Raw genomic sequence first — 72089 nt, 5'->3', positions numbered from 1 at the left:
ACACTTTGCATAATATAACCTAACCATGCTTAGGTAATCCGAACGACGCGTTAAAGAGACTTGTGACGCGACTTACTACTAATCTAGCGTCACTTTAACGCACACTTTGCGTTATATAACCTAACCATGCCTAGGTTATCGGAACGACTCGTTAAATAGACTTGTGACGCGACATTGTAATCTAGAGTTGCTTTACACGCACACTTTGCATAATATAGCCTAACCATGCATAGGAAATCGGAACAGCGCGTTAAAGAGACTTGTTACGCGACATACTAATTTAGCGTCACTTTTATGGAACACTTAGCGTAATATAACCGAACCATGCCTAGGTAATCGAATGACGCGATAAAGAGACTTGTGACGCGACATACTAATCTAGCGTCACTCTTCACGCACACGTTGCATAATATAACCCATGCTTAGGTAATCGAAACGTCGCTTTAAAGAGATTTGAGACGAAACATATTAATCTAGCGTCACTTTTTACGCAGACTTTGCGTAATATAACCTAACCATGCTTCGGTAATCTGAATGACGCATTAAAGACACTTGAGACTGGACATACTAATCGAGGGTCACTTTTCACGCACATTATGCGCAATATAACCTAACCATGCTTTGGTCATCGGAACGGCGCGTTAAAGAGACTTTAGACTCAACATACTAATCTATTGATCCTTTTCACGCACACTTTGCGTACAATAACCTAACCATGCTTAGGTAATCGGAACGACGTATTAATGAGCCTTAAGACGCGACATACTAATCTATTTTTACTTTTCACACACACTTCTTGTAATATAACCTAACCATGCTTAAGTAATCGGAAAGACGCGTTAAAGAGACTTGAGATGCGATACATTAATCTATTTATCCTTTTCATGCACACTATGCGTACTATAATATAACCATGCTTAGGTAAAATGCGTTAGAGAGACTATTGACGCGACAGAAGCATGGTATTCGAAAGGACGCGTTACAAAGACTTGAGACGCGACATACTAATCTAGCGTCACTTTTTCACGCAAACTTTGCGTAATATAACCTAACCATGCTTAGGTAATCGAAACGACGCATTAAAGAGCCTTGAGACGCGACATACTAATCTAGCGTCACTTTTCACGCACACCTTGCGTAATATAACCTAACCATGCTTAGGTAATAGGAACGACACATAAAATAAACGTGAGACGCAACATACTAATTCTATTGTCATTTTTCATGCACACTTTACGTAATATAACCTAACCATGCTTAGGTAATCGGAACGGCTCGATTGAAAGACTTGTGACTCGACATAAGGATCGTAACGACACGTTAAAGAGACTCGAGCCGAGCCATAATAATATAGCGTCACTTTTTACACACACTTTGTGTAATATAACCTAACCACGCTTAGGTAATCGGAACGACGCGTTAAAGAGACATTAGACGCAACATACTAATCTATAGTCACTTTTTAATCACACTTTGCGTATTACAACCTAACCATGCTTAGGTAATCGAAACGACGCGTTAAAAGGACTTGAGACGCGACATACTAATCGAGCGTCACTTTTCACTCACGCTTTGTGTAATATAGCATAACCATGGTTAGGTAATCGAAACAACGCGATAAACAGAATTGAGATGCGACATACTAATCTTTTGTTACTTTTCACGCACACTTTGCGTAATATAACCGAACCATGCTTAAGTAATCAGAACGACGCGTTAAAGAGACTTGAGATGTGACATACTAATCTATTGTTACTTTTCACGCACACCTTGCGTACTATAACCTAACCATGCTTAGGTAGTCGGAACGACGCGTTAGAGAGGCTTGTGATGCGACACATGCATGGTAATCGAAACGATTCGTTTAAGAGACTTGAGACGCGACATACTAATCTACCGTAACTTTTCACGCCAACTTTGCATAATATCACCTAACCATGCTTAGGTAATCGGAACGACACATTAAAGAGCCATGAAACGGGACATACTAATCTAGCTTTACTTTTCTCGCACACTTTACGTAAAACTAACAATTCTTGGATAATCGAAACGACGCGTTAAAGAGACTTGAGACGCGACATACTAATCTAGTATCATTTTTTACGCACCCTTTGCGTAATATAACTAACCATGCTTAGGTAATCGGAACGACGCGTTTAAAGAGTCTTGAGACGCGATATACTAATCTAGCGTCACTTTTCACGGACACTTTTCTTAGTTTAACCCAGCGATGCTTAGGAAATTGGAACGACACGTTAGATAGACTTATGACGCGACATACTAATCTATTGTCATTTTTCAAACATACTTTGTGTAATAAAATAACCTAACCATACTTAAGTAATTGGAACAATGCGTTTAATAGACTTGAGACGCGACATACTAATCTGTCATTTTTCACGCACAGTTTGCGTAATATAACCTAACCCGGATTAGGTACTCAAAACGACATGTTAGAGAGACTTGTCACGTGACATAAGCTTGGTAATCGAAACGACGCGTTAAAGAGACTTGAAACTCGCCATATTAATCTAGCGTAACGTTTTACGCACACTTTACGTAATATATCCTACCCATGCTTAGAAAATCGGAATAACACGTTAGAGAGACTTGAGACGCGACATACTAATCTAGCTTCACTTTTCACGCACACTTTGCGTAATATAACCTAACCATGCTTAGGAAATAATAACGAAGAGTAACAGAGACTTGAGATGCGACATACTAATATAACGTCACTTTTCACGCACACTTTGCGTAATATAACGTAACCATGATTAGGTAATTGGAACAATGCATTTAAGAAACTTGTGACGCAAGATAAGCATGGTAATCGAAATGACGCGTTAAAGAGACTTGAGAGAAAATATACTAATCTAGCTATACTTTATACGCACACTTTGTGTAATATAACCTAACCATTCTTAGGTAATCGGAACGACGCGTTAAATAGACATTAGACGCAACATACTAATTAATAGTCACTTTTCTAGCAGACGTTGCGTATTATAACCTAACCATGCTTAGGTAATCGGAACGACGCGTTAAAGAGACTTGAGATGTGACATACTAATCTATTGATCCTTTTCACGCACAGTTTGCGTATTATAACTTAATCATGCTTAGGTAATCGCAACGACGCGTTAGAGAGACTTGTTACGGGACATGCTAATCTAGTGTTAATTTTAACGCAGACTTTGAGTAATGTAATCTAACCATGCTAATCTAGTGTTAATTTTAACGCACACTTTGAGTAATGTAATCTAACCATGCTTAGATAATCGGAAGGACATGTTAAAGAGACTTGTGACGCGACATTCTACTAATTTAGCATTACTTTTAACGCACACTTTGCGTTATATAATCTAACCATAATTAGGTAATCGGAACGATGCGTTAAAGAGACTTGTGACGTGAGATACTTATCTAGCGTCACTTTTCACACACACTTTGCATAATATAACCTAATATTGCATAGGTAATCGGAACGACGTGTTAAAGAGACTTGTGATGTGACATAATAATCTAGCGTCATTTTTGACGTACACTTTGAGTAATATAACCAAACCATGCTTATGTAATCGGAACGATGCAATAAAGAGACTTGGGACGCGACATACTACTAATCTAGCCTCACTTTTAACGCACACATTGCGTTATATAATCGTTACCTTGCCTATGTAATCGGAACGACGCGTTACAGAGACTTGAGATGCGACATACTAATCTAGCGTCACTTTTCACGCAAACTTTGCGTAATATATCCTAACCATGCTTAGGTAATCAAAACGACGCATTAAAGAGCCTTGTGACGCGATATACTAATCTAACGTCACTTTTCACGCACACCTTGCGTAATATAACCTAACCATGCTCTTAGGTAATAGGAACAAGGCGTGAAATAAACGTGAGACGCGACATACTAATTCTATTGTCATTTTCACGCACACTTTGCGTTATATAACCTAACCATGCTTAGGTAATCGGAACGGCTCAATTGAAAGACTTGTGACTTGACATAAGTATGGTAATCGAAACGCGTTAAAGAGACTCGAGCCGAGCCATACTAATCTAGCGTCAGTTTTTACGCACACATTGTGTAATATAACCTAACCACGCTTAGGTAATTGGAACAACGTGACGCAACATACTAATCTATACTCACTTTTCATGCACACTTTGCGTATTATAACCTAACCTTGTTTAGGTAATCGGAACGACGCGTTAAAGAGACTTGAGGCGCGACGTACTAATCGAGGATCACTTTTCACGCACGCTTTGCGTAATATAGCATAACCATGGTTATGTAATCGGAACAACGCGATAAAGAGAATTGAGACGCGACATACTAATCTATTATCACTTTTCACGCACACTTTGCATAATATAACCTAACCAAGCTTAAGTAATCGGAACGCCGCGTTAAAGAGACTTGAGACGTGACATACTATTCTATTGTTACTTTTCACGCACACTTTGTGTACTATAACCTAACTATGCTTAGGTAGTCGGAACAACGCGTTAAAGAGGCTTGTGATGCGACATATGCATGGTATCGAAACGACTCATTAAAGAGACTTGGGACGCGGCATAATAATCTACGGTCACTTTTCATGCCAACTTTGCATAGTATAACCTAACCATGCTTAGGTAATCGAAACGACGCATTAAAGAGTCATGAGACGGGACATACTAATCTAGCGTTACTTTTCTAGCACAATTTACGTAAACCTAACAATTCTTGGGTAATCTGAACGACGCGTTAAAAAGACTTGAGACGCGACATACTAATCTAGTGTCATTTTTTACGCACCCTTTGCGTAATATAACTAACCATACTTAGGTAATCGGAACATCGCGTTTAAAGAGTCTTGAGACGAGATATACTAATCTAGCGTCACTTTTTACGGACACTTTGTGTAATATAACCTAACCATCCTTAGGAAATCGGAACGACGCGTTAGATAGACATATGACGCCACATACTAATCTATTATCATTTTTCACACACACTTTGCGTAATATATCATACCCATGCTTAGGAATAACGACGCGTTAAAGAGACTTGAGACTGGACATACTAATCTAGCGTCACTTTTCACGCACACTTTGCGTAGTATACCTAACCATGCTTAGGTAATCAGAACGATGCCTTAAAGAGACTTGACATGCGACATACTAATCCATTGATCCTTTTCACGCACAGTTTGCGTGCTATGACTTAACCATGCTTAGGTAATCGGAATGACGCGTTAGAGAGACATGTTACGCGACATGCTAATCTAGTGTCAATTTTAACGCACACTTTGAGTAATGTAATCTAACCATGCTTAGATAATCGGAACGACGCGTTAAAGAGACTTGTGACGCGACATACTACTAATCTAGTGTTACTTTTAACGCACACTTTGTGTTATATAATCTAACCATGCTTAGGTAATTGGAACGATGCGTTAAAGAGACTTGTGATGTGAGATACTTATCTAGCGTCACTTTTCACGAACACTTTGCATTAAGACGAGACATACTATTCAAACGTCACTTTTCACGAACACTTTGCATAATAATAACCCAATCATTCTTAGGTAATCGAAACGACGTGTTCAAGATACTTGAGATGCGACATACTAATCTAGCGTCACTTTTCACGCACTCTTTGCGTAATATAACCTGACCATACTTAGGTAATCGGAACGACTCGTTAAAGAGACTTAAGACGCGACATACTAATATCTGTTGTCATTTTTCACGCACACTTTGCGTAATATAACCAAACCATGCTTAGGTAATCGGAACAACGCGTTAGAGAGACTTGTGACGCGACATAGGCATAGTGATAGAAACGACACGTTACAGAGACTTGAGATGCATAATACTAATCTAGCGTAACTTATTTTGCACACTTTTAGTAATATAACCTTACCATGCTTAGAAATCGGAACGACGCATTAAAGAGACTTAAGATGCGAGGTACTAAGCTAGCGTCACTTTTCACGCACACTTTTTGTAATATAACCAAACTATTCTTAGGAAATAGTGTTAGTGATATGCACTAGGTCAATCATGTTTGACCATGTTTTGACTTTATCATTTTGTTATTTATTGATTGGCAGTTTTTATCATTTTATATTAATGATTAAAATACTTGAATGGTTAATTCTTTCTAAGGTCATCAAGTATGTGACTTGATAGTAGAACCCATAGGTTTAATAAACGAATTATATACCATCTATCCCTAGTCTTAATAGAACATTGAGACTAGTATGATGTTGACTGATGATTATGTTTTATTAATCATGTATATGAGATATTAAGTCAAATCATAGGTGCTATTTGAGAAATAAGGCACTGGATGACCCACTGTGAGAATACTACATAGATCACTGTCATAAGTAATTCTCATTACAGTCCTATTAGTATAATCCTTTGACCTTGAAATCATCATGGATTTCTACATAGCTATTTCATGTTTTGATACAGTCTTACATTATCTTTAACAAGATAATGGAATAGATTGTCATTGGATATGAAAGTAACTATGTGAGAAATGTGATTGACTGAGAAGGAATTTGTCCCTCATTTATTTGAATAAGCTATCTATGGGCCCCTTGAAGAAGATAGACTGAAGGAAATGCATGGCCATGCTAATTGATAAGGAGTTATCATTTTCAGTCTACTTAGAGTCAAGAAACTAATGATTGAATATTATAAGGATGACAGGACTATGCCTTATATTCAATCTGGATATCGAGAGACAAAGGGATTAAAATATTATTGTAAATGGTTTAATCGGTATAACTTGGGTAGTCATAATGTCTTGCTAGAGGCCACTTATGACTTGTGGGCTGAAATAGGGATTTCGAGCCTACTGCCAACGTTATATAAACCTACAGGGTCGCACACTAAGAACAGGCCCAAAACAGTTATGGGTTGTACAAGCCCAATGTGATTAAGTGATTAATTATATATATATATATTTCGTAATATATATATATTAATAAATATATATATTAATTCGAAATTTAAGGATAAGTATTTTCCTTAATTTATTATTTTTGGAAGATAATAAATATAGTAATTAATATATATGGATAATTATCAAAAAAGGAGTTTTTGATAAACATAAACTTGTAGAATTGCAATGAGATTGAAATTCGAATTTGTCTCAAACCCTGGTGTTGTTTATCACTATAAATACACATTACGCAATTCGTTTGAGAATCATGAAATTCATTATTCACTAAATCACTAAAATTCAAAATTGCTTGTGAAGCAATAGTGCTAGCACACAAGCACTAGTTTTGGCTAAGGTCTATTCGTGTGGATACTCGTAGAGGACGCGTTCTTTTGGAGGCGTTTCTGATCCGAGGCCAGGTACCACCAAAGTAAAACACCTCCTTCCTTCCTACATTGCTGTTGAATTCGACATACAAGTAAGTAATTATTCTGTTAATTCGAATTACATGGATCTTGGTTTGGGTTTTAAGATAAATTTTTGAAATTCCGCTGCGTTATGAACCTATAAAACCCTACAGTGGTATCAAAGCTGCTTGTAATTTGATTAATAAGATTCTGAGTATGTATGTGATATATTCTTATTGTATGTTCTATTTTGAAAAAGGGGTTGTTTTTCGAAACGGTTTTTGAAGGAATAATAATTCGTTGTAATTTTACATAAAACGTTTATGTGATTAATTGTATGAAAAACAGTATGAAGAATTAATTTGATTAATCGTTTAATGTGATTAAAACTTCGAATATACTATTCTAAATTAATATTACGTTTTAATTTGATTAAAGGTTTCGTAGTATTAATGTTCATACGAATTGATAAGAAAAGGGGAAACAGAATAATAAAACCGTTCTGAATAAGGATTAGTAAACTGTTTATGAAACTGTTTTAATTCTATTAGAAAAACTGTTTTTGAATAGGATTAGTAAACTGTTTTGATTTTATTAGTAATTCTGTTTTAAATAGGATTAGTAAACTGTTTGTGAAACTGTTTTAATTCTATTGATAAAACTGTGTTTAATTATGTTATGAACATAATTTATAAAACTGTATTTAATTCTGCTATGAGCCGAATTAATGAAACTGTTGTTATTTAAGTGTTAAATAAAGTGTTTCTGAACAGTTTTTAAGATGCAGAAATTAGGGTTTTGGGGTTATTCTAATCTGTTTTGAACATATTAAAATAAACTGTAATCAGTTAACATAATTGATTTCGGATAAAGAAATTTTAATTCTGTTAAGAGTAACATGTGAGAAAAATTTTTGGACCACCGCCTGGGGCTCTGCGCCCGGGCCCCGCCAGGGGCGCTGCCCCTTCGACCCCGCTCGGGGCGCTGCCCCCAGACCCCGCCAAGGGGCCGCGCCCCTTGGACCCCGCTGATACACCCCATTAAGGACCGTTATCCTTTTAAGCCGGCGTGTTTTTGTCATGTATTTTATTTTAATACTTTAATGATAAATTTTAAATATGATTTAAATTATCATGAATAACATATTTATATGATTGTTGTTAAATATAATTTAAAATAGTGAAATAATATGTTTTTAATGTTTATCTTATTGGTTATATGCTTTGCATGATTATTTTATATGTGATAAGATAGGATAACTAAATAGGATAAATAACAAACCCTTATTTAATATTAAGTCTTCAATATACCTCACATTGTAATAACACTTATCAAGACTTAGATTGCTATGTATAGGCTATGCCAAAGCATGATGTATAAAGTCATCTAAGTAAGATAAGTTGGATAAAAGTGATATCCATATGTTTGATTTGGTTAGACTTAACTAGGTTATCAAAATAGTTTTGAACCTAGGGTATAAGATAGAATATCAAGATTACATGTGATGTTAATATTCTATGATCAAGAATTGCATGAGATCTAATTGGTAAAGTGTTACCTACCTAAATAAACCACACTTAAAGTGATAAGCCAAAGCTTACTTGAAATTATCATTAAGGGTTTTTATATGAATTATGGATATATGTTGTGGGAATTTTATTGTGCCTTTTATTAAATGCTACTTGTATATTTATTGTTGTAGAGATGGCTACAAACACTACACATACTTTATCAGTGCGATCAATCCTTGAGAAGGATAAGCTCAATGGCACTAACTTTCTGGACTGGTACAGAAATCTAAGAATTGTTCTTAGGCAAGAAAGAAAGGAATATATCCTTGATCAACCCCTCCCTGAAGAACCAGCTCCTGCTGCTACTAGAGCTCAAAGGGATGCTTATACGAAGCATCTCAATGACTCTACTGATTTCACTTGCATTATGCTTGGATGCATGGAGAATGAACTCCAAAAGCAAATGATGGAATTGGATGCGAACACCATGATTACTGATCTCATGGAAATGTTCCAAGAGAGAGCAAGAATTGAAAGGTTCAATACCATCAAGGATTTGCTTTCTTGCAAGTTGACTACTAGCGGCTCAGTTAGTCCTCATGTTTTGAAGATGAAGGGTCATCTTGAACATTTGGACAGGCTCGGTCTCCCAATTGCCCAAGAGTTGGCTACAGACATTATTCTCCAATCTTTGCCTGAGGTTTATGATGGTTTCATCATGAACTTCAATATGCATAATATGGAGAAGACCACCACAGAGTTGCATGGGATGCTTCAAACTGCTGAAAAGAACATCAAGAATGAGATTAAGGATGTTCTTATGGTCAACAAGGGAAAGGGTATGAAAAAGTCTGGTAAGGGCAAGGGAAAGGCTTTCAAGAAGTCTAAACCCAAGTCCAAGCCCAAGACCAAGGATGAACCCAAAGCAAAACAGCGAAAGGAAGGAACTTGCTTTTTCTGCAAGGAACCTGTACATTGGAAAAGGAATTGCAAGAAATATCTGGATGATCTGAAGAAGAACAAGGGTAGTGAGACTACCACTTAAGGTATTCATGTTATAGAAATTAATCTTTCTACTTCTGATTCATGGGTATTAGATACTGGATCTGGATCTCACATTTGTACTAATGTGCAGGGTCTCAAAAGGAGTAGAAGTTTGACAAAAGGCGAAGTGGACCTACGAGTTGGCAATGGAGCAAAAGTTGCTGCTTTAGCTGTAGGGACTTATGAGGTATCTTTGCCTAGTGGACTTATTTTATCTTTGAACAATTGTTATTATGTACCTACCATGTGTAGGAATATTATTTCTGTTTCTTGTTTGGACAAGGATGGTTTTGAATTTATTATTAGGAATAAGAAATGCAGTATTTTGCATAATAACATTCTTTATGGATATGCTCCACGCAGTAGTGGTCTTTATATTTTAAATGTTGAAGACACTAATGAAAAATCAATCTATAACATCAATGCTAAGAAGTTTAAGTCAAATGATTTAAACTCTACTTATCTCTGGCATTGTCGTTTAGGCCATATAAATGAGAAACGCATATCAAAACTTCAAAGAGATGGACTTTTGAATTCATTTGATTATGAATCATTTGAAACATGTGAATCTTGTCTAATGGGCAAAATAACAAAAACACCTTTTATTGGACAAGGTGAAAGAGCTAAAAACTTATTGGGCCTTATACATACAGATGTATGTGGTCCATTAAGTACAAATGCTAGAGGTGGATTTCAGTACTTCATTACTTTTACTGATGATCTCAGTAGATATGGTTATGTTTATCTGATGAAACATAAATCTGAATCTTTTGAAAAGTTCAAAATATTTAAGAATGAAGTAAAAAATCAACTTGGTAAAAATATTAAAACACTAAGATCAGATCAAGGTGGTGAATATTTAAGCCAAGAATTTGTAGATCATCTAAAAGATTGTGGGATCGTTTCTCAATTGACTCCACCTGGAACACCACAATGGAATGGTGTGTTTGAACGGAGAAATCGAATTCTATTGGATATGGTTCGATCAATGATGAGTCAAACTGACCTTCCAATCTCATTTTGGGGTTATGCTTTAGAAATCGCTGCATTCATTTTGAATAGAGTTCCATCAAAGGCAGTTGAAAAGACACCATATGAGATATGGACTGTAAAAACTCCTAGTTTGTCTTTTCTTAAGATTTGGGGATGTCAAGCTTATGTGAAGCGACTAATTTCAGATAAATTAGCACCCAAATCTGACAAATGCCTTTTTGTAGGATATCCTAAAGAAACTAAAGGATATTACTTCTACAATGCTTATGAGAACAAAGTGTTTGTTGCTCGAAATGGTATCTTTTTGGAAAGAGAATTTCTTTCCAAAGGAACCAGTGGGAGTACAGTACAATTTGAAGAAATTCAAGAACCACAAAGTAGCATTGTACCTAGAATGGAACCTCAAAAGAATCAGCAAGCAATTGCTGAACCAGTACAAGTACCACAAGGCCAAAGGAGGTCTAATAGAACACGTCATAATCCTATGAGATATGGATTTCTCATTACTGAGAACAATGATGTGATGATTGTGGATCAAGAAGAACCCACATCCTATCAAGAGGCCATAAATAGTCCTGACTCTGAAAAATGGCTCGAAGCCATGAGATCTGAAATGCAATCCATGTATGATAATCAAGTTTGGACCTTGATTGACCCAACGGATGGTGTAAAAACCATTGGGTGCAAATGGGTCTTTAAAATGAAGACTGACATGGATGGCAATGTGCATACCTATAAAGCAAGACTAGTTGCAAAAGGTTTCAGACAAATACATGGTATAGACTATGATGAAACTTTTTCACCAATTGCTATGCTCAAATCCATTCGAATTCTCCTTGCCATAGCTGCATATTATGACTATGAGATATGGCAAATGGATGTCAAAACAACGTTTCTTAATGGAAACTTACTTGAGGATGTGTACATGACACAACCTGAGGGTTTTGCCAGTCCAGAGAATTCTGGAAAGGTTTGCAAGCTTCAAAAATCCATTTATGGATTAAAGCAAGCTTCTCGGAGTTGGAATCTTCGTTTTGATGAAGCAATCAAAGAGTTTGGATTCATCAAGAATGAGGATGAACCTTGTGTGTACAAGAAGGTTAGTGGGAGCGCGATTGTTTTCTTAGTGCTTTATGTTGATGACATACTACTCATTGGAAACGACATTCCCATACTGCAAAATGTTAAATCATGGTTAGGGAAGTGTTTTTCAATGAAAGACTTGGGCGATGCTGCTTATATATTAGGCATCAAGATCTATAGAGATAGATCTAGAAGACTCATTGGCCTAAGTCAAAGCACTTATGTTAATAAGGTATTAAACAGGTTTAGTATGCAAGACTCCAAGAGAGGATTCTTGCCAATGTCACATGGCATCAGTCTCAGCAAGACTCGGTGTCCTAAGACACAGGATGAGCGAGACCGCATGAGTAAGATTCCATATGTTTCTGCTATTGGATCCATCATGTATGCAATGTTGTGCACTCGACCTGATGTCTCGTATGCTTTGAGTACAACGAGCAGATACCAGTCAAATCCAGGAGAAAGTCATTGGGCAGCAGTTAAGAACATCCTTAAGTACTTGAGAAGAACCAAGGATGCATTCTTGCTATATGGTGGTCAGGAAGATGAGCTGATTGTAAAGGGTTACACAGACGCTAGCTTCCAAACTGACATTGATGATTATAAATCACAGTCAGGATATGTGTTTTGTTTGAATGGAGGTGCTTTCAGCTGGAAGAGCTCGAAGCAGGACACCGTTGCTGATTCTACAACATAAGCTGAGTATATAGCTGCTTCAGACGCAGCTAAGGAGGCTGTTTGGATCAAAAAGTTCATAACTGGATTAGGAGTTGTTCCTAGTTTATCCGATCCAGTGAACTTGTTATGTGATAACAATGGGGCCATAGCACAAGCAAAGGAGCCCAGATCACATCAGCGATCCAAACACATACTTAGACGTTATCATCTCATCCGAGAAATCATTGAGAGAGGAGACGTGAAGATATGCAGAGTTTCGACAAATGATAATGTTGCTGATCCGCTAACTAAGGCTCTTCCACAGCCTAAGCATGAGAGTCATACTAGGTCCATGGGAATTAGATTTAATGTAGATTGGGCCTAGTGCAAGTGGGAGATTGTTAGTGATATGCACTAGGTCAATCATGTTTGACCATGTTTTGACTTTATCATTTTGTTATTTATTGATTGGCAGTTTTTATCATTTTATATTAATGATTAAAATACTTGAATGGTTAATTCTTTCTAAGGTCATCAAGTAAGTGACTTGATAGTAGAAACCTTAAGTTTAATAAAAGAATTATATACCATCTATCCCTAGTCTTAATAGAACATTGAAACTAGTATGATGTTGACTGATGATTATGTTTTACTAATCATGTATATGAGATATTAAGTCAAATCATAGGTGCTATTTGAGAAATAAGGCATTGGATGACCCACTATGAGAATACTACATAGATCACTGTCATAAGTAATTCTCATTACAGTTTTATTAGTATAATCCTTTGACCTTGAAATCATCATGGATTTCTACATAGCTATTTCAGTTTTGATACAGTCTTACATTATCTTTAACAAGATAATGGAATAGATTGTCATTGGATATGAAAGTAACTATGTGAGAAATGTGATTGACTGAGAAGGAATTTGTCCCTCATTTATTTGAGTTAGATATCAATGGGCCCCTTGAAGAAGATAGACTGAAGGAAATGCATGGCCATGCTAATTGATAAGGAGTTATCATTTTCAGTCTACTTAGAGTCAAGAAACTAATGATTGAATATTATAAGGATGACAGGACTATGCCTAATGTTCAATCTGGATATCGAGAGACAAAGGGATTAAAATATTATTGTAAATGGTTAAATAGGATTATCGATATTCGTATAACTTGGGTAGTCATAATGTCTTGCTAGAGGCCACTTATGACTTGTGGGCTGAAATAGGGATTTCGAGCCTACTGCTAACATTATATGAACCTACAGGGTCGCACACTAAGAACAGGCCCAAAATAGTTATGGGTTGTACAAGCCCAATGTGATTAAGTGATTAATTATATATATATATATATATATATAATTCGTAATATATATATATTAATAAATATATATATTAATTCGAAATTTAAGGATAAGTGTTTTTCTTAATTTATTATTTTTGGAAGTTAATAAATATAGTAATTAATATATATGCATAATTATCAAAAAAGGAGTTTTTGATAAACATAAACTTGTAGAATTGCAATGAGATTGAAATTCGAATTTGTCTCAAACCCTAGTGTTGTTTATCACTATAAATACACATTACGCATTTGGTTTGAGAATAACAAAATTCATTATTCACTAAATCACTAAAATTCGAAATTGCTTGTGAAGCAATAGTGCTAGCACACAAGCACTAGTTTTGGCTGTCTGTTCGTGTGGATACTCGTAGAGGACGCGTTCTTTTGGAGACGTTTCTGATCCGAGGGCAGGTATCACCAAAGTGAACCACCTCCTTCCTTCCTACATTGCTGTTGAATTCAACATACAAGTAAGTAATTATTCTGTTAATTCGAATTACATGGATCTTGGTTTGGGTTTTTAGATAAATTTTTGAAATTCCGCTGCGTTATGAACCTTTAAAACCCTACAAATAGGAGCGACGGGTTAGAGAGACTTGAGACGCGACATACTAATCTTGCGTCAGTTTTCATGAAACTTTGTGTAATATAACCTAACCATACTTAGGTAATCAGAACGACGCGTTAAAGTGACTTGTGACACGAGATAAGCATGGTAATCGAAACGACGCGTTAAAGAGACTTGAGACGCGACATACTAATCTAGTGTCACTTTTCATGCACACTTTTCGTAATATAACCTAACCATAATTAGTTAATTGGAACAATGCGTTAAGGATAACTGATACGCGACATACTAAGCTAGCGTCACTTTTCACGCTCACTTTGCGTAATATAACCTAACCAAGGTTAGGTAATTTCAACGACGCGTTAAATATACTTGAGACACGACTTACTAATTTATTGTTACTTTTCGCGCACAGTTTGTGTAATATAACCTAACCATGCTTAGGTAATCGGAACGACGTTTTAGAGAGACTTGTGACGCGACATAAGCAGTGTAATCGAAACGACGCATTAAAGATACTTGAGACAATTTACTAATCTAGCGTCACTTTTCAAGCACACGTTGCGTAATATAACAAAACCATGCTTAAGTACTCAGAACGACGCGTTCAAGAGCCTTGAGACGCGACATACACTAGCGTCACTTTCACGCACAACTTACGTAATATAACCTTACCATGCTTAGGTAATCAGAACAACGCGTTAAAGAGACTTAAGACGCGACATACTAATCTAGCTTCACTTTTCACGCACACTTTGCGTAATATAACCTAATCATGCTTAGGTAATCGGAACGACGCGTTAACGAGCCTTGAGACGCGACATGCTAATCTAGCGTCGCTTTCAGGCACACCTTGCGTAATATAAGCTAATCATACTTAGGTAATCCGAACGACGCGCTAAAGAGACTTGAGACGCAACATGCTAATTTATCGTCACTTTTCACACACATTTTTTGTAATATAACCTAACCATTCTTAGGTAATCAAAACGATGTGTTAAAGAGACTTGAGATGCGACATACTAGTTGTTACGGATGGGCTAGGACTTTAAAAGTTTGAAGATGCTAATTTTGATGGGCTTGATGAAGAGGGCAGAATGCATATCCAAGATCCGTTGAGTTTATCCCAAGGAACAATTACAAGGTCACGGGCCAAGAAGCTTCAAGAGACCATCTCATCAAACTTATTCAAATGAAGATTCTGAAGAATGGGCTTTGTATAACATACTTAAAGCCCATATTCAAGACTAGGGTTTATTATTTCGAATTTTACTTATTTACATGTATGCCATTGCTTGCTGAGACATTATAGATTTTTTTTAGGGTTTTACAATCAGATTATGATATTAATATTTGTTTCATAGAAACCCTTGTTTTATTCTTATATTTATATTGAATGCTTTTCACTTATCAAAGATCTGATCAATCTTTGTGGCGTGCTAGTAATTAGGACTTAAAAGACTTAATCTTTTAGGTTCTATTTACACTTGATCTTTGTAATCTGATCTAGAGTGATCCTAGGGTTTTGAATCAGATACGTATTGGGTTTTTAGGTTAGTGATTATACGGGTTCTTGGACATTGCATTAAGGGTTTGTATAGCCTATCGCTGAAGGTTCGTATCATTTGGTATCAGAGCTTTGGCTCTTGAAAATCAGGTTGGTTATCCATTTATTTCATGTGTTTGAATTAGTGTTCTTGTTCTTAAATTTGCTGTTTAAAAAAACAAAAAAAAAGAGAGAAAAGGAATCTGAAATTCTGTTCTTGAAATTTCAGATAAAAAAAAGAAAAAAAAGTACAAAAAAAAGAGAGAAAAGGAATCTGAAATTCTATTCTTGAAATTTCAGATAAAAAAAAAGAAAAAAAAGTACAAAAAAAGAGTGAAAAGGAATCTGAAATTCTGTTCTTGAAATTTCAGATAAAAAAAAAGTACAAAAAAAGAGAGAAAAGGAATCTGAAATCTTGAAGAAGTTATAAGGTCTTTTTGTTGGTTTTGATATTTGTGAGTTTGATTGCAAAATTAATGTGTGTAAGTGAAGTGGTGGAAATCAAGAGCATTAAAGGGGTTATTAATTGGCAAATCAGTTCTGAATTTTTTTTCTAATCTAAAGGGAATTTGTATTGAGTTTAAGGCTGTTTTAAGTGATTTATTTGAGAAATTCGAATTTGAAAGGATTGACACCATATAAGATATTTTCAAATCAGATTAAAGTTTTCTAGGCTTTTTTTGATTACTTTCCAAATTGCTTTTCTTTACCTTTTTTTTTCCTTGTTTCCTAGACATATTCTTGCATCTAGATATTTCTTTTATTTGTCTTTTCATTCCATTTGAGTTTTCTTTTCTTTCAATTATGTTTTCTTTGATCTGGATACACATTTGCTGTTTTCTTGATATATATTGCGTTTTTTTGCTTCTTAAGTATTTAAAACTTGATTATTAGTATTTCATAAGGTTTGGTTGGAAATTTGTAGTTTAACTGATTCACATAAGAATACTTGATATAAAGCTTCGTGGTGTGAGTTAAGTCTTGTGAGATCATTATTTTTGTGTGTTAAACACGAGTGAACAACCCCATCTTTTGAGTGCAAACAGGTAAGGGAGTGTGTGAGGAATCTGTTTGCTCTTAACTTTTTTTTTGCTATTCTGTCATCTTTCTTTTTCAGGGTCACTATGTCAAGTGTATCAACGGGTGAACGGGTTGGTGATGATACAACTAGGTTATCTCATGAAGGTATTCCTTTAGCACAATTTCAAGAAAATGAAAGAGTACAAAGGAGTATGGCTAATTTGGTTGAAAGATTAGAAAGAATGGAGCTTAATAATCAGACTTTGCAAGAGCAACTTGCTGCAATTGCTGGGGTAGTAGGTGCAACTCGACAAGGAAAGTGAGGGAAAATGCTCCAAATTTGGGTGTAAATGCAATAAATGGGAGAGCTAATATACCTAATGTGGGAGTGAATATGGGAGTTCATAATAATGGGCATCATCAACATGTTGATTATGACGATTATGATGAGTTTGATCGGCATGAACCTAACTTAGGTAGAGGATTTGTTGCTGGTCCCGGTGCGAGGAGAAACCCTAATATTGGTAGAGGCAATCCAGGTGGTTATTATGGTGGAAATTGGCATAATAATCACGATGATGTGGACAGAAACCTAGGTAGCATCAAATTTCATATTCCTAATTTTGTCGGTAAGACTAACCCTGAAGCCTATTTGGAGTGGGAGAAAAGGGTAGATCTCATTTTTGATTGCCATAATTTTTCTGATGAGAAGCAAATGAAGTTAATGGTTAATCATTTTATTGAATATGCCATTATATGGTATGAACAAATGGTAATAGCTCGGCGCAGAAGTGGAGAAAATGCTATTAATAGTTGGGTAGCTCTTAAGGATGTGATGAAAAGAAGATTTGTACCTTTATATTATCAAAGAGAGCTGTACCAAAAACTTCAGTACTTAAGACAAGGTACAAAGAATATTGAGGATTACTTTAAAGAAATGGAGATGTTAATGGTTAGGCTAGATTTACATGAAGAAATGGAAGCAACCATGTCTCGTTTTCTTAGAGTAATGAATAAGGAGATTGCTGACCGGGTTGAATTAAACCATTATAAAGAGATTGAACAGATGGTGCATCTCGCCATCAAGATTGAGAAGCAATTAAAACCAAACTGGACAGCCAAGTCTAATTGGACATCAAATGCAAATTCCAATTCAAATTGGGGTGCTACTTCAAATTCAAAACCTAATTGGGGTAGATCTTCAAAGGGCGGAAAATTTGATTCTAACAAATCTGTTTTGCAGGATTCTAAGCAAAAAGGAGTGGCAGATCCAAAAAGTTCATTCAAATCTGAAACACTTATGGTGAGAAACCGAGATATAAAATGTTTCAAGTGCCTAGGTAATGGTCATATTGCTTCACAATGTCCAAATCGAAGAGCAATGGTGCTCAAAGATCATGGTGATACTGAGACTGAAAGTGATGAAAGTGATAATGAAGAGATTCCATCACTAGAAAATTGTAGTGATGATGGTATTGAAGAACCAATGCGAGGCGATTTGCTGGTTGCTAGACGTACACTTAGTGTACAAATGAAGGATGGAAATGACTTTAAGCAGCAAAGGGACAACATTTTTCACACAAGATGCCATGTACAAGGTAAGATTTGCAACCTTATTATTGATAGTGGTAGCTGTACTAATGTTGCTAGTATTGCTATGGTTCGAAAGTTAAATTTAAATGTCATACCTCATCCTAGACCATATAGATTTCTTTGGCTTAATAATTGTGGTGAGATTAAAGTGACTAAACAGGTTATTGTACCATTCACAATTGGTAGATATTCTGATGAGGTGCTATGTGATGTAGTACCAATGCATGCTGGATATATATTATTAGGTGGACCATGGCAATTTGATAGAAAATCTACACATGATGGTTTCCTTAATAGATATAGTTTTGCAAAGGATGGAAGAAAAGTTACATTAACACCTCTTTCTCCTAAGGATGTGTATTGACGAATTGAGAGAGAAAGAGCTGAAAATAGCAAATGTATTGACGAATCACTAAAGAGTGATAAAAACAATGGTTCAATCAAGTAAGAAATCAAAACACAACAAAGGTAGCTTTTTAGCTAGAGAAGGCAAAATTAGGCATGCATTGCATTCTAATAGGGTAGTGTTTGTGGTTACTTACAAGGATATATATTTGAACACTTCTGATCTTGATCTTGCCCTTCCAAGAGAATTTTGTGATTTGTTGCAGGAAATTGATGGCGTTTTTCCCGATAACATGCCAAGTGGTTTACCACCTGAAAGAGGCATTAAGCATCAAATTGATTTTGTACTCGGGGCTGCCAAACCAAATAGACCAGCCAATAGAAGTAACCCTGAAGAGACAAAGGAACTTCAAAGCCCACTTTGCGTAATATAACCTAACCATGCTTATGTAATCAGAACGCCGCGTTAAATAGACTTGAGACGTGACATATTAATCTATTGTCACTTTTCACGACCACATTGCGTAATATAACCTAACCATTCTTAGGTGATCGGAACGACGCGTCAAAGAGACTTGAGATGCGACATACTAATCTAGCGTCACATTTCACGCACGCTTTGCGTAATATAACCGAACCATGCTTAGGTAATTGGAACGACGCGTCAAAGAGACTTGAGAGGCGACATACTAATCTAGCGTCACATTTCACGCACGCTTTGCGTACTATAACATAACCATGCTTAGGTAATCGGAACGACGCGTTAAATAGAATGGATACGTGACATACTAATCTATTGTCACTTTTCACGCACACTTTGCGTAATATAACCTGACCATGCTTAGGTAATCAGAACGACGCGTTGACTTGCGACACGACATAAGCATGGTAATCGAAACGACGCTTTAAAGAGACTTAAGATGCGATTACTAATCTATCGTAACTTTTTGCGCAAACTTTGCATAATATACCCTTGATTAGGTAACCGGAACGACACATTAAAGAGACTTACTAATCTAGCGTTATTTTTCTTGCACACTTGGGTAATCGGAACGACGCGTTAAAGAGACTTGAGATGCGACATACTAATCTAGCGTCACTTTTCACGCACTCTTTGCGCAATATAACATAACCATTCTTAGGCCATCGGAACGACGCGTTAAAGAGACTTGAGACGCGACATACTAATTTATTATTACTTTTCACGCACACTTTGTGTGCTATAACCTAACCATGCTTATGGTAACCAAAACGACGCATTAGAGAGACGTATGACGCGATATAAGTATGGTAATCGGAACGACGCGTTAAAGAGACCTGAGATGCGACATACTAATCTACTGTCAGTTTTTACGCAAACTTTGCATAATATAACCATGCTTAGGTAATCGGAACGATGCGTTAAAGAGACTAGAGACGCGACATACTAATCTAGCGTCACTTTTCACGCAAAGTTTGCATAATATAACCTAACCATTCTTAGGTAATTGGAACGATGCATTCAAGAGTCTTGAGACGCGACATACTAATCTGGAGTCACTTTTCATGCACACCTTACGCAATATAACCTAACCATGCTTAGGTTATCGAAGGACACGTTAGATAGACTTAAAACGCGACATACTAATCCAGCGTCACTTTTTACGCACACTTTGCATAATATAACCTAACCATGCTTAGGTAATCGAAACGACGTGTTAAAAAGACTTGTGACGTGAAATACTTATATAGCGTCACTTTTGATCCACACTCTGCGTAATATAACCTCACCATGTTTATGTAATCGGAAAAACGTGTTTAAGAAAAATGAGACGCGACATACTAATCTAGCGTCACTTTTCACGCACACTTTGCGTAATATAACTTAACCATGGTTAGGTAATCGGAACGACGCGTTAAATAGACTTGATACGCGACATACTAATCCATTGTCACATTTCACGCACACTTTGCATAATATAACTTAAACATGCTTAGGTAATCAGAACGACGCGTTAAAGAGACTTGAGTCGCGACATACTAATTTGTTACTTACGCACACTTTGCGTACTATAACCTAACCATGCTTAGGTAATTAGAAAAACGAGTTAGAGAGACTTGTGAAGCGACATAAGTATGGTAATCAAAGCGATACATTAAAGAGACTTGAGAGGCAACATACTAATCTAGCGTCATTTTTCACGCAAACTTTGCATAAAATAACTTAACCACACTTAGGTAATCGAAACGACGCATTAAAGAACCTTGAGACGCGGCATATAATCTAGCGTCACTTTTTATGCATACCTTGTGTAATATAACCTAACCATACTTAGGTAATTGGAACGTAAAGAGACTTGAGACACGACATACTAATCTAGTGTTACTTTTCTCGCACACTTGCAATATAGCCTAACCATTCTTGGGTAATCGGAACGACGCGTTAAAGAGACTTGAGACGCGACATACTAATCTTGCGTCACTTTTCACGCACTATTTGCGGTATATATTGAGACGCTAAATACTACTAATCTAGCATCAGTTTTCACGCACGCTTTGCGTAATATAACCTAACAACGCCTAGGTAATCGGAACGACGCGTTAAAGGGACTTGTGACGCGACATACTATTAATCTAGCTTCACTATTAATGCACACTTTGTGTTAAATAGCCTAATCATGCCTAGGTAATCGGAACGACTCGTTAAAGAGACTTGTGACGCGACATAGTAATCTAGAGTCACTTTTCACGCACACTTTGTGTAATATAACCTAACAATGCATTGGTAATCGGAACAGAGCGTCAAAGGGACTTATGACGCGACATAATAATCTAGCGTCACTTTTAACACACACTTTGCGTAATATAACCCAACCATGCTTAGGTAATCAAAACGACGCGTTAAAGAGACTTGTGACGCGACATATTACTAATATAGCGTCATGTTAACGCACACTTTGCGTTATATAACCTAACCATACGTAGGTAATCGGAACGACTTGATAAATAGACTTGTGATGCGACATAGTAATCTAGAGTCGCTTTTACGCACACTTTGCATAAGATAGCCTAACCATGAATAGGAAATCGGAACAGCACGTTAAAGAGACTTGTGACGCGACATACTAATCTAGCGTCACTTTTAAGGAACACTTAGCGTAACATAACCGAACCATGCCTAGGTAATCGAATGACGCGATAAAGAGACTTGTAATGCGACATACTAATCTAGCGTCACTCTTCATGCGCACTTTGTATAATATAACCTAACCATGCTTAGGTAATCGAAACGACGCTTTAAAGAGATTTGAGACGAAACATATTAATATAGCGTCACTTTTTACGCACACTCTGCGTAATATAACCTAACCATGCTTAGGTAATCAGAATGACGCATTAAAGACACTTGAGACCGGACATACTAATCGAGCGTCACTTTTCACGCACATTATGTGCAATATAACCTAGTCATGCTTAGGTCATCGGAACGACGCGTTAAAGAGACTTTAGACACGACATACTAATCAATTAATCCTTTTCATGCACACTTTGCGTACAATAACCTAACCATGCTAAGGTAATCGGAACGACGCATTAAAGAGCCTTAAGACGCAACATACTAAACTATTTTTACTTTTCACGCACACTTCGCGTAATATAACCTAACCATGCTTAAGTAATCGGAACGACGCATTAAAGAGACTTGAGATGCGACATACTAATCTATTGATCCTTTTCACGCACACTTTGCGTACTATAATATAACCATGCTTATGTAAAATGAGTTAGAGAGACTTTTGACGCGACATAAGCATGGTAATCGAAACGACGCGTTACAGAGACTTGAGACGCGACATACTAATCTAGCGTCACTTTTCACGCAAACTTTGCGTAATATAACCTAACCATGATTAGGTAATCGAAACGACGCATTAAAGAGCCTTGAGACACGACATACTAATCTAGCGTCACTTTTCACGCGCACCTTGCGTAATATAACCTAACCATGCTTAGGTAATAGGAACGACGGGTGAAATAAACGTGAAACGCGACACACTAATTCTATTGTCATTTTTCATTCACACTTTGCGTAATATAATCTAACCATGCTTAGGTAATCGGAACAGCTCGATAGAAAGACTTGTGACTCGACATAGACTCGACATAAGTATCGAAACGACGCGTTAAAGAGACTCGAGCCGAGCCGTACTAATCTAGCGTCACTTTTACGCACATTTTGTGTAATATAACCTAACCACACTTAGGTAATCGGAACGACGCGTTAAAGAGACATTAGACGCCACATACTAATCTATAGTAACTTTTCAAGCACACTTTGCCTATTATAACCTAACCATGCTTAGGTAATCGGAACGACGCGTTTAAGAGACTTGAGACGCGACATACTAATCGAGCGTCACTTTTTACGCACGCTTTGTGTAATATAGCATAACCAGGGTTAGGTAATCGGAACAACACGATAAAGAGAATTGAGACGCGACATACTAATCTATCGTCACTTTTCACCCACACTTTGCGTAATATAACTTAACCATGCTTAAGTAATCGGAACGACGCGTTAAAGAGACTTGAGACGTGACATACCAATCTATTGTTACTTTTCACGCACACTTTGCGTACTATAACCTAACCATGCATACGTAGTCGGAACGACGCGTTAGAGAGGCTTGTGATGCGACATATGCATGGTAATCGAAACGACTCGTTAAAGAGACTTGAGACGCGACATACTAATCTACCGTCACTTTTCACGCCAACTTTGCATAATATAACCTAACCATGCTTAGATAATCGGAACGACACATTAAAGAGCCATGAGACGGGACATACTAATCTAGCTTTACTTTTCTCGCACACTTTACGTACAACTAACAATTCTTGGATAATCGGAACGACGCGTTAAAGATACTTGAGACGCGACATACTAATCTAGTATCATTTTTTACGCACCCTTTGCGTAATATAACTAACCATGCTTAGGTAATCGAAACGACGCGTTTAAAGAGTCTTGAGACGCGATATACTAATCTAGCATCACTTTTCACGGACACTTTGCTTAATATAACCTAACCATGCTTAGGAAATTGGAACGATGCGTTAGATAGACTTATGACGCGAAATAATAATCTATTGTCATTTTTCACACATACTTTGCGTAATAAAATAACCTAACCATACTGAAGTAATTGGAACAATGCGTTTAATAGACTTGAGACGCGACATACTAATCTATTGTCATTTTTCACGCACACTTTGCGTAAAATAACCTAACCATGCTTAGGTAATTGGAACAACGCGTTAAAGAGACTTGAGATGCGACATAATACTATTGTCACTTTTCACGCGCACATTGTGTAATTTAACCTAACCATGCTTTGGTAATCGGAACAATGTATTAGAGAGACTTGTTATGTGACATATCCATGGTAATCAAAATAATGCGTTAAAGAGACTTAAGACGTGCCATACTAATCTAACGACACTTTTTACGCACACTTTGCGTAATATAACTTAACCATGCTTAGGTAATCGTAACAACGCGCTAAAAAGACTAGTGATGCGACATACTAATCTAGCGGCACTTTTAATGCGCACTTGGCATAATATAACATAGCCATGCTTTGGTAATCGAAACGACATGTTAAAGATACTTGAGACGCGATATACTAATCTAGGGTCATTTTCACGCACACTTTGCGTAATATAACCTAACCATGCTTAAGTAATCAGAACACACTATCAAGGGACTTGAGACGCGATATACTAATCTAGCGTCATTTTTGCCGCACACTTTGCATAAAATAACCTAACCATGCTTAGGTAATTGGAACGATACATTAAAGCAACTTGAGACGCGACATACTAATCTATTGTCACTTTTCACGCACACTTTGCATAATATAACCTAACCATCATGCTTAGGTAATCAGAACGACGCGTTTGAGACACTTGTGACGCGACATAAACATGGTAATCGAAATGACGCGTTAAAGATACTTGAAACGCGCCATACTAATCTAGCGTCACTCTTTACGCACGATTTGCGTAATATAACCTAACCATACTTAGATAATCGGAACAACGCATAAAAGAGACTTGAGACACGACAAACTAATCTAGCGTCACTTTTCACACAAATTTTGCGTAATATAACCTAACCATGCTTAGGTAATCGGAACGACGCGTAAAAGAGACTTGAGACGCGACATACTAATCTATTGTCACTTTTCACGAACACTTTGCGTAATATAACCTAATAATTCTTAGGTAATCGGAACGACGAGTCAAAGAGACTTGAGATGCGACATACTAATCTAGCGTCACATTTCACGCATGCTTTGCGTAATATAACCTAACCATGCTTAGGTAATCGGAACGACGTGTTAAATAGAATTGATACGTGACATACTAATCTATTGTCACTTTCCACGCACACTTTGCGTAATATAACCTGACCATGCTTAGGTAATAAGAACGACGCGTTGACTTGCGACGCGACATAAGCATGGTAATCGAAACGACGCTTTAAAGAGACTTAAGATGCGATTACTAATCTACCGTCACTTTTTGCGCAAACTTTGCATAATATACCCTTACTTAGGTAATCGGAACGACACATTAAAGAGACTTAGTAATCTAGCGTTACCTTTCTTGCACACTTGTGTAATCGGAACGATGCGTTAAAGAGACTTGAGATGCGACATACTAATCTAGCGTCACTTTTCACGCACTCTTTGCGCAATATAACATAACCATTCTTAGGCCATCAGAACGACGCGATAAAGAGAATTGAGACGCGACATACTAATCTAGCGTCACCTGTCAAGCACACTTTGCGTAATATAACCAAACCATGCTTAGGTAATCGGAACGCCGCATTAAATGGACTTGAGACGCGACATATGAATCTAGCTTCACTTTTCACGCACGCTTTGCGTAATATAACCTAACCATGCTTAGGTAATCGGAACGCCGCGTTAAATAGACTTGAGACGCGACATAATAATCTATTGTCACTTTTCAAGAACACTTTGCGCAATATAACCTTACCATTCTTAGGTAATCAGAACGACGCGTCAAAGAGACTTGAGATGCGACATACTAATCTAGCGTCACTTTTCACGCACGCTTTTTGTAATATAACCTAACCATGGTAATCGGAACGACGCGTTAAAGAGACTTGAGACGCGACATACTAACCTAGCGTCACTTTTCATGAACGTTTTGCGTTATATAACCTAACCATGCTTAGGTAACCGGAACAACGCGATTTAGAGAATTGAGACGCGACATACTAATCTAGCGTCACTTTTCAAGCAGACTTTGCGTAATATAACCTAACCATGCTTAGGTAAACGGAACGCCGCGCTAAATAGACTTGAGACGCGACATATTAATCTATTTTTCACTTTTCAAGAACACTTTGCATAATATAACCTAACCATTCTTAGATAATCGGAACGACGCGTCAAAGCGACTTGAGATGCGACATACTAATCTAGCGTCACGTTTCACGCACGCTTTGCGTAATACAGCCTAACCATGCTTAGGTAATCGGAACGATGCGTTAAAGAGACTTTAGACGCGACATATTAATCTAGCGTCACTTTTCACGTACTCTTTGCGTAATATAACCTAACCATCCATACGTAATCGGAACAACGTGATAAAGAGATTTGAGACGCGACATACTAATCTAGCGTTACTTTTCAAGCACACTTTGCGTAATATAACCAAACTATTCTTAGGTTATCTGAACGCCCTGTTAAATGGACTTGAGACGCGACATATTAATCTATTGTCACTTTTCACGAACACTTTGCGTAAAATAACCTAACCATTCTTAGGTAATCGGAACGACGCGTCAAAGAGACTTGAGATGCGACATGCTAATCTAGCGTCACATTTCACCCATGCTTTGCGTAATATAACCGAACCATGCTTAGGTAATCATAACGACGCGTTAAATAGAATTGATACGTGACATACTAATCTATTTTCACTTTTCATGCACACTTTGCGTAATATAACCTGACCATGCTTAGGTAATCAGAACGATGCGTTGACTTGCGACGCGACATAAGCATGGTAATCGAAACGACGCTTTAAAGAGACTTAAGATGCGATTACTAATCTACCGTCACTTTTTGTTACGCAAAGTGACGCTAGATTATGTTACGCAAAGTGTGCATGAAAAATGACGGTAGATTAATATATCGTGTCTCAAGTCTCTTTAATGCTTCATTCCGATTACCTATGCATGGTCAGGTAGTATTGCACAAAGTGTGCATGAAAAGTGACGTTAGATTAGTATGGCGTGTCTCAAGTATTTTCAATGCGTCGTTCCGATTACCTAAGCATGGTTAGGTTATACTACACATAGTGTGTGTGAAAAGTGACAATTGATTAGTATGTCGCATCTCAGGTCTCTTATACGCGTGTTCCGACTACCCAAGCATGGTTAGGTTACATTACGCAAAGTGTGCGTGAAAAGTGACGGTATATTAGTATGTCGCATCTCAAGTCTCTTTAACGCCTCGTTCCGATTACCTAAGCATGGTTAGGTTATACTATGCAAAGTGTGCGTGAAAAGTGACAATATATTAGTATGTCACGTCTTAAATCTCTTTAACGCGTCGTTCTTATTACCTAAGTATGGTTAGGTTATATTACGCAAAGTCTGCGTGAAAGTGACAATAGATTAGTATGTCGCGTCTCAAGTCTCTTTAAGGCTTTGTTTCGATTATCATGCTTATGTCGCATCACAAATCTCTCTAACGCATCGTTCCGATTATCAAAGAATTGTTAGGTTATACTACGCAAAGTGTGCGTGATAAGTGACGCTAGATTAGTATGTTGCGTCTCAAGTGTCTCTAACACGTCGTTCCAATTACCTAAGCATGGTTAGGTTATATTACGAAAAGAGTGCGTGAAAAGTGACGCTAGATTAGTATATCACATCTCTAGTCTCTTTAACGTGTCGTTCCAATTTCCTAAGCATGGTTAGGTTATTTTACGCAAAGTGTGCGTGATAAGTTTTGCGAGATTAGTATATCACGTCGTTCCGATTGCCTAAGAATGGTATGTTATACTACGCCAAGTGCGCATTAAAGTGATGCTACATTAGTATGTCGCATCTCAAGTCTCTTTAATGCGTTGTTCCGATTACCAATGCATGGCTAGGTTGTATTAGGCAAAGTGTGCTCGAAAAGTGACGTTAGATTAGTATGGCGCGTCCTAAGTCTCTTTAATGCATCGTTCCGATTACCTAAGCATGGTTAGGTTGTATTACACAAAGTGTGTGTGAAAAGTGACGCTAGATTAGTATGTCATGTCTCGAGTATCTTTAAAGCGTTGTTTCGATGTGATACCAATTATAGATATGACGATAAACCTTAACAAATTACATGTATGACTAGCCATGATCACAGCGTCACTGTGGGCATTTTATCAACCGGCATGTCCTCTTAGTATCTGTTGAAATTTATCGCATCACCATGTTTATGACACAAGGTTTTGATTCACAGGATCCTCAGGAGAGGCAAGTGAAGAGCATACCCTTATGCCTTTTTATGGCTGGATATGAAGAGAAACAAACATATATAACTATACCTTACTTGTAGAAAATTGGAGCAGAGAGATGTTTAGAAACAAGGCATTTTTATTGAAGCGTAAAATATTACAAAGGTTGTGTTTCCCTCTTTCTTCCTACCAAGACTCTATTTATAGAGGTGTAAAGAAGCTTGCCTAGTTAAGCATGCTAAGCATGCATTGTACAAACACGACATGTGGATAAAGACATGTACCTATACTAAGCATGCACTGCATGCAATACAACACATGGATTAAAAGATAAGGACAACTAAACATGACTAATACAAAATATTGACATGTAGCACTCCATATTGACATTGTTGAGGACATGTGGAAAGTTGCCATTTTTGTCTTTATGTAGATTTCGTCCTTATTTGTTGATTGACTCATGTGATGGTGATAGATTTGAATCATCCATGAATGATGGGGACCACCGGTTGGCATAATACTCATCTTTATTCGTATTCTTGTCCTTTTCTGAATCCATATCCGTATCCGAGGCTTGTGAAAAACCTGCTATGGGATTAAATTCAGTATCCAATAGATGATCTTTTGGAATTGAATCTTGAACTGTTGCTATCTGTTTGTTGATGTTCCGCATAGGAGAGTATAGTGTGGAACTTGATGAAGAAGGATGATCTGGATGATTTTTTCTCCAAAAATTCTTATCATCTTCCATGTTTAAGCAGTAAGCGGAGGATATGTGTCCCATGGTGCAGCTTCTTGATAAGGAGGCCATAACTCATTAGGGATTACATTATTCCGTTGGAAAATATAATACTGGAACTCTCTCCATTCATACTCATGCTCATCCATATGTGTGAGTATAGAATAAGAAAAATATTGGTAGACATGGAATGTTGGACATGTAGTAAAACTATCGGATAGCTTAAGATGAGGACGATAAAGAATAAGGATCGAATAAGGATCTTTTCCAATATGTTTTCCTTTTTTTGGAAAGGCCTTATCTAGATATAGACACTATTGAGGATGGTTTGGAACCATTTAAGAAAGGTCAAAAGATGAGAGTTTTGTTTTTTTTCCCTTGGAGGACCAGGTGAATATAACGAAAAAGGTGAGGGGGTCGGAAAACGAAAGCTATCGAATAAAGATGGAGGAAAAACCAAAGGAAACAAAGTAACTCCGGAGGCCATTCAAATTCTTCATCTCTTGTCCTTAGATCTAACAAGGTGAATGGTTTGCAGAATGGATATGTAGGATGTCTCCCTAGCTCACAAAGGAACCTAGGACCATAGTTCCAGACAAGCTCAGTTTGATAGTAGAACAACTGTGCTTTGGCAAATATTTGTAGCTGTCCCGAAGATATATTATCAAGAACTCCTGGAGGTGGCTACATTAAAAGAAAATCTTCTGCCGACATGATTATTGGAATGAGTTGTGACACTTGCTGAGGAGGTCGGCTGAGAAAATCTGAAATAATATTTTGATTTCCTTTAATATGTTCTACCATAAAATCATACTTGCTGAACCATTCACTCCATCGAAGTACTTGATTGTTAGGAACAATTTTCCCTTTAAAATTGAGCATTTTTGGAAATGAAGAACAGTCCATAAGCACTTTGAACTTGTCTTGATCCCATATTTGACCGCTAACACTTCTTTAAATGTTGAATGATTATGAGTCTCTGCTACTGAGAATTTTCCACTAGCATAAGCGCATATCCTTTCTTTGTTGTCTTGTTCTTCTAACAGAATAGCACCCCAAAATTTATCACTGGCGTCTGTCTGCAATATTCTGGTTCTCGACTGAGGAATCTGAAAAGGTGGAATTCCTTGTGTCTCGTCTTTGAGAAGTTTGATTGCTTGTGTTTGTTTGTCGGACCAGAGAGGAGGATTCTTCCTTAATCATTTATATAACGGGGCCGCCTTTTGAGTGAAATTTGGAATGAAGTATCTCAAATAATTAACAATTCCAAGAAATTGCTGAACCTGTTTTTGAGAGAGACCTTGATCTGGAAACTTGAGCAATTCAGCAGCAAAATGTTGTCCAGGCTGATATGCACCATCTTTGAAATTCATGCTGAGATACTCCATTTCTGGTTTGCCAATATACAGATTTAGTAGGAGACAACATAACTCCAAATTGCTTAGTGATATCAAAGAAATGTTGGAGTAGTATCTCATTACTGGATGTATCAGAAGAAAACAATAGAATATCATCCATATAAATGAGCGCTGATGGAAGAAGAGGCTCATAAATTTTGACCATGGCTTTTTGGAAAATGGAAGGAGCAACCTTAAGACCAAATGGCATGACTGTCCATTGATAATGATGGTTTGGTATACAGAAGGCTGTTTTATATCCTTCCTCTGGTTTGATGCCTAATTGCCAAAAGCCTGCTTTAAGATCAAACTTAGAGAAAATTCTTGCTCCTGAAAGATAGATGAAAAGAGAGGAAATCTTTGGTAGAGGAAACTTATCATCTCTAAAGAAGTGGTTTAGAGGTTGATACTCTATGACAAGTCTTTTTTTCCCTCTTACTTGTTCTGACCTTTTACTGACATAAAAAGCTTGGCATGTCCACTTAGACTTAGTGGATTCTATAAGATCTTGTGAAAGAATTTGGGCACATTCATCAATGGCTAATGTAAGATCAGAAGGTGACATTCCCGGATTGGTGGCTTTAGTAGGATTAACATCTTCATTTTGTTAGAAGGGTAATGAAATGAAGAAATCAGGATTTTTCCAAAGAGGGTTGGGACATTTAGAGAGAAACTCAGTGTGGGAATTGGCGGAACATAGACATTTTAGAGTTTCTTGAATATCAGAAAAGAATGGAACAATAGAGGGTTGAATTGTGAAAAAAGATGATACCTCTGTATAAGGTTGAAAATACTTCTTGTATTTGATTCCATTCGATAAAAGTTGTAGTCCACTGATACCCCAAAAAATGTCAAATCCAAGGACTATGTCTTTGTTTGGAAGAGAAGAACCAAGAACTTGAGTCCATATGTGACAACCAGGGAAGAATTGGATTTTGATTGGATTCTTCGTTTTCCAGTCTGTATAGAAAATCTTTCCATCCGCTGCCCTGAAGTATTCTTTATGGGATACCCAATATTGCGGTGGGAGCACATCAGGATTGATAATCGTCTTGCGAGCACCAGTATCCATGAAAGCTATAGCCTTGATAGGTCGAGCAAACTTTTCTGGATATATCTGTAAGACAACATGTGGAACAGGTTGGGAAGAAGTAGCATAAACATTGTCAGTTGGATGCTGGATGGAGAATTGAAGATCATCATCTGAAGGATCGTCGTCGCATCTGCTGATAGCGAATAAACTATGTGGACCAGCATCATCGAGATCAAAGGAAGCACTTATTTGATTTTGTCCTTCCTCGGAACTTCTTCTTCTTAAAATAGCGCCATCTTTTGGAAGATCGTTTTATGGAACCTTTTTTGTCCTTTCATCTTGAAGGAATGGCTCTTCTTCTTTGACGGACAAGTGCATGATGTAGAGGAAGAATCACATTTGACCATAACTTCATCAGTGGATTCTTCTGTCTTGAAAAATACATATTCAAGACCTTTTTCTGTTCACAGAGTTGAGATAAAGCTCTGAGCATAATTTGATAGAGTTCTCCAAGACTAAGATCATTTATCTTCTTATCTGTCTGCTGGATCAGAGTGAACATCTTTGTAGACAGCAATTCTGGTAAAGAGGCTAAAAAGGCTTGCTTTAAATCAGGATTGTTGTTGCCAAAAAGACAATAAAATCTCTTAGAGATTCTCTGAAAGTGAATATCAATATCTCTTTTCTTTAAACAGCAACACTTCATTTGATAGAACTGTTTCCGTACAATCTCCTCATCATCATTGATGTTTCCCAAGAATTCATTATAAATACATCCAAAGAACGCTGTAGCCGTGGGTGCATTTATAAGAATAAGTCTGGATTCTTGAGGTAATCCATTAAACAAATCTTGTAACTTTCCAGTGAATCTAGAGCAGAAAAACTAGAGGATATCATGAAGAACAACATCTTGTTTAAGCAATTGACTTTCCAGCCAAGCACTGAACTCTTGAATTCTATCCCTATATTGGGAAGGAGGGATATCATCCAAGGTAAAGAATAATCCAGTAGCTTTAGTATATTCACCTAAAGCAGGTGCATATGTGGTTTGTGGACTGGAGAATTCAAAGCTATTTGCATCATTATCATCTTCTGAAGGTTCTTCATAATAAGATTGCTGAGAAGTACTCGGTGGTGTTGCCATGAATTGTATCTGATCCTCACTATCTGAGTCAAAACTACCCAAACTTTCTGAATGGCTAGATGAAGAGGATTCTGTATCAATCTGACCAATATCAAAAGTAGGTATCTTGTTGGTGGCACAAGTCTGAAGGAAATTCTGGATCGGATTGACCATCATTGTATCATAGGTGGGGAAAGGGGTTTTTGGCTTAGTGTCTTGATCGGCCGAGTCAGCCGAAGATGCAGGAATTGTTTTGGTGGAGGGAAATTTTCCTTTTCGAAGCATTTTATTAAACTATTCTCTTTTAAGACCAAGACTTCTAAGCTCATCTTCAGAAGGCATTTTAAGCTCATAGACACGGTTATTTGTGGTAGTTGGTAAGGAAAAATTCTGTGTATAGAAGGAGGAAAAAGGGTTTAAGGAATTTGATGTATCCATAGAAGAAGATCTTTGTTTCAGATGTTTTTCAAGGGCTTGAATGTTTGCCTTCAATTTGCCTATTTCAATCTCCGTAGCACCAGGAGCATTCAAAGATAATTTTTGAATTAACACCTTCATCTCATCTTGGCCTGCTTGAACTTTGCTTTGAAGACTAGCGATTCTATTTTTGATATCTTTCTGAAACTTGTCATCAATATCACTAAGTTTAAGAGAGACTTGATCGATCTTTCCTTCAAGCTTAGTGAGCTTTTGATTCTGAGCAATAGCATTTTGTGTTTGCCAGTTCAAGACTGCTTCTGCTTGAGAAACCTGCTTGAGTGTACCATCTGGCTCGACAGTGGAGGGATTTTGTATAAATGGGGTTGATTTGATGGGTTGGGTGAAGGTTAAGGTTTCTGGTAAAGGAGGGTATTCCTTTTCATATGAAGGGGATTGAAACATACAGATTTGAGGAATTTCTGTCACAATAGGGTTTCTATGTATTGGTTCTTCCTTCCTTGTCCATTCCAGGGCTTTTTTGTAGCAAGGAAGTGCTGTTGAAGTTTTTGGTGGCTTAGGTGGATTATAAAAGGGTGAGTTTGATGATTTTTGTGGGGAAGGCGTTGTCAAATCTGCTGGAGGAGAGTATGAAACTAAATAGTCATATTTTCCAGATGGTTGGCCCAAGCATCCCAATAAAAGGATCATTGTCATCATATCTCCTGTGAAAATCAGCTTCAGAACAACAGCTTGAGTTTTGGAGATCATCTTCGATTTCTTCATCCTCCAAATCCGTTAAGCAATCATCACAATCACAAGTATCGAAGAAACAATGACCATCCCGTTGAAAGGCATATATAGGACGCCCTTCAAAATCAAAAGAGACAACGGGAACTCCTTTTTCTTGTGGAAATGGTTCAAACATGAACTGTGTAGAAAATACCTGAGGAGTGACATCAGTATGTTTTGCAAAGGATGTTTCAACAGTGCCATCAGGTTTTTTTGTGAATATTGGAGTACAGGATTGAACTGGTTGAGTAGATTCATGCATTTTTTTCATAGTTGGTAATCCACTTTTCGGGGAAAAGGTGTAGGAGTTCATTTCTGGTGATTTGTTTGGGTATGCGGACACAAGAAGGGGTGTTTTGGAAATCTGTTTTTATAAAAAGGGCATCATTATGGTTTGCGGTAAAGTTAGGTTTAAAGCATGCATTTGCAAACGATACACCATTTGATAGTGAAGAGTAGCTGCAATTGAATCAACAACTTATTGAGCTCCAGTAATTTGTATTTGCACCTTTAAAGCCGTAAGAGCCATCGGATCAGAGAGGGCAAGATTGTAATTTGGGAAAAAGGAGAAAAACATTGAGCCTGCGTTTAAGGAAGTTTCAATTGTACCAATTATTGCATGTTGATACTGTAGATACCGAGAATCTACAAGAGCAATTCTTGTAAAAACTGGTAGACCGGCACGACCATGGTAACTAAGACCAAGTCGGATAGCTCCAAAAGTGAATATGAGTATAACCCTGAGCTAATTAAACTTTTAGAAATTCATGTGGAATCTCAAGAGTAATAAATTGTTCAGCTTGAGAAGCATGAATTGCGCATTGATCAAAGCTGGATGACTAAACATATTCTTTGATATGTTTGTAAGGCTTTTTTTTATCAAGGACTTGATATTATGGATAAAAGGGGTAGTGGTTTTAGAAAACGCATCATAAGGATTGAGAAGTGGGGCTTTTGTATCATATATTTTTTGATTTTCTGGAAGATAAGTAAACTCATAAAGATAATCGTTTTTATTTACAGTAGTAAGAGCAATACTAGAAGGCGTAGAACAACAACTTTTAGTGAGCATGGTTGTAAAGTACTGACCCAATTTTCACAAAGTAAGAACTAGTATATGTATTTCTTTCTCTTCTCTATTAGGCTCCGATACCAATTATAAATATGACGATAAACCTTAACATATTACATGTATGACTAGCTAGGATCACAGCCTCACCGTGGGCATTTTATCAACCGGCCTATCCTCTTAGTATCTGTTGAAATTTATCGCATTACCATGTTTATGACATAAGCTTTTGATTCACAGGATCCTCAGGAGAGGCAAGTGAAGAGCATATACCCTTATGCCTTTTATGGCTGGATGTTATTTTACGCAAAGTGTGCGTGAAAAATTACGGTAGATTATTATATCGCGTCTCAAGTCTCGTTAACGCGTCGTTCCGATTACCTGAGAATGGTTATGTTATATTACGTCAAGTGCGCGTTAAAAGTGTCGCTAGATTAGTATCTCGTGTCACAAGTCTCTTTAACGCGTTGTTACGATTACCTAAGCATGGTTAGGGTATATTACGCCAAGTGTGTGTAAAAAGTGACACTAGACTATGGCGCCTCTAAAGTCACTTTAATGCGTCGTTTCGATTACCATGATTATTTCGCGTTACAAGTCTCTCTTACACGTCGTTCCAATTACCAAAGTATGGTTATGTTAAACTACGCAAAGTTTGCGTGAAAACTGTTGCTAGATTAGTATGTCGCGTCTCAAGTCTCTTTAACGCGTCGTTCCGATGACCTAGGCAAGGTTAGGTTATTTTACGCAAAGTGTGCGTGAAAAGTGACGCTAGATTAGAATGTCGCGTCCTAAGTCTCTTTAACGCGTCGCTCCGATCACCTAAGCATGGTTAGGTTATACTACACAATGTGTGTGTGAAGAATGTTGCTAGATTAGTATGTCGCGTATCAAGTCCCTTTAATGCGTCGTTCCGATTACCTAAGCATTGTTAGGTTGTATTACGCAAAGTGTGCGTGAAACGTTACGCTAGATTAGTATGTCACGTCTCAAGTATCTTTAACGCGTCATTTCGATTACCTAATCATGGTTAGGTTATTTTACGCAAAGTGTGCGTGAAAAAATACGGTAGATTAGTATATCACGTCTCAAGTCTCGTTAAACGCGTCGTTCCGATTACCTAAGAATGGTTATGCTGCCAAGTGCCCGTTAAAAGTGTCTCTAGATTAGTATGTCGTGTCACAAGTTTTTTTAACGCGTTGTTATGATTACCTAAGCATGGTTAGGTTATATTACGCCAAGTGTGCGTACAAAGAGACGCTAGATTAGTATGGCGCCTCATTAGTCTTTTAACGCGTCGTTTAGATTACCATGCATATGTCGTGTTACAAGTCTCTCTAACATGTCGTTCCGATTACCAAAGTATTGTTATGTTAAATTACGCAAAGTGTGCGTGAAAAGTGTTGCTAGATTAGTATGTCGCGTCTTAAGTCTCTTTAGCGCGTCGTTCCAATTACCTAGGCATGGTTAGGTTATTTTACGCAAAGTGTGCGTGAAAAGTGAAGGTAGATTAGAATGTCGCGTCTCAAGTCTCTTTAACACGTCGTTCTGATTACCTAAGCATGGTTAGGTTATATTACGCAATGTGTGCGTGAAAACTGTTGCTAGGTTAGTATGTCGCGTATCAAGCCTCTTTAAAGCATCGTTCCGATTACCTAATCATTGTTAGGTTGTAAGCAAAAGTGTGAGTAAATATGACGCTAGATTAGTATGGCGCGTTTCAAGTCTCTTTAACGCGTCGTTTTGATTTCTGTGCTTATGTCACGTCACAAGTGTCTCTAACGCGTCGTTCTGATTGCCTAAGCATGGTTAGGTTATATTACGCAAGTGTGCGTGAAAAGTGACAATAGATTAGTATGTCGCCTCTCAAGTCTATTTAGCGCGTCGTTCCGTTTACCTAAGCATGGTTAGGTTATTTTACGCAAAGTGTGCGAGATAAGTTACGCTAGATTAGTATGTCGCGCCTCAAGTCTCTTTAATGCATATACTGATTACCTATGCATGGTTAGGTTATATTACGTAAAGTGTGCATGAAAAGTGACGCTAGATTAGTATGTCGCGTCTCAAGTCTCTTTAACGCGTCGTTCCGATTACCTAAGCATGGGTAGGTTATATTACGCAATGTGTACGTGAAAACTGTTGCTAGGTTAGTATGTCGTGTCTAAAGTCTCTTTAGCGCGTCGTTTCGATTACCAATGCTTATGTCACGTCACAAGTGTCTCTTACGTGTCGTTCCAAATACCCAAGCACGGTTAGGTTATATTATGCAAAGTGTGCGTGACAATTGAAAATAGATTAGTATGTTGCATCTCAAGTCTCTTTAACAAGTCGTTCCGATTACCTGCGCATGGTTAGATTATATATTACACAAAGAGTGCGTGAATAGTGACGCTAGATCCGTATGTTGCGTGTCATGTCTCTTTTACGCCTCGTTCCGAGTACCTAAGCATGGTGAGTAAAAAGCGACGCTAAATTAGTATGGCGCATCTCAAGTCACTTTAACGCGTCGTTCTAATAACCTAAGCATGGTTTGGTTATATTACGCAATGTGTGTGTAAAAAGTGACGCTTATTAGTATGCCGTGTTTCAAGTCTCTTTAACGCGTCTTTTCAAGTGTCTCTAACGCGTCGTTCTGATTAACTAAGCATGGTTAGGTTATATTACGCAAAGTGTGCGTTAAAAGGGACACAATAGATTAGTATGTCGCGTCTCATGTCTATTTAACGCGTCGTTCCGATTACCTAATCATAGTTATGTAAGTGTGCGCTAAAAGTGTCGCTAGATTAGTATGTTGCGTCTCAAGTCTCTTTAACGCGTTGTTACGATTACCTAAGCATGGCTAGGTTATTTGACGCAAATTCTGCGTGAAAAGTGACGCTAGATTAGTACGTCGCGTCTCAAGTCTCTTGAACGTGTCGTTCCGATTGCCTATGGATGGATAGGTTATATTACAAAATGTGTGCGTGAAAACTGCCGCTAGGTTAGTAGGTCGCGTCTCAAGCCACTTTAACGCGTCGTTCCGATTACCTAAGCATGGTTAGGTTATATTACGCAAATTGTGCGTGAAAAGTTACGGTTAATTAGTATGTCGCGTCTCAAGTCTCTTTAACGCGTTGTTCCGATTACCTAAGCATGGTTAGGTTATATTGCGCAAAGAGTGCGTAAAAAGTGATACTAGATTAGTATGGCGCGTTTCAAGTCTCTTTTACGCGTCGTTTTGATTATATCAGCATGGTTAGGTTGTGCGTCAAAAGTGACTCTAGATTACAATGTCGCATCACAAGTCTATTTAACGAGTCGTTCAGATTACCTAGACATGGTTAGGTTATATAACGCAAAGTGTGCTTTAAAAGTTAAGCTAGATTAATAGTATTTCTCGTTACAAGTCTCTTTAACGCGTCGTTCCGATTACCTAGGCGTTGTTAGGTTATATTACGCAAAGTGTGCGTGAAAAGTGATGCTAGATTAGTAGTATGTCACGTCTCAAGTCTCTTGAACTCCAATTATCTAAGCGTGATTAGATTATAGCAAAGAGTGCGTGAAAAGTGACGCAGGATTAGTATGTCGCGTCTCAAGTCTCCTTAACGCGTCGTTCCGATTACCCAAGAATGGTTAGGCTATATTGCGAGTGTGCAAGAAAAGTAACACTAGATTAGTATGTCGCGTCTCAAGTCTCTTCAATGCGTCGTTCCGATTACCTAAGTATGGTTAGGTTATATTACGCAAGGTGTGCATAAAAAGTGACGCTAGAATATATGCCGCGTCTGAAGGCTCTTTAATATGTCGTTTCGGTACCTAAGCCTGGTTAAGTTATTTTATGAAAAGTTTAGGTGAAAAGTGACGCTACATTAGTATATTGCGTCTCAAATATCTTTGACGCGTTGCTTCGATTACCATACTTATGTCGCGTCACAATTGTCTCTAACGCGTCTTTCTAATTACCTAAGCATGGTTAGCCTATAGTACGCAAAGTGTGCCTGAAAAGTAACAATAGATTAGTATGTTGCGTCTCAAGTCTCTTTAACACGTGGTTCCGATTACCGAAGCATGTTTACGTTATATTACGCAAAGTGTGCGTGAAATGTGACAATAGATTAGTATGTCGCGTATCAAGTCTATTTAACGCGTCGTTCCGATTACCTAAGCATTGTTAGGGTATATTACGCAAAGTGTGCGTGAAAGTGACGCTAGATTAGTATGTCGCGTCTCATTTCTCTTTAACACGTTTTTCCGATTACTTAAACATGGTTAGGTTATATTACGCAGAGTGTGCGTCAAAAGTGACGCTAGATAAGTATGTTGTGTCAAAGGTCTCTTTAACGCGTCGTTCCCATTACATATGCATGGTTAGGCTGTATTACGCAAAGTGTGCGTAAAAACTGACGCTGGATTAGTATGTCGCGTTTTAAGTCTATCTAACGTGTCATTCCGATTACCTAAGCATGGTTAGGTTTGAAGGTGTGCGTGAAGAGTGACACCATATTAGTATGTCGCATCTCAAGGCTCTTTAAAGCATCATGGTTAGGTTATATTATGCAAACTTTGCCTGAAAAGTGACGCTAGATTAGTATGTCCCATCTCTAGTCTCTTTAACGCGTCGTTCCGATTACCTAAGAATGGTTTGGTAATATTACGCAAGGTGTGCGTGAAAAGTGAAGCTAAGATAATGCGTCGTTCCGATTACCTAAGTATGGTTATATTATGCAAAGTTTGCGAAAAAATTAACGGTAGATTAGTATGTCGCGTCTCAAGTTTCTTTAACGCGTTGTTCCGATTTCTATGCTTATATCGCGTCATAAATCTCTCAAACGCGTCGTTCTGATTACATGGTTAGGTTATAGTACGCAAAGTATGCGTGAAAAGTAACAAAAGATTAGTATGTCGAGTCTCAAGTCACTTTAATGCGTCGTTCCGATTACCTATGAATGGTTAGGTTATATTACGCAAAGAGTGCGTGCAAAGTGACGCTAGATGAGTATGTCGCGTCTCAAGTCTCTTTAATGCGTCGTTCCAATTACCCAAGAATGGTTAGGTTATATTACTCAAAGTGTACAAGAAAAGTAACGCTAGATTAGTATGTCGCGTCTCAAGTCTCTTTGATGCGTCGTTCCGATTATATAAGCATAGTTTGGTTATATTATGCAAAGTGTGCTTGAAAAGTGACGCTATATTAGTATGTCGCATCTCAATTTTCTTTATCGCGTTGTTTCGATTACCTAAGCATGGTTAGGTTATATTACGCAAGGTGTGCATGAAAAGTGACGCTAGATTAGTATGTCCCGTCTCGTCTCAATCCTCTTTAACGCCTCGTTCACCTAAGCTTGGTTAGGTTATATTATGCAAAGTTTGCGTGAAATGCTACACAAGATTAGTATGTCGAGTCACTAGCCTCTTTGACGCATCACTTCGATTACCATGCTTATGTCGCGTCACAAGTCTCTCTAACGCGTTGTTCCGATTACCTAAGCATGTTTAGGTTATATTACGCAAATTGTGCTTGAAAAGTAACAATAGATTAGTATGTTGCTTCTCAAGTCTCTTTAATGCGTCGTTCCGATTACCTAAAAATGGTTAGGTTATATTACGAAAATAGTGCGTGAAAAACGCTAGATTAGTATGTCGTGTCTAGGGGTGAGCATCGGTCGGTTCGGTTCGGGGGGGAAATTTTCGGTTTTTTCGGTTTTCGGTTTAGAAATTTCCCAAACCTAACCGAACCAAACTTTTAGTTTGGAAGTAAAAAAATCGCACCGAACCAAACCGAAATATTTCGGTTCAGTTCGGTTTTGTTCGGTTAAAACCGAATTTAATTACTTTTTCTATTTCTTTAATTTTTTTATTAAAATTAATTCAAATATTAAATAATTAGAGTCTAATATACTTTCATATATATTTAAATAACAATTATTAATTCATATATCAATAATAATAAAGATATAAAGATAAAAAAACATATAAATATGAGTATATATGTATATTATTTTTAAAAAAGTTATATATTTTATATTAAACTTCAGTCCATTCGGTTTTTTTGGTTTTTCGGTTTTCAAAACACCCAAACCGAACCAAACACCGAACTCCGAACTTTACCTAAAGTAGGAATCTAACCAAACCGTTTTCACCGAAAAACGAACCAAACAACAAAGTTCGGTTCGGTTCGGTTTTTCGGTCTGGTTCGGTTCTTGCTCAGCCCTAGTCGTGTCACAAGTCTCTTTAACGCGTCGTTCCGATTACCCATGGTTAGGGTATATTATGAAAAGTGTGTGTGAAAAGTGACAATTGTTTAGTATGTCGCGTATCAAGTCTATTTAACGCGTCCTTCCAATTACCTAAGCATGGTTAGGTTAATTTACGCAATTTGTGCGTAAAACGTGATGCTAGATTTGTATGTCGCGTCTCAAGTCTCTTTAACGCGTCATTCCGATTACCCAAGAGTGGTTTGGTTATATTACGCAAAGTGTGCGAGAAAAGTAACGCTAGATTAGTATGTTTTGTCTCAAGTATCTTTAATGCGTCATTCGAATTAGCTAAGCATGGTTAAGGTTATATTACGCAAAGTGCGTGAAAGTCATGCTAGATTAGTATGTCGCGTCTCAAGACTCTTTAATGCGTCGTTTCGATTACCTAAGTATGGTTAGGTTATATTACGCAAAGAGTGTGTGAAAAGTGACGCAGGATTAGTATGTCGCGTCTCAAATATCTTTAACACTCCGATTACCAAAGAATGGTTAGGTTATATTACGCATACTGTGCGAGAAAAGTAAGGCTAGATTAGTATATTGCTTCTCAAGTCTCTTTAACGCGTCGTTCCCGATTACCTAAGCATGGTTAGGTTATATTACGCAAGGCGTGCATGAAAAGTGACGCTAGATTAGTATGTCGCGTCTCAAATCTCTTTAACGCTTCGTTCTGATTACCCAAGAATGGTTAGGTTATATTATGAATAGTGTGCGCGGAAAGTAAAAATAAATTAGTATGTCGTGTCTCAAGTCGATTTAACGCGTCATTGCAATTACCTAACCATGGTTAGGTTATATTACGCAAAGTGTACGTGAAAAGTGAAGTTAGATTAGTATGTGGCATCTCAATTCTCTTTAACGCGTTGTTCTTAACCTTAGCATGGTTAGGTTATATTACGAAAAGTGTGCTTGAAAACTGACGCTAGATTAGTATGTCGCGTCTCAAGTCTCTTTCAAACGTCGTTTTGATTACCATGCATATCTCACGTAACAAGTCTCTTTAACGCGTCGTTCCGATTACCTAGGTATGGTTAGGTTATATTACGCAAAGTGTTCAAGAAAAGTGACGCTAGATTAGTATGTCGCGTCTAATGTCTCTCTAACGCATTTGTTCCTATTTCCTAAGCATGGTTAGGTTGAAACTAAATTAGTATTACGCCTTTCAAGTCTATTTAACGCGTCGTTTTGATTACAATGCCTATGTCGCGTCAAAAGTCTCTCTAACGCGTTGTTCCGATTACCTATGCATGCTTAGGTTATATTACGTGAAGTGTGCGTTAAACGTGATGCTAGATTTGTATGTTGCTTTTCAAGCCTCTTTAACGCGTCGTTTCGATTACCAGGCTTAAGTCGGGTCACAAGTCTCTCAAACGCGTCGTTCCGAATACCTAAGCATGGTTAGGTTATATTACTCAAAGTGTGTCTGAAAAGTAACAATAGATTAGTATGCCGCATCTAAAGTCTCTTTAACGAGTCGTTCCGATTACCTAATCTTGGTTAGGTTATATCACGCAAAGAGTGCGTGAAAAATAACGCAAGACGACTATGTCGCATCTCAAGTCTCTTTAACACGTCGTTTTGATTACCTAATAATGGATAGGTTATATTACGGAAAGTGTGCGTGAAAAGTGACGCGAAATTAGTGTGCCGCGTCTCAAGTGTTTTTAACGCGTCGTTCGGATTACCTAAGCATGGTTAGCTTATATTACGCAAGGTGTGCGTCAAAGTGACGCTATATTAGCATGTTGCGTCTCAATGGTCTTTAACGCGTCGTTTAGATTAACTAAGCATGATTAGGCTATATTACGCAAAGTGTGCGTGAAAAGTGTCGCGTCTCAAGTCTCTTTGACGCGTCATTCTGATTACTTAAGCATGGTTAGGTTATATTACGCAAGGTGTGCGTGAATGTGACGCTAGATTAGTATGTCGTGTCATAAGTCTCTTTAACGCATTGTTCTGAGTACCTAAGCATGGTTAGGTTATATTACGCAATGTCTGGTTGAAAAGTGACGCTAGATTAGTATGTCGCGTCTCAAGTATCTTTTATGCGTCGTTTTGATTACCATGCTTATGTCGCGTCACAAGTCTCTCTAACGCGTCGTTCCGATTACCTAAGAATGGTTAGGTTATATTACACAAAATGTGTGTGAAAAGTAACAATAAATTAGTAAGTCGTGTCTCAATTAGATTTAACGCGTCGTTGCAATTACCTAACCATGGTTAAGGTTATATTACGCAAAGTGAGCGTGAAAAGTGACACTAGCTTAGTATGTCGCGTCTCAATTCTCTTTAACGCGTTGTTCCTATTAACTAAATATGGTTAGGTTATATTACGAAAAGTGTGCATGAAAAGTGACACTAGATTAGTATGTCGCGTCTCAAGTCTATTTAACGCGTTGTTTCGATTACCATGCTTATCTCGCGTCACAAGTCACTTTAACGCGTCGTTTTGAATACCTAAGTATGGTTAGGTTAAATTACGCAAAGTTTCATGAAAACTGACGCTAGATTAGTATGTCGCGTCTCAAGTCTCTCTAACGCGTCGCTTCTATTTCATAAGAATGGTTAGGTTATATTACGCAAAGTGTGCGTGAAAAGTGACGTAAGATTAGTATGTCGCGTCTCAAGTCTCTTTAATGCGTCGTTCTTACTATCTAAGCATGGTTAGGTTATCTTACGCAAAGTGTGCGTGAAAAGTGAAAATAGATTAATAAGTCCTGTCTCAAGTCTCTTTATTGCGTCGTATCGATTACCATTCTTATTTCGCGTCACAAGTCTATCTAACGTGTCGTTCCAATTACCTAGGAATGGATAGGTTATATTGCACAAAGTGTGCGGTAAAAGTGAAAATAGATTAGTATGTCACGTATCAAGTCTCTTTAACGCATCGTTTCGATTACCTAAGTATGGTTAGGTTGTATTACTAAAAGAGTGACTGAATAATGGTAGATTAGAATGTCGTGTCTCAAGTCGCTTTAATGCGTCGTTCCGATTACTTAGGCATGGTAAGGCTATATTACGCAAAGTGTGAGTAAAGAGTGACGCAATAATAGTATGGAGCGTCTCAAGTCTTTTTAACGTGTGATTCCGATTACCTAAGCATGGTTAGGTTATGTTACGCAAAGTGTGTGTAAAAAGGGACGCAACATTAATATGTCGTGTCTCAAGTCTCTTTAACGCGTTGTTCAGAATACCTATGCATGGTTAGGCTGTATTACGCAAAGTGTGCTCGAAAAGTGACGTTAGATTAGTATGGCGCCTCTCAAGTCTCATTAATGCGCCGTTCTTACTATCTTAGCATGGTTAGGTTATCTTATGCAAAGTGTGCATGAAAAGTGACAATAGATTAGTAAGTCCCGTCTCAAGTCTCTTTATTGCGTCGTATCGATTACCATGTTTATGTCGCGTCACAAGTCTATCTAACGTGTCGTTCCAATTACCTAAGAATAGAGAATTGATACGCAACATACTAATTTAGCGTCACTTTTCACGCACACTTTGCGTAATATAACCTAACAATGCTTAGGTAATCCGAAGGACGCGTTAAGTAGACTTAAGACACAACATGCTAATCTATCATTACTTTTCACGCACACTTTGCATATTATAACCTAACCATGCTTATGGTGATCGGAACGACGCGTTAGAGAGACTAATGACGCGACATAAGCATGGTAATCGAAACGACGCGTTAAAGAAACTTGAGACGCGACATACTAATCTAGCGTCACTTTTCACGCACACCTTGCGTAATATAACCTGCCATGATTAGGTAATCAGAACGACGCCTTAAAGAGACTTGAGATGCGACATACTAATCTAGATTCAGTTTACACGCACACTTTGAAGAATATAACCTAAACATTCTTAGGTAATCGGAACGATGCATTAAAGATACTTGAGACACGGCATACTAATCTAGTGTCACTTTTCACGCACTCTTTGTGTAATATAACCTAACCATTTTTAGGTAATCGGAACGACGCATTAAAGAGACTTGAGAAGCGACATACCAATCTACTGTTACTTTTCAAGCATATTTTGCGTAATATAACCTAAACATGCTTAGGTAATCGGAAACAAAGCGCTAGAGAGACTTGTGACGCGACACAAGCATGGTAATCGAAGTGATGCGTCAAAGAGACTTATGACTCGACATACTAATCTAGTGTAACTTTTCACGCAAACTTTGCATAATATAATCTAACCATGCTTAGGTAATCGGAATGACGCGTTAAAGAGGATTGAGACGCGACATACTAATCTAGCGTCACATTTCACGCACACCTTGCGTAATATAACCTAACCATGCTTACGTAATCGGCACGACTAGTTAGATAGACTGGATACGCGACATACTAATCTATTGTCATTTTTTACGCACACTTCACGTAATATGACCTAACAATTCTTAGGTAATCAGAACGACGCGTTAAAAAGACTTGAGACGCGACAAACCATCATATTGTTATATTTCACACACACTTTGCATACGTACTATAACTTAACCATGTTTAGGTATCCGGAAGGACGCGTTAGAGACTTGTGATGCGACATAAGCATGATAATCGAAACGACGCATTAAAGAGCATTGAGACATGACATACTAATCTAGCGTCACTTTTCACGCAAACTTTGCATAATATAACCTAACCATGCTTAGGTAATCAGAACGACGCATTAAAGAGACTTGAGAAGCGACATACTAATCTAGCGTCACATTTCACGCAAACTTTGCATAATATAACTTAATCATGCTTAGGTAATCGCAACGGCGTAATAAAGAGACTTGAGACGCGATATACTAACACTACTGGAAAACAGCCAATTAGCGATTGAAATATCCGCCCCTAATGGCCTATATTCCGTCGCTAACCTGTGTTAGCGACGGAACTGCGACGGACTCAGTCCGTCGCAACAGGAATGGTCGCAAAACAATTTTGCGACCATTTTCCAATTCCGTGGCAAAATTAGCGACGGACAGTCCGTCTTTAATTTTGCAATGTCCGTCGCTATTTGTCAACCGGTTGAAACCAATTTTGAGACAAAATATCGACAGATTTGTAACAAATAGCGACGGATAATCCGTCGCTATTTGTGCCATTTCTGTCTTAAAAATGCCACATTTTCGACGGACTATCCGTCGCTAAGTATAATATATTAGCGACTTATTGTTATCCGTCGCTAATTGTTGCATTTCTGAGACAGAAATGGTACAATTTAGCGACGGATTATCCGTCGCTATTTGTTTACAAATCCGTCGCCAATTTTACTGATTTTGGAAGAATTTTACGATTTGCAGCCGATTTTTCCGTTTATTCCTATTGTTTTACACCTATTAAATACAGTAACATTAATGCGTTCATAAATCACAATAAATTGAAACAAATACTGAATATATATAAGTAATATTAAAGTATACATATAACATCCGAAAGTTAAAACCCGCAATTTGTTCGGAAAATAAACTAGGAGAAGACTACAAATCTGTAGTGTCGCCGCCGTCTGGCGGGGGAGGGGGGAACTGTGGTCGATGCTCTGAAGGGAGAGTAGGCATCAACCTCGCGATCTCCTCACAGATAAGATGGGCCATGCTCTCCTGGTGTTCACGTCGCGCAGCCGCCAGCTGCTCCGCCAACTCCTGTCTCTGCTTCTCTGCTAGCCTCTGCTCAACCTCACGCAGACCCTCTTGAATGCCGGCCTGAACACGGCGATCGATGTCCTCTTCTGTCTGCTGCGACGTCCTGGAAGAGCTGCCTTGCTGCGTCCTACTGCTCGGGCCTGCATATCTGTTGCTCGCCGAACCTAGGCCGCACACCCGGTGCTTCTTGTTGATGCCCTCAATGTCTAGAAATAGCTGGGTCTCGTTCACCTCCGCTGGACTCGCAGAGCTACCCTCTCCGGTCTGTGACTGTGTCGCGGCAGCGAGCCTTTGAGCGATGGCATCCTACAAAACAGTTACAAATCAAACATATCAATTTAGTTTTATAACAAATAAAAAAGTATATAAAATTAGATAATCCTAATTTCTAACAAAATTTCAGCAGCATTTCCGCTATAATATCAGCATCACCCATTTTTCAGGGAAGTCCTGTAAGTAAATACAATATATAACACATCCACCAAATACTTTCAATTTAATTACAAAAACATTAAGTCCATACAACCTATATAATTTCACATTTAGACCTAATATATTTAACAAGTACAATATTTTCAACACTTAAACATTTACACAACTTATAAACTTTCAAATGTGATAAAGACTTACAGTCATGTCTTGGGCCCGCTTGTCGACCGGCCTCTTGTCAGCCTTCGTTGAGTGAAGGCGACTGTACAGCTCCGTCGCAGTCGGCTCCCGGCCGAGCTCCTTAGCCTATCAGAAAAATATAATTTCATTAGTATTAAAATAAAACCAAATACGTTATTAAGTTATTTAATTACTGAATTTAGAGACAAACCATCACATCCATATGCTTGATAGAGGAGCGAGATCCCCCAGTATGGCGGACAGGTCCAGAACCAGCGTCCGCCGGCTCGCTCATCCGGTTTGCCCGGGCTATCTCTGACTTTTTCTTCTCTTTCTCTATGTCCCAGAAAGCATTCCAGGCCTCCCAAATTTCCTGGTTCACAGATGTGTGCTTAGCTTTCAGCTTCTTCATTTTATGGATATTGTCTTTGTACCAAGTGGCTGCGTGGGTCATGAAGACCTGTCTGATGAGCCTCTCGCTGTAGGAGGGGTTTTCGCTCGGAAATAGCAAAGTCAATTTAATTGACTGCTTTAAAGGTATGGACATATCCCATTCGCAAAACTGTCGCCCCTTAACTCGGCCACAATATATGCCTAGCAACGGACAAAATATTCAGCAGTCTTCCGGCGTCGTTCTCCTTCAGTGCGATATTTAGTATATGTGCTGTAACACTAATTATATATTCTGCGAGGAATAAGAGTTACAGAACATATACTATACATCCACCCGGAGAACAAACGCTGGAAAATAACAAAATATTTTTCTACCGCCACTAGACATATATGGTTTTCGTGATCGAGTTACGGGGGACCAGTTTTGCGAACTGTACAATCCCGTGTCTTTCAATCTCTTGAACACACGGGACGGGAACTCTATGGCTAGGTTTACGATTTTATTCGGTGGGAATAAAATCGAGTTCAATTTAGGTTGAATGTTCTAATTTGACTATTAATTAAATGAAAAACAAAATAATAAAATAAAAATAGTACTTACTTGTTGCAGAGCAGAGCCGCAACAGATAACTAAATATGTGAAATCTTGAAGCGATGCAAACAATCGACAGCTATCAAACCTATCACGTAATTAGTTTCAATACTTTATTATTATGTAAATAAATATTAATTTTGTGAAAAAAAATTAGCAGCACTTCCCCTAAAAATAGAGCATCGCCTCTTTTTCAGAGAAGTCCTGTAAGCTATTTACAATATACAAACAAACAATCAATCCTCTCATAACGAAATTAACATTTATAACGATAATTACACTAACTACCTAGCCTAAATTACACTTATTAACCAACTATACCTAAAAATTACATTACTTAACCAATTATACCTCAAATTAATTAATATACGTAGTTAATTAATTAATCGAATATATCCTAATTTTATAAATAATTATAACAATAAATTAAAACATTATATTAACAAAGATTAACTAATAAATCAAATTAAATTATTCTATTAAACTCTATTCATAATTAATGAAAGTAATAAACTAAATTAAACATATATTATACCCTAAATTAAACTAATTAGTAAACTAATTTGTCTAACAAATAGTTAAAATACTTAAATTTAATTAACAATATTTTATACTAACTAATTATTCATTAAATAACCTAATTGTTTAATTCTCTAACCTAAATTATTACTAATTATCTAATTAACAACTAATAAAGTAATCTAATTAATTAATAAATAAAATAATAAAAATTAAAACTGAAACTTACCGGACGCAGCGAAGTTCGGCGGGGTAGTAGAGTTGCAATGTCGGCGGAGGCAGCGAAGAGTCTGTAAATAAAATAATTAATTTAAATTATAAATTAAAATAAATAATAAATAACAAATTATAAATAAAAAAAACTTAGCTGGAAACGGGAAACGCCAGTGGCAGTGGGGAAAAGGGAGAGGCGACGACAAGTGGGAGAAGATGACGGCGGTGGCAGCAAAGGGAAGGGGGAACACCGGAATAACTGGCAGCAAGGGGACGGGGGAGAGGACGGCGCGCGGTGGCAGCAAGGGGAAGGAGAAGAGGACGGCGGTGGTGGCAGCAACGGGGGAGGGGAACTGAACGGCGGTGGTGGGTAGCAACGGGGGAGGGCAAACTGACGGCGGCAGTTAAAAAATATCAGAAAGAAAGAAGAAAGGGGGAAGAAGGCGCAACGTTTCAATTTAACACTGATTTAACGACGGATCTTATTTCCGTCGCTAAATCAGTGTTAAATGAAACGCTGCGTTCAGGGCAATGTATTTAGCGACGGAATTTCCACTCTGTCGCTAAATAGCTACCCTGAATGCGGCGTTTTAGTCTGGACTAAACATTAACGACAGAAAATAGGCATCCGTCGCAAATGCTTAGCCAAATTTTGGCGCTCCCTTTTCCCTCCAAATTACAGCCAAGTTAGCGACGGACTGGAGACCAAATATCCGTCGCTAACCTGGCGGGAAGACTCCCGCCATGAATTTTGACGGTTTAACGACCGATATGTATTCGGTCGTTAATTCCGTCGCATAAAAGTTAAATTAGCGACGGATTTTAGTTCCATCACTAAAATTTGTCGCTAATTTGATGTTTTCTAGTAGTGTAATGTAGAGAAACTTTTCACGCAAACTTTGCATAATATAACCTAACCATGCTTACGTAATCGCAACGACCCATTAAAGAGCCTTGAGACGCGACATACTAATCTAGCGTTACTTTTCTCGCACACTTTGTGTAATATAACCAAACCATTCAGTGGTAATCGGAACGACGCGATAAAGAAACTTGAGATGTGAAATACTAATCTAGAGTCACTTTTCACGCACTCTTTGCGTATTATAACCTAACCATAAGTGTAATCGAAAAGACGCGTTAAATAGGCTAGAGACGCGACATACTAATTTATGGTCATTTTTCACGCACACTTTGCGTAATATAACCCAACCATGCTTTGGTAATCGGAACGACGCGTTAGAGAGACTTGTGACGCGACATAAGCATGGTAATCGAAACGACGCGATAAAGAGATTTTAGACGCGGCATACTAGTCTAGCGTCACTTTTTACGCACACTTTGCGTAATATAACCTGACCATGCTTAGGTAATCGAAGCGACGAGTTAATGAGACTTCTGACGCACCATACTTATCTAGCGTCACTTTTCACGCCACTTTGCGTAATATAATCTAACCATGCTTAGGTAATTGAAATGACGCGTTAAATAGACTTGAGACGCGACATACTAATCTAGCGTCACTTTTCGAGCACGCATTGTGTAATATAAACTAACCATGCTTAGGTAATCGAAACGACGCGTTAAATAGAATTGATACGCGACATACTAATCTATTGTCACTTTTCAAGCACACTTTGCGCAATATAACCTAACCATGCTCAGGTAATCGGAACGACGCATTAAAAGATTTGAGACGCAACATATGAATCAATTGTTACTTTTCATGCACACTTAACCTAACCATGCTTAGGTAATCGGAACGACGCGTTAGAGAGACTTGTGACGTGACATTATCATGGTAATCAAAACGACGCGTTAAAGAGACTTGAGACGCGACATACTAATCTAGCGTCACTTTTCACGCACACCTTGCGTAATATTACATAACAATGCTTACGTAATTGCAACGACGCATAAAAGATACTTGAGACGGGACATACTAATCTAGCGTTACTTTTCTTGCACATTTTGCGTAATATAACCTAACTATTCTTGGGTAATCAGAACGATGCGTTAAAGAGACTTGAGACGCGACATACTAATCTAGCGTCACGTTTCACACACTCTTTGCGTAATACAACCTAACTATTCTTAGGTCATCGGAACGATGCGTTAAAGAGACTTAAGACACGACATATTCTATCGTTACTTTTCACGCACACTTTGCGTACTATAACCTAACCATGCTTATGGTAATCAGAACGGCGCGTTAGAGAGATTTATAACGTGATATAAGCATGGTAATCGGAACGACGCGTTAAAGAGACTTGAGGCGATATACTAATCAACCGTCACTTTTTACACGAACTTTGCATAATATAACCATGCTTAGGCAATCGGAACGACGCATTAAAGAGCCTTGAGACGCGACATACTAATCTATCGTCACTTTTCATGCACACCTTGCGTAACATTCCCTAACCATGCTTAGATAATCGGAACGACGCGTTAAACAGACTGAAGACCAGACATACTAATCTAGTGTCGCTTTTCATGCAAATTTTGCATAATATAACCTAATCATTCTTAGGTAATCGGAACGATGCATTCAAGATCCTTGAGACGCGATATACTAATCCAGCGTCACTTTCTACGCACACTTTGCGTAATATAATCTAACCATGCTTAGGTAATTGGAACGACGCGTTAAAGAGACTAGTGACGAGACATACTTATCTAACGCCACTTTTCACACACAGTCTGCGTAATATAACCTAACCATGTTTAAGTAATCGGAAAAACGTGTTAAAGAGAAATGAGACGCGACATACTAATCTAGCGTCACTTTTCACACACACTTTGCGTAATATAACCTAACCATGCTTAGGTAATCGGAACGACGCGTTAAATAGACTTGATACGTGACATACTAATCTATTGTCACATTTCACGCACACTTTGCGTAATATAACTTAAACATGCTTAGGTAATCGGAACGACGCGTTAAAGAGACTCGACATACTAATCTACTGTTACTTTTCACGCACAGTTTACGTACTATAACCTAACCATGCTTAGGTAATCAGAAACACACGTTAGAGAGACTTGTGACGCGACATAAGTATCGTAATCGAAGCGACGCGTTAAAGAGACTTGAGAGGTGACATACTAATCTAGCGTCACTTTTTATGCAAACTATGCATAAAATAACTTAACCACGCTTATAAACGACGCATTAAAGAACCTTTATACGCGGCATATAATCTAGCGTCACTTTTTTATGCACACCTTACGTAATATAACCTAACCATACTTAGGTAATTGGAACGACGCATTAAAGAGACTTGAGACGCGACATACTAATCTAATGTTACTTTTCTTGCACACTCGCAATATAGGCTAACCATTCTTGGGTAATCAGAACGACGCGTTGAAGAGACTTGAGACGCGACATACTAATCCAGCGTCACTTTTCACGTAGTCTTTGCGTAATATAACCTAACCACGTTTAGGTAATCGGAACGACGCGTTCAAGTATCCAGCATCATTTTTCACGTACACTTTGCGTAATATAACCTAAGAACACCTAGGTAATCGGAACGACGCGTTAAAGAGACTTGTGACGCAATATAGTAATCTAGAGTCACTTTTCACGCACACTTTGCGTTATATAACCTAACCATGCATTGGTAATCGGAACAGAGCGTTAAAGAGACTTGTGACGCGACATAATAATATAGTGTCACTTTTAACGCACACTTTGCGTAATATAACCTAACCATGCTTAGGTAATCGGAACGACGCGTTAAAGAGACTTGTGACGCGACATACTTATATAGCGTCACTTTTCAGGCACACTTTGCGTAATATAACCTAAGCACGCATAGGTAATCGGAACGACGCGTTCAAGAGACTTGGGGTTTTTAGTAAAATAAATGAAGATGGGGTTGGCCAATTGGCCGAACTGAACTATAAGGCTCAACGCACTTCTAAGTTATGGATCCTTTTTACGCACACTTTACGTACTATAACTAACCATGCTTAGGTTATCGGAACGACACATAAGAGAGACCTGTGACGCGATATAAGCATGGTAATCAAAACGACGCGTTCAAGAGCCTTGAGAAGCGACATACTAATCTAGTGGCACTTTTCAGGCAAACTTTGCGTTATATGACCTAACCATGCTTAGGTAATCGGAATGACACAATAAAGAGCCTTGAGACGCGACATACTAATCTAGCGTCACTTTTCACGCACACCTTACATAATTTAACCTAACCATGCGTAGATAATAGGAACGACGCGTTAAATAGACTTGAGACGCGACACTATTTTCATTTTTCACGCGATCTTTGTGTAATATAACCTAACCATGCTTAGGTAATCGGAACGGAGCGATAGAAAGACTTACTACTCGACATAAGTATGGTAATCGAAACGCCGCGTTAAAGAGACTCGAGCCGAGCCATACTTATCTAGCGTCACTTTTCACGCACACTTTTCATAATATAACTTAACCAAGCATAGGTAATCGTAACGACTCATTAAAGAGACTTGTGACGCGTCATACTAATCTACCGACTCTTTTAACGCACACTTGGCGTACTATAACATAACCATGCTAATGTAATCGGAACGACGCGTTAAAGAGACTTGAGACCCGACATACTAATATAGTGTCACTTTTCACGCACACTTTGCGTAATATAACCTAACCATGCTTAGGTAATCGGAACGACGCGTTAAATAGACTTAAGATACGACATACTAACCTAGCAACAGTTTTCACACACACATACACACTGCGTAATATAATCTAACCATGCTTAGGTAATCGGAACGATGCGTTAAATAGACTTGAGAAGCGACATACTAATATAATGATGCCTTAAAGAGACTTGAAATGCGACATACTAATCTAGCGTCACTTTTTACGCATACTATGTATAATATAACCTAACCATGCTTAGGTAATCGTAACAACGCGTTAAAGAGACTTGTGACGCGACATACTAATCTACCGACACTTTTAACGCGCACTTGGCGTAATATAATATATCCATGCTTAGGTAATCAGAACGACGCGTTAAAGAGACTTGAGGCGCGACATACTAATCTATTGTCACTTTTCACGCACACTTTGCATAATATAACTAACCGTACTTAGGTAATCAGAACGGCACGTTAAAGACACTTGTTAAGCGACATAAGCATGATAATCGAAACGACGCGTTGTAGAGACTTGAAACGCGCTATACTAATCTAGCGTCACTTTTTACGCAGACTTTGTGAAATATAACCTAACCATGCATAGGTAATAAGAACGACGCGTTAATGAGACTTGAGTCGCGACATACTAATCTAGCGTCACTTTTCACGCACACTTTACGTAATATAACCTAACCATGCTTAGGTAATCGAAACACGCATTAAAGAGACTTGAGACCGACATACTAATCTAGCGTCACTTTTCACGTACACTTTGCGTAATATAACCAAACCAAGCTTAGGTAATCAGAACGACGGTAATTGAAATGATGCGTTAAAGAGACTTATAACGCGCCATACTAATCTAGCATCACTTTTGACGCACGCTTTGCGGAATATAACCTAACCAAGCTTAGGTATTCGGAACGATGCGTTAAAGAGACTTGAGACGCGGCATACTAATCTGGGGTCACTTTTCACGCACACTTTGCGTAAAATAACCTAACCATTATTAGGTAACTAGAACGACGCTTTAAGGAGACTTGAGACGCGACATACTAACCTAGCGTCACTTTTCAGGCACACTTTGCGTAAAATAACATAACAATGCTTAGGTAATTGGAACAATGCGTTAAAGAGAAATGCGATGCGACATACTAATCTATTGTCGCTTTTCACGCATACTTTGCGTAATATAACCTAACCATGCTTATGTATTCAGAACGACGAGTTAAAGAGACTTAAGACGCGACATACTAATCTAGCGTCACTTTTCACGCATACTTCGCGTAATAGAACCTAACCATGCTTAGGTCAGTGGAACAACGCGTTAAAGAGACTTGAGACAACATACTAATATAGCGTCACTTTTCTTGCACACTTTGCGTAAAATAACCTAACCATGCTTAGGTAATCGGAATGACGCGTTAAAGAGACTTAAGACGTGACAAACTAATCGATTGTCACTTTTCACGCACACTTTGCTTAATATAACCTAACCATGCTTAGGTAATCAGAACGACGCGTTAGAGACACTTGTGACGCGACATAAGCATGGTAATCAAAACGACGTGTTAAAGAGACTTGAAACGCGCCATACTAATCTAGCGTCACTTTTTAAGCACTCTTGGCGTAATATAATCTAACAATGCTTAGGTAATCGGAACGACACGTTCAAGAGACTTGAGACGCGAAATACTAATCTAGCGTCACTTTTCACCCACACTTTGCGTAATATAACCTAACCATGTTTAGGTAATCGGAACGACGCGTTGAATAGACTTGAGACGCGACATACTGACCTAGCGATAGTTTTCACGCACACATTGCATAATATAACCTAACCATGCTTAGGAAATCAGAACGACGCGTTAAAGAGACTTGAGACGCGACAAACTATTCTAGCGTCACTTTTCATGAACAATTTGTGTAGAATAACCTATCAATGCTTAGATAATCATAACGAAGCGTTAAAGAGACTTGAGACGCGACATACTAATCTATTGTCACATTTCAAGCACACTTTGCGTAATATAACCTAACCATGCTTAGTTAATCAGAACGACATGTTAGAGAGACTTGTAACGTAACATAAGCATGGTAATTGAAACAACGCGTTAAAAAGACTTTAGACGCGACATACTAATCTAGCGTCACTTTTTACACATAATTTGTGTAATATAACCTAACCATGCTTATGTAACCATAACAATGCGTTAAAGAGACTTGTGACACGACATACTAATCTAGCGACACTTTTAACGCGCACTTGGCGTAATATAACATATCCATGCTTAGGTAATCAAAACTACGTGTTAAAGAGACTTGAGGCACGACATACTAATTTATTGTCAATTTTCACGCACACTTTGCATAATATAACCTAACCATTCTTTGGTAATCAGAACGACGCCTTAGAGACACTTGTTAAGCGACATAAGCATGGTAATCGAAACGATGCGTTAAAGAGACTTGAAACGCGCCATGCTAATCTAGAGTCACTATTCACACACTCTTTGCGTAATATAACCTAACCATGCTTAGGTGCACGGAACGACGCGTTAAAGAGACTTGAGTCGCAACATACTAATCTAGCGTCATTTTTCACGCACACTTTACGTAAAATAACCTGCCCATGCTTAGGTAATCGGAACGACACGTTATAGAGACTTCAGATGCAACATACTAATCTAGCGAAACTTTTCACGCACATTTTGCTTAAAATAACCTAACCATGCTTAGGTAATCGAAACGATGCGTTAAGGAGACTTGAGGTGCGCCATAATAATCTAGCGTTACTTTTTACGCACACGTTGGTAATATAACTTAACCATGCTTAGGTAATTGCAACAACGCGTTAAAGGGACTTGTGACGCGACATACTAATCTAGGGACACTTTTAACGCGCACTTGGCGTAATATAACATCACCATGCTTAGCTAATTGGAATGACGCGTTAAGGAGACTTGAGACGCAACATACTAATCTAGCGTCACTTTGTGTACAATAACTTAACCATACATAGTTAATCGGAATGACGCGATAAAGAGACTTGAGACACGACATACTAATTTATTGTCAATTTTCACGCACACTTTGCGTAATATAACCTAAACATGCTTTGGTAATCGGAACAACTTGTTAGAGAGACTTGTAACGTGACATAAGCATGGTAATCGAAATGATGCGTTAAAGGGACTTGAGACGTGCCATACTAATATAACTTAACCATGCTTAGGTAATTGTAACAACGCGTTAAAGAGACGTGTGACGCGACATACTAATCTAGCGACACTTTTAGTGCACACTTGGCGTAATATAACATAACCATGGTTAGGTAATCGGAACGACGCTTTAAAGGGACTTGATACGTGACATCCTAATCTAGCGTCACTTTTCACGCACACTTTGCGTAATATAACCTAACCATGCATATGTAATCAGAACGACGCTTTAGAGACTTGAGACGCGACATAGGCATGGTAATCGAAACGACGCGTTAAAGAGACTAGAGACGCGCCATACGAATCTGGCATCACTTTTTACGCATACTTTGCGTAATATAACCTAACCATGCTTAGGTAATCATAACGACGAATTAAAGAGACTTGAGACGTGACATAATAATCTAGTGTCACTTTTCACACACACTTTGCGTAATATAACTTAACCATGCTTAGGTAATCGGAACGACGAGTTAAAGAGACTTGAGACACGACATACTAATCTAGCGTTACTTTTCACGCTCACTTTGCGTAATATAACATAACTATGCTTAGGTAATCGGAACGACGAGTTAAAGAGACTTGAGACGCGACATACTAATCTAGCGTCTTTTTTCACGCACATTTTGCGTAATATAACCTAACCATGCTTAGGTAATCAAAACGACACGTTAAAGAGACTTGAGACGCAACATATTAACCTAGCAACAGTTTTCACGCACACATTGCGTAACATATCCTACCCCTGCTTAGGTAATTGGAATGACGCGTTAAAGAGAGTTGAGATGCAACATACTAATCTTGCGTCACTTTTCACGCACACTTTGCGTAAAATAACCTAACCATGCTTAGGTAATCGGAACGACGAGTTCAAGAGACTTAAGACACGACATACTAATCTAGTGTCACTATTCCTGCACAATTTGCGTAAAATAAGCTAACCATGCTTAGGTAATCGAAACGATGCGTTAATGAGTCTTGAAACGTGCCATACTAATCCAGCGTCATTTTTTAAGAACTCTTTGCGTAATATAACTTAACCATGCTTAATTAATCGGAACGACAGGTTAAATGACTTGAGACGCGTCATACTAATTTAGCGTCACTTTTTATGCACACTTTGCGTAATATAACCCAACCATGCTAAAGAAATCGGAACGACGCATTAAAGAGATAACCATGCTTAGGTAATCAGAACGACGCGTTAAAGAGACTTGAGATGCGACATACTAATCTGGCGTCACTTTTCACGCACATTTTGCGCAATATAACTTAACCATGCTTAGGTCATCGGAACGACGCGTTAATGAGACATGAGATGCGACATAGCCTAAGAATAATTTTCACGCATACATTGCATAATATAACCTAAGCATTCTTAGGTAATCGAAACGACGCGTTAAAGAGACTTGAGGCACGAAATTCTAATCTAGAGTCACTTTTCATGCACACTTTGCGTAAAATAACCTAACCATGCTTAGGTAATCGTAACGACTCGTTACAGAGACTTGAGACGCGACATACTAATCTAGCGTCACTTTTCACGCACACATTGTGTAAAATAACCGAGCCATGTTTAGGTAATCGGAACGACGCGTTAAAGAGACATGAGACGCGACATAGTAATGTAGAGTCACTTTTCACGCACAATTTTCATAAAATAACCTAACCATGCTTAGATAATCGCAACGACGCGTTAAAGAGACTTAAGACGCGACATACTAATCTAGCGTCTCTCTTTACGCATACTTTGCGTAATATAACCTAACCATGCTTAGGTAATTGTAACATTGCGTTAAAGAAACTTGTGTCGCGACATACTAATCGTGCTACAGTTTTAACGCGCACTTTGCGTAATACAACATATCCATGCTTAGGTAATCGAAACGACACGTTAAAGATACTTTAGGTGCGACATACTAATCTAGAGTCACTTTGCACGCACACTTTGCATAAAATAACCTAGCCATACTTACGTAATCAGACGACGCGTTAGAGACACTTGTTAAGCGACATAAGCATGGTAATCGAAACGCGCCATACTAATCTAGCGTCAGTTTTTAAGCATACTTTGCGTAATATAACTTAACCGTGCATATGTAATCGGAACGACGATTTAAAGAGACTTGAGATGCGACATACTAATCTAACGTCACTTTTCTAGCACATTTTCCGAATCGGAACGACGCGTGAAAGTGACTTGAGACACGACATACTAACCTAGAAATAGATTTCACGCACACACATTGCGTAATATAACCTAACGATGCTTAGGTAAAAGAAGCGACGCGATTAAGAGACTTAAGACCCAACATACTAATCTAGGGGGACTTTTCATGCACACTTTGCGTAAAATAACCTAAGCATCAGAACGACGCGTGAAAAGTAACAATAGATTAGTACTTTGTGTCTCAAGTCTTTTTAACGCGTCGTTCTGATTGCCTAAGAATGGTTTTGTTATATTACGCAAAGTGTGCGTGAAAAGTGACAATAGATTAGTATGTCGCATCTCAAGTCTATTTAACTCGTCATTCCGATTACCTGAGCATGATTAGGTTATATTATGAAAAGTGTGAGTGAAAAGTGACGCTAGATTAGTATGTTGCGTCTCAATTCTCTTTATCGCGTTGTTCCGATTATCTAAGCATGGTTAGGCTACACAAAGCGTGCTTGAATAGTGACGCTAGATTAGTATGTCGCGTCTCAAGTCTCTTTATGGCGTCGTTCCGATTACCTAAGCATGGTTAGGTTATTTTTGCAAAGTATGCGTGAAAAGTGACCCTAGATTAGTATGTCGCATTACAAATCTCCCTAACGCGTCGTTCCGATTACCTAAGCATGGTTAGGTTATATTATGCAACGTGTGCGTGAAAAATGACAATAGATTAGTATGTTGTGTATCATGTCTATTTAACGCGTCGTTTCAATTACCTAAGCATTGTTAGGTTATATTACGCAAGGTGTGAGTGAAAAGTGACGCCAGATTAGTATTCCACGTCTCAAGGGTCTTTAATGCATCGTTTAGATTACCTAAGTATGGTTAGGTTATATAATGCAAGGTGTGCTTGAAAAGTGACGTTAGATTAGAATGTCGCGTCTCAAGTCTCTTTAACCGTCGTTTTGATTACCTAAGCATGGATAGGTTATATTATGCAAAATTTAGGTCAAACGTGACGCTAGATTAGTATGTCGCGTCTCAAGTGTCTTAAAAGCGTCGTTTCGACTAACTAAGCATGGTTAGGTAACATTACGCAAAGGATGCGTGAAAAGTGACGCTAGATTAGTATGTCGCGTCTCAATTCTCTTTATCGTGTTGTTGCGATTATCTAAGCATGGTTTGGTTATATTACGCAAAGCGTGCGTGAAAAGTGACGCTAAATTAGTATGTCGCGTGTCATGTCTTTTTAATGCGTCGTTCTGATCACCTAAGCATGGTTAGTTTATGTTACGGAAAGTGTGCGTGAAAAGTGACGCTAGATTAGTATATCACGTCGCAACTCTCTTTAACACGTTGTTCTGATTACCTAAGCATAGTTAGGTTATATTACGCAAGGTGTGCGTAAAAAGTGACGCAAGATTAGTATGGCGCATCTCAAGTCTCTTTCACGCATCGATTCGACTATTATGCTTATGTCGCGTAACAAGGTTCTCTAACGCGTCATTCCGATTACCTAAGCATGGTTAGGTTATATTACGCAAAAGGTGCGTGAAAAGTGACGCTAGATTAGTATGTCGCGTCTCAATACTCTTTAACGCGCTGTTCCGATTACCTAAGCATGGTTAGGTTATATTACGCAAAGCGTGCTTGAAAAGTGACGCCATATTAGTATGTCGTGTCTCAAGTTTGTTTAACGCGTCGTTCCGATTACCTAAGCATTGTTAGGTTATATTACGCAAAGTGTGCGTGAAAAGTGACGCTAGATAAGTATGTCGCGTTCTCTTTAACGCGTTATTCCGATTACCTAAGCATGGTGAGGTTATATTACAGAAAGAGTGCTTGAAAAGTGACGCTAAATTAGTATGTCGCATCTCAAGTCTCTTTAACGCGTCGTTCCGATAACCCAAGAATGGTTAGGTTATATTACGCAAAGTGTGCGAGAAAAGTAACGTTAGATTAGTATGTAGCGTCTCATGTCTCTTACTGCGTAGATCCGATTAGCTAATCATGGTTAGGTTTTATTACGCATGGTGTGCGTGAAAAGTGATGCTAGATTAGTATGTCACGTCTCAAGGCTCTTTCATGCGTCGTTCCGATTACCTAAGTATGGTTAGGTTATATTACGCAAAGAGTTCATGAAAAGTAAAGCAGGATTAGTATGTCGCGTCTCAAGTATCTCTAACGCGTCGTTCTGATTACCCAAGAATGGTTAGGTCATATTACGCAAAGTGTGCAAGAAAAGTAAGGCTAGATTAGTATGTTGCGTCTCAAGTCTCTTTAACGCGTTGTTCCAATTACCTATGCATGGTTAGGTTATATTACGCAAGGTGTGCGTGAAAAGTGACGCTAGATTAGTATGTCGCGTCTCAAGGCTCTTCAATGCGTCGTTCCGATTACCTAAGCATGGTTAGGTTATATTATGCAAAGTATAGGTCAAAAGTGAAAGTGGCGCTAGATTAGTATGTCGCATCTCAAGTCTCTTTAACGCATCGTTCCGATTACCGAAGTATGGTTATGTTATATTATGAAAAGTGTGCGTGAAAATAGACGCTAGATAAGTATGTCGTGTCTCAAGTCTCTTTAACGTGTCGTTTCGATTACATATGCATGGTTAGGTTATATTCCGCAAAGTGTGTGCGAAAAGTAACAATAAATTAGTATGTCGTGTCTCAAGTCGATTTAACGCGTCGTTGCAATTACCTAACCATGGTTAAGTTATATTATGCAAAGTGTACGTGAAAAGTGAAGCTAGATTAGTATGTCATATCTCAATTCTCTTTAACGCGTTGTTCTGATTACCTAACCATGGTTAGATTATATTAAGAAAGTGTGCGTGAAAAGTGATGCTAGATTAGTATGTCGGGTCTCAAGTCTCTTTCACGCGTCATTTCGATTACCATGCTTATCTCGCGTAACAAGTCTCTTTCACGCGTCGTTTCGATTACCATGCTTATCTCGCGTCACAAGTCGCTTTCACGCGTCGTTCCGATTACCTAAGTATGTCTTGGTTATATTACGCAAAGTGTTCAAGAAAAGTGACGTTATATTAGTATGTCGTGTCTCAAGTCTCTCTAACGCATTGTTCCTATTTCCTTAAGATGGTTAGGTTATATTACGCGAAGTGTGCGAAAAAAAGTGTCACTAAATTAGTATTACGCGTTTCAAGTCTATGTAACGCGTCGTTTCGATTACCATGCCTATGCCGTGTCAAAAGTCTATCTAACGCATCATTGCGATTACCTAAGCATGCTTAGGTTATATTACGCAATGTGTGTGTGAAAAATGACAATAGATTAGTATATGGCGTACCAAGTCTATTCAACACATCGTTCTGATTACCTAAGCATGGTTAGGTTAAGTATCTCTAACGCGTCGCTCCTATTTCCTAAGAATGGTTTGGTTATATTACGCAAAGTGTGCGTGAAAAGTAACGCTAGATTAGTATTACGCATCTCAAGTCTCTGTAACGCGTCGCTTCGATTACCATGCCTAAGTCGCGTCAAAAGTCTCTCCAACGCGTCGTTCCGATTACCTAAGCATGGTTAGGTAATATTACGCAACGTGTGCGTGAAAAAATGACAATAGATTAGTATGTTGCATCTCAAATCTATTTAACGCGTCGTTCCGAATACCTAAGCATGCTTAGGTTATATTACGCAAAGTGTGCGTGAAAAATGACAATTGATTAGTATGTGGCGTATCAAGTCTATTCAACGCGTCGTTCCGATTACCTAACCATGGTTAGGTTATATTACGAAAAGTGTGCGTTAAACGTGACGCTAGATTAGTAGGTTGCGTATCTGTTGGTGCAGCGGGACGTGAGGGTCCGAATCGTATATTTCAATTCGAAATTGGAATTCCAACAATTCGGATCCAGAAATTGATCATATCAATAACAAATGGATCGTCGTATCATCTAGTAATTAAAGCACGCATCTAGAAACTGTAAGAAGAATACCTATGTCGATTCTCCAACGATTCTTGTAGTCCCGATAGTACGGCGACCTCAAGCTCGTCCACACGAGTATGCGTCCGATTGAATCCTCGCCTTGAAGTAATCTGCAAGAGTTTCTCTTGCCGAGCAACCCTAAGCTCAAACTCTCACCTTGATTACGTCTTTGCTGGGTTGTATGAAAAACTTTCTCCAAGCTTTTCTGTGATTGATGACTACTTGAACTCCTTCAAATATGCTCTCTTAAGTGTGGTGTCTTTAGAATGAGCAAAGGAAACCTCTATTTATAGGGTAGAGCTTTGCTTAAGAATGCAACACCTCACATGCTAGGTGTCACACGCCAAGCAAAGGTGTTGCCACCATTCGACACCTCACATGCTAGGTGTCACACACCAAGCATAGGTGTTGCCACCATCTGACACATCATATGCTAGGTGTCACACATCAAGCATAGGTGTTGCCACCTTCTGACACGTCGGATGCTAGGTGTCACACACAGAGACATACATGACATCATCACATGACATCATCACGTGACATCATCGTATGACATCATCGTGACATCATCACATGACATCATCGTGACATAATCACATGTCATCATCGTGACATCATCGTGACATCATCACATGACATCATCACATTAACTTGGATAAAATTCAATTAGGTGCCTACTAATTTATAACTCTTACAAATTAGTCCCTAATTTATACTTGTTTTTCATCTTAGATTAATTTCCGAGATATGCTAGTATCTATATGAAATCGATCTCTCGTAAACTCAATCGGTTGCACACCCTATTGTGTGTGACTAACTAGGTTCACATCTATATGGCAACGAGAGTTATAAGAAACGCCTTTCTTATATTAAATAATTAAATCCCATTAATTATTAATTCTCGTAGATCGTGAGTGACGTCTAGCAACATATCACGACCCCCAAATAGATATGAATGTTTCGATGCATTCTTTATGAACCAATGTTCATAATTACCCTACACTCAAAATTCCCTTCATCTAAGATTCCAATCTCGACTAGTGTCACGGTTAAGTCAAACACTGTATGTCTTGATTATATGACCTCATCTCTCAGTTCTAATTCTTGATAAATATGACTTCCACTAGAAACAACTTTCTATGTAAGTCATATACACCTGCGCAGGTTTTATCATCCATCAAGAACAATTTGAGATAGCATAGAATCTTGTCTCCGTTCATCCAGAGTGATGAATCCTTTCTAGGTTAAACCCCTATCTCCATATACTACTAACTAGAGCCAACACATCCCGCGGCCCTAGCTCATGAAAGATCTAGGGTTAAGGAGTATCAAACTCTAATCACCTATATACAAGATAGTGTCACCGCAAGTCAAAGGACATATGTACAATTATGAACTAGATGACATTAAATTGACTTTAATGAATTACCATGTATAAGTCATCTAGCGTCACTTGTTCGACTCACTCAACACCTTGAGTGTCCACATGTTTATTCTGATCCCCATCAAGTAGTATGAGACTCACTACTTCCTATAATTAGCAACTCTTTACTAATCAGGAGAATAAATAGAGGTGACAATCTTTCCGGGATAATGCGATGCCCTTATTCGCAGGACCCCATTGATCATGAACGGTTATTTAGATCACTTGTATAATAGAATCTGTCACTCATATTCTCAACACCTTAAGAATAGATTCTATCACAATGTGATAAGGACAATATGCAATAAATAAACACTTAGTTGATGAGGCACTTAGTTCAAATAAAACATATATATCATTGCCAATGAGATTTGTTTATACAAGTATAAATAAAAAATGGCCCTAGGGCACATACTACTAACAATCTCCCACTTGCACTAGTGCCATTGGCTACTATATCTAAGCCCCATCTTCTCAAGATGTAAATCCAATTGACTCTGGGTCATGGGCTTTGTCAGTGGGTCAGCCGTGTTATCGGCTGATGCTATCTTTTGGAGAGACACATCTCCCTTTCCAACAATCTCTCGGATGATATGATAGCGCCTTTCTATGTGTTTGGATTTCTGGTGAGACCGGGGTTCCTTTGCCTGGGCTATAGCACCATTGTTGTCGCAGAAAAGAGGAACCGCCGACTCAATGGTAGGAACCACACCAAGTTCAGAAACGAACTTCCTAATCCAAACAGCTTCCTTTGCAGCATCTGATGCCGCAATATACTCAGCCTCTGTGGTGGAATCTGTAGTGGTTTCTTGTTTGGAACTCTTCCAACTCACTGCTCCTCCATTACATGTGAATACGAATCCGGATATAGACTTACGATCGTCTATATCTGATTGAAAATCAGAATCTGTAAAGCCGTCTATTTGTAGATCACCTCCTCCATATGTTAAGATCATATCTTTAGTCCTTCTCAAGTACTTAAAGATATTCTTAACAGTCATCCAGTGTTCCGAACCTGGATTGGATTGATATCGGCTAGTTAAACTAACCGCATAGGCAATATCCGGCCTGGTACACAACATAGCGTACATAAGACTACCAATTGCCGAAGCATATGGTATCTTTGCCATTTCATCTCTTTCCTCAGATGTCTTTGGAGACATATCCTTTGAAAGGTGAATTCCATGCCTAACGGGAATCAGTCCTCTCTTAGAATTTTCCATATTGAACTTCTTCAATATCTTTTCTAAGTAAAGCCTTTGGGAGAGACCTATTATTCTCTTAGATCTATCTCTATAGAGTCTAATACCGAGAATATAAGTTGCTTCTCCGAGGTCTTTCATGGAGAAAGTTTTGGATAACCAAAGCTTTACAGAGGTTAACATACCGACATCATTTCCTATTAGTAAAATGTCATCTACGTACAAGACTAGGAACGTGATTGCGCTCCCACTAACCTTCTTGTAAACACATGGTTCATCTTCGTTTTTGATAAACTCGTAACTCTTTATAGCTTCATCAAAACGACGATTCCAACTTCTCGAAGCTTGCTTCAATCCATATATGGATCGTTTAAGCTTACACATCTTGGAACCTTCTTCAGATTCAAAACCCTTAGGTTGTTCCATATAGATTTCTTCCTCAATATATCCATTAAGGAATGCGGTTTTGACATCCATTTGCCAAACCTCATAATCTAAATGTGCAGCTATGGCAAGAAGAATCCGGATGGACTTAAGCATGGCAACAGGCGAGAAAGTCTCTTCATAATCGACTCCTTGCCTTTGGCGAAACCCTTTCGCAACAAGCCTAGCTTTAAAAGTCTCCACTTTTCCATCAGCACCAATTTTACGCTTGAAAATCCATTTGTTCCCTATTGGTATAATACCATTGGGTGGATCGACTAGCTCCCAAACTTGGTTACTGTACATGGAATCCATTTCGGATTTCATAGCTTCAAGCCATCTTGAAGAATCTATATCACATATAGCTTCTTCATAAGTAGAAGGATCAACAATTTGATCATTTTCTCCATGAATAAACAACTCCTGAATATCATGAAGAAAACCATATCTCTCCGGTGGATAAGATACTCTACTTGATCTTCGAGGTGTTTCTGTAGATTTTACTAATTTTGGTTCACTATGGGTTTGATCAATCTCCATTGTATCATTTTCTTGGTTTTTAGATGACTCCTCATCTAATTCAATATTCCTTCCTTTTCCACCTTCTTGAATAAACTCTTTTTCAAGAAAATGGGCATCCCGACTAACATAGATTGTTTGCTCTGACGGAATATAGAAATAATATCCTAAACTGTTTTTAGGATAACCAACGAACCTTCCCATGATTGATCTTGATTCCAACTTGTCGGTTATCAACTTTTTGATATATGCCGAACATCCCCAAATCTTAATATGCTTAAGACTTGGTTCCTTACCATACCATATCGTATAAGGTATTCTCGGAGCGGATTTAGTTGGTACTCGATTTAGAATATAATTTGCGCTAAGAAGTGCATGACCCCATAATGAAATGGGTAAATCAGTATAGCTCATCATTGATCGTACCATGTCTAACAATGTACGATTCCTCCGTTCCGATACACCATTCAACTGTGGTGTTCCCGGAGGAGTCAGTTGGGAAATAATACCGCATTCTCTTAAGAATGTACCAAACTCCGTACTCAAGTATTCACCTCCTCGATCAGATCGTAGGATTTTAATACCTTTTCCAATTTGGTTTTCTACTTCATTTTTGAAATCTTTGAATTTTTCAAAAGCTTCACTCTTGTTCTTCATAAGAACAACATACCCATACCGTGATAAATCATCGGTGAAGGTAATGAAGTATAAATAACCACCTCGTGCCATTTCTTTAAATGGACCACATACATCACTATGTATGATTTCCAAAATATCGTTGGCTCTACCACTTTGTCCCACAAAGGGTGATCGGGTCATTTTGCCTTTAAGACATGACTCACAAGTTGAAATTGATGCTGAATCAAGATTGCCCAAGATTCCCATCTTATCCAACTTGTTAAGTCTATCTTCCGCAATATGTCCTAATCGTAAGTGCCATAATTGTTTCGAGGTTTGATCACTTATGGTATTTATTTCTAAAACATTATTTGTATTGCTAACATCTTCATTTATACAATAAAGACCGTTTTGTACATAACCATAACCAACGATTTTATTATCATAGATAATTTTACAAACATCCTTTGTAAATAGGAAATCATACCCTAATCTTGTCATACAAGATATGGACATGATATTTCTATAAGCGTTTGGTAAGTACAAAACATTATTCAAATACAAAACATGTTTATACAACAAAATAGAAGATGATCCTATAGCTTTAGCCGCAACGCTTGCGTTATTTCCAAGCTTCAAGATCACTTCGTCCTTGTCCAACTTCCTCTCATTTACTAGATCCTGTAAGGATGAACAAATGTGAGAACTAGCTCCGGTATCTAATACCCAAGCTTTGGACGAGCTATCGTTATTGGAATTGAAATAACAAGAAATTGACATACCCTCACCGGGATTCTCATTCTTCTTGTTCTTGCCCTTGGATTCCAAATACTTGGGGCAATTTCGTTTCCAATGTCCCTCGCCTTCACAAAAGAAACATTTTCCTTTGTTCTCTGAGGTGCCCTTCTTTTTCGCAATGGCTTTTTGGGCCTTCAAAACATTCTTCTTAGTTTTCTTCTTCTTAGTCTTACTAGAAGAAGCAACCACAAGAGAAACTTCCTTTCCCTTAACATTATTCTTTTCAGCAGTTATCAACATGTTTGATAACTCGGCAAGTGTACATTCTATCCGATTCATATAGTAATTCGTGATGAAATTACCATATGATTCCGGAAGGGATTGAAGGATCATATCCGTTTGGAGATTGAAGTCCATGATGAAGTCTAGACCCTCTAGCCGTTCGATACATCGAATCATCATGTTCACATGTTCTCCAATACCCTTTCCTTCGGAGTGCTTTGCCCGAAATAATTGCTTAGATATCTCATATCTAGCAAAACGACTTGATTCACCATACAACTCTTGTAAGTGAAACAATATTTTGCGAGCTCCCGGATATTTCTCGTGTTGCTTTTGCAACTCGTTATTCATAGATGCCAACATATAGCACTTGGCTTGTTCGTCATCTAACTTCCACTTGCGCAATGCCTCATGTTCCTCGGGAGGTGCCTCAATCGGCAATGGTCCCGGAACATTTGTCTCAAGAACATATGCTATGTGTTCACTTGCAAGAACTATTTTGAGATTTCTTAACCAATCAACAAAGTTAGGACCCACTAAGCGATTATTGTCGAGAATGCTACTTAACGGATTCGATTTCATCTTATCTTATCAACCTATAGAAAGCAAAGATTTCTAATTAGTATTATTGTCTTATATATTTAAACCATAATGATTTGGTCTTTATCAAAATGGCCTCCCACTATCTTTTTCGAATCCTACACTTCCAAAATAGGAAACGTGAATCTTTGTTGGAAAAAGATTCAAGCGGGTGATTGAATTCTTATACTCATTTATCTTTCCCTCAAGTACTTAATGCTATTCTTGGGATCAAAATGATATATAAGTGAACAACTACTTGTTCATCATATCTCATATGAGGTTCAATCATTTCCGGCTCCTAATGCTTTCACCCTCAAGTACTTAATGCTATTCTTGGGTTTCCACATTAGTTAAGTTTAACCCATTGAATCAACTAAGATGTATCGATTTGAATAATATACGACTCAGGTACGCCTAATTGCCTTTCTCGCCGTATATTATATCGACTACACCCGCAACATCGCATGCTTAACAATAAACTCGTCAACATCTCTTGACGATATCATCTCACCCCTATGTATCCATAGCCGACAAGATGATAACTCAAAGCAAGTTAGTTTATTGCTCCAATGGAGAGCCATTGATAAATCAATTTAATGATTAATCAATATAAACTTAATCTTTTTACTTTTAGGAAGATTTCTTAGGGTTTTAAGTTATTCCGGTCTCACTAAGCCCACAACACATTTTAGCATGCATCTCATACATATTAAAGCTAAAATGAATCATGCAATCACACATGTATCATCATGGACTTCCTATGTCTCATTCTTTAGCCACAAAAGAATGAGCAAATTATTACTTGTTCCGCATGTTTTGTTGATGACAATATAATGCACAAGCGAGTCACGTATTGTGTTAAATAATCACATTAGAAAAATTCCCAGGATAGATTGGAGGGTCACGAGCGGACCACTTAAGTACCAATCTCCTAGACAGAATTTAATCAAATGTAATTAATGTCACAATACCGTTTGCTCGTTTTTGCAAACAAGACCTAAGCCCTCGGAATTATAAATTACATGCCAATTAATAATTCCTAAGTCCATGATTATTAATACATGCATTCAATCGTAAAGCTTTAATACTTGCTGATACGGTGGCTCCGATACCACTGTTGGTGCAGCGGGACGTGAGGGTCCGAATCGTATATTTCAATTCGAAATTGGAATTCCAACAATTCGGATCCAGAAATTGATCATATCAATAACAAATGGATCGTCGTATCATCTAGTAATTAAAGCACGCATCTAGAAACTGTAAGAAGAATACCTATGTCGATTCTCCAACGATTCTTGTAGTCCCGATAGTACGGCGACCTCAAGCTCGTCCACACGAGTATGCGTCCGATTGAATCCTCGCCTTGAAGTAATCTGCAAGAGTTTCTCTTGCCGAGCAACCCTAAGCTCAAACTCTCACCTCGATTACGTCTTTGCTGGGTTGTATGAAAAACTTTCTCCAAGCTTTTCTGTGATTGATGACTACTTGAACTCCTTCAAATATGCTCTCTTAAGTGTGGTGTCTTTAGAATGAGCAAAGGAAACCTCTATTTATAGGGTAGAGCTTTGCTTAAGAATGCAACACCTCACATGCTAGGTGTCACACGCCAAGCAAAGGTGTTGCCACCATTCGACACCTCACATGCTAGGTGTCACACACCAAGCATAGGTGTTGCCACCATCTGACACATCATATGCTAGGTGTCACACATCAAGCATAGGTGTTGCCACCTTCTGACACGTCGGATGCTAGGTGTCACACACAGAGACATACATGACATCATCACATGACATCATCACATGACATCATCACATGACATCATCGTATGACATCATCGTGACATCATCACATGACATCATCGTGACATAATCACATGACATCATCGTGACATCATCGTGACATCATCACATGACATCATCACATTAACTTGGATAAAATACAATTAGGTGCCTACTAATTTATAACTCTTACAAATTAGTCCCTAATTTATACTTGTTTTTCATCTTAGATTAATTTCCGAGATATGCTAGTATCTATATTAAATCGATCTCTCGTAAACTCAATCGGTTGCACACCCTATTGTGTGTGACTAACTAGGTTCACATCTATATGGCAACGAGAGTTATAAGAAACGCCTTTCTTATATTAAATAATTAAATCCCATTAATTATTAATTCTCGTAGATCGTGAGTGACGTCTAGCAACATATCACGACCCCCAAATAGATATGAATGTTTCGATGCATTCTTTATGAACCAATGTTCATAATTACCGTACACTCAAAATTCCCTTCATCTAAGATTCCAATCTCGACTAGTGTCACGGTTAAGTCAAACACTGTATGTCTTGATTATATGACCTCATCTCTCAGTTCTAATTCTTGATAAATATGACTTCCACTAGAAACAACTTTCTATGTAAGTCATATACACCTGCGCAGGTTTTATCATCCATCAAGAACAATTTGAGATAGCATAGAATCTTGTCTCCGTTCATCCAGAGTGATGAATCCTTTCTAGGTTAAACCCCTATCTCCATATACTACTAACTAGAGCCAACACATCCCGCGGCCCTAGCTCATGAAAGATCTAGGGTTAAGGAGTATCAAACTCTAATCACCTATATACAAGATAGTGTCACCGCAAGTCAAAGGACATATGTACAATTATGAACTAGATGACATTAAATTGACTTTAATGAATTACCATGTATAAGTCATCTAGCGTCACTTGTTCGACTCACTCAACACCTTGAGTGTCCACATGTTTATTCTGATCCCCATCAAGTAGTATGAGACTCACTACTTCCTATAATTAGCAACTCTTTACTAATCAGGAGAATAAATAGAGGTGACAATCTTTCCGGGATAATGCGATGCCCTTATTCGCAGGACCCCATTGATCATGAACGGTTATTTAGATCACTTGTATAATAGAATCTGTCACTCATATTCTCA

Source organism: Mercurialis annua, linkage group LG8 (genome assembly GCF_937616625.2).
Source record: "Mercurialis annua linkage group LG8, ddMerAnnu1.2, whole genome shotgun sequence".
NCBI lineage: Eukaryota > Viridiplantae > Streptophyta > Magnoliopsida > Malpighiales > Euphorbiaceae > Mercurialis > Mercurialis annua.
Note: the sequence above shows the minus strand (reverse complement) of the source record.